General features: G+C 45.5%; 1 protein-coding gene across 2 annotated transcripts; it reads left to right on the top strand.

The window, feature by feature from the left end:
* The first annotated feature begins 15,297 nt into the window (after nt 1-15,297).
* On the top strand, nt 15,298-68,137 carry CUNH1orf116 (chromosome unknown C1orf116 homolog). Of its 2 annotated transcripts, none has more exons than XM_073587266.1 (4): nt 15,298-15,488; nt 49,232-49,394; nt 60,750-60,930; nt 64,918-68,137. In XM_073587266.1, exons 2-4 carry the CDS (start codon nt 49,281-49,283, stop codon nt 66,933-66,935), a joined length of 2,313 nt encoding a protein of 770 aa, XP_073443367.1. In that variant the 5' UTR covers nt 15,298-15,488; nt 49,232-49,280; the 3' UTR covers nt 66,936-68,137. The 2 variants fall into 2 exon arrangements, with proteins under 2 accessions (XP_073443367.1, XP_073443369.1); XM_073587268.1 differs by lacking the exon at nt 15,298-15,488 and adding an exon at nt 15,558-15,753.
* Nucleotides 68,138-72,089: the final 3,952 nt, after the last annotated feature.

Raw genomic sequence — 72,089 nt, 5'->3', positions numbered from 1 at the left:
TAAGAGGGTGCGAGCGTGCACGCGCGCGTGCCCTAAGGACATGGCTGGAAGCTCTGCTGGGAGCATGCGGAGCATGGGGAAGGGAAGCACTGACCACAGCAGTGAGTGAAGTGACAAGCTGGAGACCCAGCCTGTCAGGGCAGGGCTCCGGCGTGATGCTAACAAAACATTCCAGAGTTATTACCTCATAAAGTGACATTGGTCAGAATTGTAAAATTTATCCTGGTCATGAAGGTGAAAATAGGCACGGGGATGAAGGGGTAAAATAAAGCTGCTTTGTTTTGCTACTTCCTGGTATTTGGCTTTGACAAAACTTAATTGATATATTTAGGTGTGGATTACATGTGTTTTTGAAGTGTTGTGGGGAAGGTGACTTGACGGACAGACTTGACTGGAAGTAGGAGGGGACGATGTGTGCACTACAGACAGAGATTGGTAATGACAGAAAGGTAACAGCAGGGAAAGACAGAAAAGGGAGTGCAGTACCGAAATTTGACCACAAGATGGCAGGGGGAGTATAGTTCAGGACTTAACATCAGCTTATGGCTATAGAAACTGCTTAGTCATGGGGGGTGGGGAGATAGGAACCCAGAAGGGAAATTCCCAGTGAGAGAGGGGATAAATAGGACTGGTTGGGGTCCAGAGGTTAGGCTAGTCCCGGGAGGAGCTCAACAGAGGAGGACTCAGGACAGAAGACAGAGAACGGTAAAGAGCTCGACCAGGGGACTAACAAGAGAAGACAGTCAGCAGGGTGGCACTGACACGACGTACCGCAGGACAGACGAGGCCCCGGGAGTACCGACTGGACGATGACCCCGGGCAGGTGAAGCGCTGGCGGTAGATTGGTCTAGGACATCTCCAGCGAAAGATCCGCGAGGGACGTCATCATGACTAAAGGGAAGGTGAAAGGTACCCGGGCCTGGAAACGGAGAGCTGTAAAGGAACTGCGGTGCATGGCTTCTGCCTCCGTCTCGTCTTTGCCGCGTCCGGTCGTGGTAAGCAGTGGACCACCCCCCAATCCGGGCCACCACTACATTTGGCGTAGTCGGCAGGACACGCCGCCGCTAATACCACACCTTCCGTGGCAGGCCTGCGCCAGGAGAACCTCAAAAGGACTTGAGCTGCTTGCCTGTGGATTACAAAGTTGAGACTTGGTTCCGGATCCTTGGCTGTCATCAGAAGAGCCGGGGCGGTTACAGAAGCCGAACAAGATGGCCGTGGCACTCCAACACCAGGAAGAGGCCCAGGTGTTTGCCGCTGCTCTGGACGGACTGGGGCTGTCTCAAATTCACCCCTGGGGGAAGCGGTGTATATCTGGAGACCGCCGCCTCCTCATATTGGACCCGGGATGATGGGTGGAAAAGCCGACTACCGCTCCACCCAAGGGCGGGAGTGGCCCAGGTGGGAAGGCCGGCTGCGGCTGTCTGGAACCATTCGACTGCTGTACACCAGATGGGATGCAACGCTGCAGCTGCCGTGGCCTCGGACGCCTGGAATGGCGGTGGTGTCAAGAGGTCGAATCTCGCTGGGAGACCTGCTTTCAGGAGCCGCTGAAAGCCCCCCAGACATCGGGCGGAGAGGAGGAGCGACTGCGGGCTCTGCTGGAGCAGCCACCGAAGACATCACCCGGGAGCCTCCCCGCGAGATCCCCGAGCCTGGAGGCTAGCCCTGCCGGACGGCGGGGGGAAGATCGGAGGCTGCGGGAGGAGTCGTGGGGTGGCCTGTTGGAGGCCGCAGCGCCGGGGAAGGTGAGAGTTCCCCCGGCTCTGCAAGCAGCCCCCACCGCTAGGGGCCTCCCGCGTGCCAAGGGCCCCGGTTGCGGAGGGTTTTGTGGCCTCCGCTGGGCCGACTGACACTCTCATCCTCCGCCCTGAGCCACCCCGCCCGGTGGCGCATCGGCCCGCATCGCCGGCACGGAACCAGCCCACGGCCGACGCTGCTGCATCCCATCTGCCAGCAGCGGCCTATCACCCGAAGCCGGCCGCCACTCCGGCCCCGTCCGCGACTCCGGTTGTGGCCTGCCCCGCGGCCGCATCTGTGTCACCCCCGGAGTTTGCTGCGGCCTGCTTGTCAGGCTCTGCGGCCTACACACCGGGAACCACGGCTGCCCCTGCCCATCGTCCGGCCCCAGCGGCTGCTGGACCGCCAGAACCTACGGCCACCTCTGCTCCGCTCTCAACCCCGGCCGCGTCCCGCCCACCGGACTCCGCGGCCTACACCGCACCCTCCGTTTGGGTCGCGGAGGTCATACAGAAGAAGGCCAGAGAGCGGGAGGTCTGGAACCTGCTCCACGAGAGAGGGGAGGCTGGTATGGCGGCTTCCCGATCTACGGGGCGGCTCGTGTATACCAATCTGGAAAAAGGATACGGGTTCATTCGGGACCTCGCAACCAGCCAGAAGGTATACATCAACGTGACTTCCATATGTCACGGCTGGGCTTTGCGGGAGGGGGACTTGGTGTCATACTACAAGGAGTACTGTCCCCGCGGCTACTACGCGGTAGCCGTGATTGCTGAACCCGAAAGTCACGAGCCCCCGTAAGAGGACCCCTAGAGACACTCCCAGCATCCTGGGAGCTCCACGGCTGTGGAGCCCCTTACTACTGATGAGACATCGGCTATCAGGAGATGGCCCGGACTACTGGGATTTCGCTACACCGTTGTGCAGGTCCAAAAGGACAGTTATGCGTCCAAGTTAAGGAAAATGTTTTTATTGTTTATTGTTTTCTCCTGATATAGCGGGGATGTGAAGGGGGAAGTGTTAATGTTAAAGGAAGGGGGAGTACTTACATTTTATGTTTGAAATAGTGTGTTTAAAGAAGGAGTTAAAGAAAAAAAAAAAGAGAAAAATGGAAAAACAAAAAAAAAAGGGGGGGTTACTCCGGTTCAGTAACTCCTATTGTTATTGAAGTAGTGGTAATCATATATACGGTATGTTACAAGTTGATTTAATGAGTAGTGTCTGTAACCAAAAAAAAAAAAACGTGTGTGTAACAGGTCCCGGGTATGAGGTAGATGTGACGAAGATGCCGACCATGACTCTTTTAAGTGAAGGACAAAGAGACGAGAGATATCGAACCAGACAGTGGTCCGTCAGTCAGGTCCCCGACACCACGGACACCCCAAAAGGACGGGTGGGCGCCAATGATGACCTGGTAGGCAAAAGGCCTCGGTCATGGTGTTCCGGACAGCTGAAGGTAGTAGAAGGGGAAAGTAGTGGGAGGTACATACCGTAGAGTAGTCCGGGTGGACCTCGCCAACCTGAAAGAAGTTTTCACGTGTCGCGCGTGCCGGCGGGTAGCAGTAGGCTGCTCGGAGCATGGTGCTCCCGGTTTGGTTTGGCCCCCGTGGGCAGCGGGCTTGGCCCAACGACCGGTCCGACAACAGACTGTGGACAAGCTTTAGGATAATGTAGGTAGGGAGTACGATTGTTGGGACGACAATAGACTAAGGAAGGGGGAGTGTGGGGAAGGTGACTTGACGGACAGAAATGACTGGAAGTAGGAGGGGACGATGTGTGCACTACAGACAGAGATTGGTAATGACAGAAAGGTAACAGCAGGGAAAGACAGAAAAGGGAGTGCAGTACCGAAATTTGACCACAAGATGGCAGGGAGGAGTGTACTTCAGGACTTAACATCAGCTTATGGCTATAGAAACTGCTTAGTCATGGGGGGCGGGGAGATAGGAACCCAGAAGGGAAATTCCCAGTGAGAGGGGATAAATAGGACTGGTTGGGGTTCCAGAGGTTAGGCTAGTTCCGGGAGAAGCTCAACAGAGGAGGACTCAGGACAGAAGACAGAGAACGGTAAAGAGCTCGACCAGGGGACTAACAAGAGAAGACAGTCAGCGGGGTGTCCCTGACACGACATACCGTATGACAGACGAGGCCCTGGGAGTACCGACTGGACGACGACCAGGTGAAGCGCTGGCAGTAGATTGGTCTAGGACAGCCCCAGTGAAAGATCCGCAAGGGACGTCATCACAACTAAAGGGAAGGTGAAAGGTACCCAGGCCTGGAAACGGAGAGCTGTAAAGGAACTGCGGTGCATGGCTAAGGTCGTCAGGAGGACGGCCAATAAACCCGGATCTGTTACAACTGACTTCTGCCTCCGTCTCGTCTTTGCCGCGTCCAGTCGTGGTAAGCAGTGGACCACCCCCCAATCCGGCCCCCTACCACAGTGTTTCTGCCACAGAAAAGCACTTCAAATATCAAAGCTCCCAACCGTCCCGAATTTGGCAGGACAGTCCTGTTTTTGCCCCTCCCACCCGCTGTCCTGCCCGGGACTCTATTTGTCCCGCACTGCAGGGAGATAAGCTGCTCGCTCCCCCACGCACCGACCGCATCCTCACCCTCCCCCACTGCAGCCCCTCACAGCTTGCAATGAGGTCGCTACACTGTTCATCTCTTCTGTGTGCACAGGACCTGTGATGAGGTCACAAGAGGGGAGGAGTCAGGAGTCACATGACTCTGCTGTGCTGGTTGTCATGGTGCTGGAGAGGGGAAGTTTATGTGTGGGGTCAGAAGGTGTTTACAGGGTGGATGTAGCAGAGCTGTTTGTGTACGAGGTGTACATATTGGAGCCTCGTGTGTATGGAGCGGAGCATATGTGTGCGGAGCGGAGCCGTGTGTGTACGAGGTGTAGGGAGTGGAGCCGCATGTGTATGGAGCGGAGTGTGTGTGTGCGGAGCGAAGCCGTGTGTGTATGGTGTGTGCTGAGCGGAGCCGTGTGTGTACGAGGTGTATGGAGCAGAGCCATGAGTGTACGTGGTGTACGGAGCAGAGCCGTGTGTGTACGAGGTGTATGGAGCGGAGCCGTGTGTACGAGGTGTATGGAGCGGAGCCGTGTGCATGGAGCGGAGCCGTGTGTGTACGAGGTGTACAGAGTGGAGCCGCATGTGTACGAGGTGTATGGAGCGGAGCCATGTGTTTACGGAGCTGAGCAGAGCTGTGTGTGTACGGGGTGTACGGAGCTGAGCCGTGGGTGTACGAGGTGTACAAAGCTGAGCCGTGTGTTTATGGAGCTGAGCAGAGCCGTGTACGGGGTGTACGGAGCGGAGCCGTGTGTGTACGAGGAGTTCGGAGCGGAGCCGTGTGTGTACGAGGTGTACGGAGCTGAGCCATATGTTTACGGAGCTGAGCAGAGCCGTGTGTGTATGGGGTGTATGGACTGGAGCCGTGTGTGTACAAGATATGCTGGGGTCACACTAGAGAGGAATACGGACAAGTGAGAGGCGTTAAAAAAACGCATTGCACACGGACCAATGATTCTCTATGGGGTAGCTCCCATCAGCCGTATTTTTGTTGCGTATTTTATACGGTCCGTGCCAATCGCAGCCAATGCAAGTCTATGGGTGCGCAAAAAATACACATTACACACGGACCACACGTGTGACTTGCGAGATATACGCAAGACTTCTCCTGGTGACAGGAAATGTGCCAATCCATCATCAGGAAGCTTAGACATACAAATTAGCTCAAAAAGCGCTCCAGACATCCAGGAAGTACGCCTCCACGGAGTCCTGCAGCATCATGTCTAGCCACATTAATGTTGAGCTCCTAATTGTGTTGGTCCAGGAAAGGCCCGAACTTTGGGACCAACAGGATGCCCATTATTCTGACCGGGTCCGCAAAGAGGCGGCATGTAGGCGCATCTGTGTGCACATGTTCCCAGACTATGCCCAACGGCCACGTGAGGAGCAACAACAAATTCGTAAGTAATTGCCATTTTTACCAATCAGCTTAAAGCCCAGAAGTTTTTGAAATGTAGCCCCTACAATCCTATACTGTGTATGTAGGTATCCCTGTTTGCTAAAGAAAAATGTAGCTAAAAACCACCCCCTACTATGCCACATGACTATGTGAAATGTTAGGAATATTGCTTGGCACAATTCACAAAGGTTACAGTCACTTTTCACTTCACATTGCAGTTGAGGATGTGATGAGACGCTGGCGCAGCATCCGCGACAAGTACCGGCGGGAAAGACAGCAGAGGGCCAGGAGTGGGGCAGCAGCACCAACCAAGCGGAAATACATCTATTTTGACCGCTTGGCATTTTTGGCACCCAGTATGGATCTCAGACTGTAAGTACAGACATCACACCACATGACACATCTGCTTTTTAGGGTCAGAGCTACATTTTGTTTTTTGTACATTTCCTAATAGAACTCAATCCAACCTCACAGAGAGGGAGACAGGGTCGGATACTGACCCCATTATAGACCCAGAAGGGGGATGTGAAGAGGTGGCTGGCCCATCTTCTGAACAGAGCTTTTGCAACCCCCAAGCTCCACCAGCATCAGGCCCAGCATCAGGTTCTGCACCTGGTCCAGACCCAGCAGAGCCACCAGCAGCCAGCAACTTAGAAGATCCTGGCAACAGCAGCAGCCCTACTGGCCGTGTTGAGGAGTCCCCCCTGCCGTGGGAGACGGAGAAGGGACAACACTGCCTCTGATACCCGCAGGCATGTAGACACAGGTGTCCTAAATTACCAGGGCTGCCCAAGATGAGGGTGAAGAGGCATATTCCCGAAGCCTGGCCCGGTACCTCCGTCCCCTACCCCGTGAGGTGAGCCAACGTATGCGAGGATCCATTCAGATCCTAATTGATGCATGCACACACTCCAATTACCAATATAAGATAATCCTTTAATCGTCCCACCATGGGGAAATTCAGAGCATAGGAGCTACTGTAACAGGCTGCCACTCCAGCGGCACCAGGAAGTGAAAAACAACAATATGAGTTGTTTGAGTATCTTGAGAGGTGGCAGCTCTCAACCCGTAACCGTCTCCGCCTTGTCCGACAACCAGCTGTGCATGCTCAATTAGGATCTGAGTGTCCGCCTGCATGTGTGCCTACACCTCCACCCATCCCCCCCGCAAACCAACATTGGCAACAACATGGCCAAATGGCAGCCTATAACCAACCTGCCCAATATAGCCACTTGTACAGACCTGGTGTTGGAGGCTGGCCCCAACCTGGGTTTGGATGACATGGTCATATTGGGGGGTATGATGGACGTGGCTACAATCAGCCACAGGATTTTAATCGACAGTATCCTTATGGTCTCTTTGGTGCGCAGCTGCAGGAACATGGCCACATATTCCCACAGGGCCAAGATCATCCACCAACAGGGTGATGGTCAAGCTGGGCATCCCAACCCCCAACAAAGAGAGGAAGGTCTCCCGCCATCACCTCCGCCAAGCTACCAGCAGTTATAAAATACAAAATTGTTTTATTTTTTGTTGGTAATTATCATTTCTTGTTACCTATTTGGGTGTCCAAATATGCAAATCTTATATACAGAAAAAGCTCAATCGCCTGGGCAATATCTGCCATATGAAAAAAATATGGTAAACAGTATTCTAACCTATTTTTTGCATTTATAAAAAAATTAAAAATGCATATTTGGCCCTCTTCTTGAATTATTTTAGGCATTTGAATAAGTAAGTCAACTTTATCACATATAAACCGACCACACACATCATAGAACAACAAAAAATAACATTATATTCACACACATAAGAACATCACAACATAGATACAGCCTGATCTTGCCAGGTAGTAGCACCCTGAGGTGAAACAAAATACTGGGTGAACACATCACGTACTTTGAGTCCTGAGAGAGGACGCCGTAAAGGGAGCACATGTGGCCTAGGCCTATCCCCATTGTCCACCACACCTTCAGTGACATCAGATGAGGAGCAATCATGCAGTCTAGTGAAGTTATGGAGGACCACACAAGCTTTGATGACCTCATTGACATTGGCTTCACTCAGCTGAATGGCAGACTGGAGGACACGCCATTTGGCACAAAGAATGCCGAAGGCGCACTCCACCAGTCTTCGGGTACGTGAAAGGCGCAAATTAAAAATCATGTGCCGGTGGTCAAGGTTTCTGCGTGGGTATAGCCTCATGACATGCCTGGTCAATTGGAAGGCTTCATCCTCCACTAGGACATAAGGCACCGCTTCTTGATTTGAGCCTGGTAGTCGACGTGGTGGTGGTAGGTCCAACAGGTTATTGCGCAGCCGCCGACCCATAATGGAAGAATTGAAGACTCTAGAGTCTCCTGTTCTTCCATAAGCCCCAATGTCTACAATTATAAACCTGTAGTTACTGTCAACCAGAGCCAACAAAACTACAGAAAAATATTGTTTATGATTATAGAATTGGGACCCTGAGTTCGGCGGCTTACACACACGGATGTGCTTCCCATCCAGGGCTCCAATACAATTGGGGAATTGGCAGTGCAACTCAAATCCCCTGGCAATCCTCAACCAGTCTCCCATCTTGGGCTCTGGCATGACCAGATGATGAACTCTGGACCAGATTTCAGAACATGTAGCCCGAACGATGCCGGATATTGTCGATCGCCCAATCAAAAACTCCAGATGGAGTGCTGCATAAGAAAGGCCAGTTGAGAGGAACCTACAATTAAACAAATGTAGAAAATATATACATTAAAATATATGCACAAGGATGCACACATTACATATAGATCACCAGAACAGTGTGTAAGTAAGAAGCTAGGCGAACAATACATATACACATGTACCACGGCTAGGTAATGTGGAATAACACATCAAAGTGGTCTAAGTTTTAGAGCATATATTTCTTACCAATTCATAATGCTTCTTGGCCTAAAAGGGGTTACTGAGTAACATAATTATTTGAGAAACTAATCAGCTACATACATTCTGTAGCTGAGAAATACATACCGTAACGTAAGGAGAAGGCGCTCCTCCGCAGAGATACATTTGCGCATCCGGGTGTCCAGGAAGGTGATCCCTGGGCGCACTGTCTCCAATAAAACATCAAAGGTAGAAACTGTCATCTGACAATAGAGGAAAAACTTGTCAGGATGTGTCCTCAGAGCTGCATAAAGCCTGTGAAAATGGCCTTTAGTGAGGTGTTGTCTCAAATGCGGATGCACCCACATTCGTCTCCTCCTCCTCGGATCCACAATCACTGGGTATGGCTGGCCAAAGCGCCGGGACAAAACCCAGTTGACCAGAACACGATCAGTTGGGGTGAACTGAAATGTGTCTGACATGTTTGCTAACAACCACCAAGACACCAACACAAGCACACCACCAAAATGGGCAGATTGGAGGCTGCCACCTGATGTTGAGGCAATAAATAGGGTTGGTGCTGATGATTTAAATTATGTGCAGGCCTCAAAACCGTTAAATGTCCATTTTGCAAGGTTGCGAGAAAAAAACGCTATACGGATCACATACGGATGCTTACATGAGAAAAATACGCAGCCACACCCTGACAACGGATGACATACGGCGCACTATTTAGGGACCATTTATGCGTATTACGGCCGTAAAATACGGTCCGTATTTCTCTACGTTGTGTGTGACTCCAGCCATATATGGAGTGGAGCCGTGTTTGCACGATGTGCTCGGAGCGGAGCCGTGTGTACGAGATGTGCGGAGCGGAGCCGTATGTGTATGAGATGTGCAGAGCGGAGCCGTGTGTGTACGAGGTGCACGGAGCGGAGCCGTGTGTTTACGGAGCTGAGCAGAGCCGTGTATGTACGGGGTGTACGGAGTCAGTAAGTCAGTAAGATTACAGCCATATCACATTTTTATATATCTATATTATGTTTTGGCACTTTTACCACACAATAAAACTTTTTTTTAGAAAAAAGAATTGTTTTATGCATTGCTATATTCTGAGACCTATAACTTTTTTTTATTTTTATTTTTTTATTTCCCAGCTGATGGGACTCTATGGTGGCTTTTTTTTCAGGAAAAGATGATGCTTTCAGCAATACTATTTTTATTTACATTATACTTCATGATCACGTTTTATTCCATTTTTTTGTTAAGTTGTTTGATGAAAAACCAGTATTTGCCACTTTTTATTTTTTACGGCATTCATAGTAGGGTTAACTAGTGTGACAGTGTTATAGGTCGGGTCGATCTGGACACGTGATACCAAATATATGTACTCTGTTTATTTTTTCTTTTATATAAATATTAAATTATTATTATTATAAGATTATATATTTTTTCATTTTTTGTTCTTTATTTAGTGATTTAAAAAAATATATATTTATACAATTTTTTTAAAATTTTATTTTTTACTTTTTTACTTAGTTCCTCTTTTATGAATCTGATCATTGACATAATGTATTGCAATGCATTATAGCTGTCATTGTTAGGCCAGGATCATACATGCAAGAAACTCAGCCATGTCTCGCATGTTAACACCCGACACTGCCACGGCACTCAAGAGCAGAGCATGAGGCTGCATGTGTTGCTATGCGGCCACACGCTCTGATCCGAGTGCCGGCAGAAGTGCTGGGTATTAACATACGAGACTCGGCCGAGTTTCTCGCATGTGTGATCCCGGCCTTACACTGGCAAAACTACTTTAAGAACTTGCTCCTTCATGGTCTAACAGGCCATCATAGCTGGCAGACCCGAAGGTTGTCATTTGACCTCCAGTTGCCATGGCTACCATTGGCAGCCCGCAATTTCATCATGTGGGGTGCTGATCGGGAGGCTCCATCTTCTAGCCTTCTAAATGCTTTGATCGCTATTGATCACTTCATTTAGAGGTTCAAACAGCTGGGGGCGGTGCGAGCCTATTGGTTCGCCCCTCCACAACAGTCAAGGTCTCTCATGTAGTCCCTCAGGAAAATTAATTGCACACCCCGGATTTATAGGGACACCATAACCAATGTTTGGTGGACCAATAACCACATTATACCTGTTACGGGCTGGCGGATCGCACCAAATAGTAAAGATGGAATAATATATGAGGTGTGTTCGCAGCCCAGGGCCCACTGTGCAGAGATGACCAACTGCAGCTAAACAATGAGGAGAAGGCGTGTAGGGGAAAGCCTGACACCAGTTGGTAACCACTGCTAGCAGGAACGAACTCCGTTACTTCACGTAGTTCGCGCCAGCCGGCGAACAACCGCAACCTATTAAAGTCACAGGTCACGGTAATGTGAACCACCGCTTTGAGCGTGTGCAATGTCCGCCCTGACAGACGCCACTAACCAGCCTGTCAACGGTGCTGGAAAGCAGTAGTCTAGGAGGCCTGTACTGGCCGATGCCCAGGGAGCTAGTGGATGATGAGGAGACACACTGCGGCACTAAGCAGTGTCAGAGCTACGGTGCTGACTCTGATTCCTAACCCTAACTCATACGTAATATCCAAGGAGGGGGGAAATATAATGCGTCAGTCACCAGGCTCATTCATCCATCATCACACATGCACTATAGCCTCAGAGTCAATCATAGCGCATGGCGGGGTGGCCATGCGAACCTTTTATAGCCGTGTCCTTCCGAAACCTTCCTGATCCCCTTGATGGTCCAATCAGAACTGGAGAACGACCTGAGCATGTGACTCCCGATCCCCAATGGGAGATCGTCCCACGAGCATGCTCAGTGGAGCTACGGAAGGACTTAGACTCTGGAGTCTTTTGCTGTAGGCCAGACTGCATTGTCATAACTGGACCAGAGATAGCATCAGCAACCAAGCCCACACTGCTGGTGTGAACAGAACGCCATGATCGAGGAGTCTGCTGAGCAGGCTCCACTGTGGCTGAAGAAGAATGGGAGACTGTCAACAGCAAGGCTTCAGATATCAAAGAAACAATTTTCGGATTTAAACGTGCGCTGCTAGACAAAACGACTCCTTTCCAGATTGTGTACTTGTATACTTTTATTTTCCCAACGCGTTTCAAAGTCTCAAACTTCTTCCTCAGGGGATGACATGTACAAACAGACAGAGTGGCTCCCAGTTTTATACATACAAATTTCAAATATTGGCGCCAAAGGTCACATGTTACAGGGAAAGAATGTCAAAGGTCATCAGTAACAAAAAAATGTACAAAAAATGTTTAAAACTGTATTGTTTCCACTTTAATAAATTCTCTTAAAATATTTATTTGCAGGTCATAAAAAGAAGAATGAGAAAATTTGAAATGAATATATAAAAGGATAGACCTGTGCTAGAACTATAAAAAAGGGGGGAAGGGAGCAGTAAATCACAGCTCAAACCATCATCCCAAATAGGCAGACGAAAGAGAAAAAGAAAAAGAAGAAAAGAAGAAAATAATGGATAATGAATTTACATATATATATATATTAAAACGATTCTTTTATTCAATATAATAAAAATGTTTTATGTAAAAATGTTGTCATAATAAAAATTATTCAATAATAATTTTTATTATGACAACATTTTTACATAAAACATTTTTATTATATTGAATAAAAGAATCGTTTTAATATATATATATATGTAAATTCATTATCCATTATTTTCTTCTTTTCTTCTTTTTCTTTTTCTCTTTCGTCTGCCTATTTGGGATGATGGTTTGAGCTGTGATTTACTGCTCCCTTCCCCCCTTTTTTATAGTTCTAGCACAGGTCTATCCTTTTATATATTCATTTCAAATTTTCTCATTCTTCTTTTTATGACCTGCAAATAAATATTTTAAGAGAATTTATTAAAGTGGAAACAATACAGTTTTAAACATTTTTTGTACATTTTTTTGTTACTGATGACCTTTGACATTCTTTCCCTGTAACATGTGACCTTTGGCGCCAATATTTGAAATTTGTATGTATAAAACTGGGAGCCACTCTGTCTGTTTGTACATGTCATCCCCTGAGGAAGAAGTTTGAGACTTCGAAACGCGTTGGGAAAATAAAAGTATACAAGTACACAATCTGGAAAGGAGTCGTTTTGTCTAGCAGCGCACGTTTAAATCCGAAAATTGTTTCTTTGATATCTGATGATCTATGGTCACGGCGGGGCCATTTGGATGTGCAGCAGCTTTGACCTCTATTCCTTTATGCCTCTAACTCTCCTGCTATTGGTGAGTATAATAGCTTGAACTGTATCTCTTTTACCTGGGTAAGACCCTATTGCGCTCTTTCTCTTTTAGTTTTAACAGTAAGGCTTGGGATTCCCGCTGTGCAGCACACGGAACTCGACGCCTATCAATACCTTTATATATTTATGATATATGGTAATTATTATCTATTACCCCATGCCCTTGGGAGTTTTTTCATCTAGTGTTTGTATTTAACATCTATTATAATTTTTTGCTAGATGTTTTTTCTCAGTTTTAATGGGATTACTATTAAAAGTTATTTTTATTAATTTTTTTTTATTATTATACCAATTGTATTAGGCTAGTTTCACACTAGCGTTCTTGGGCGCAACGCAGGGTCGCCGCTGCGCCCCCTCCGGTCAGTTCCTCCTCTGATCGCATGAGGCTGCATGCGATCAGCGTATCCTATATTAACGTTGGATATGCTGATCATGCGCTGACCGTGCGCTGGTCTGATTTTGCTGGCGCTGCGCCCTTTTGGCGCTGTGCCCAGCGCACAAAAATGCGCTGTGTTGCATTTTTGTGCATCCAGTACGTGTAGTGACAGTTGTCTCACGTACCAGATGTGTCTAATGAATGTGTCTATGCAGATGTCAGCGTGTTTTCACGGACCATGTGTCCGTGTGCAAAATACACTGACATGTCCGTTTTTGTGCAACAGCACGGATCACACGGACCCATACAAGTCAATGGGTCCGTGTAAACACGTTCCACACAAGGATGGCGTCCGTGTGCCATCCGTGTGCGTTTTTAGGAGTCATAGGGTTAACATTGAAACCAATTTTTTCAATACACGGACACACGGATCACACGGATCACACATGGATGGCCTACGTATCCACACGGACACAGATAGCTCCGGTACCGGAACTATCTGGACGTGTGAAACCGCCCTAAGGCCAGGATCACACATGCGAGGAATACGGCTGAGTCTCGCATGTTAATACCCGGCACTGCCACCGGCATTCAGGAGTGGAGCCTGCAGCTGCATGTATTGCTATGCGACGGCACGCTCCGATCCGAGTGCCAGGTATTAACATGTGAGACTCGGCCGTATTCCTTGCATGTGTGATCCCGGCCTAAGGTTAAGTTCCCACGATGAGTTTTTGGTGAAATTTTGATGCTGCACAAAACTGCACAAGAAATGTTGACAATGTGCATTTTCATTGCGTCAGTGTATTAAGGGTGTGTGCACACGCTGCGGATTCTGCTGCGGTTCCGCAGTGGATTTGGCTCTGCGGATCTGCAGCTGTTTCTGCTGCGGTGTACTGTACCATTATTCCCTATGGGAAATGGAAACCGCAGTGCAGATGCTGCGGAATTTTCTGCGTGGATTTTCTGCGGTTTCTAAACCACAGAAAGAATTGACATGTCAATTCTTTCTGCGGATTCCGCAGCGGTTTACCATCTCCTCCATTGTGGAGATGGTAAAACTGCAGGGCAAAACCGCAGGATAATCCGCAGATAAACCGCAGGTCTTTTGACCTGCGGATTTATAAAATCCGCGCGGATCAATCCGCAGCAGATTCCGCAGCATGTGCATGTACCCTAAAGTTCCAGCAAAGTGAATGGGATTTATAGAAATTCTCACCGTAAACTGACTTGCGGTGTGTGTTTCAAAACCGTAACATGTCAATTTTTCTCTGTAGGTAAGAAACACAGGTGTTTTAGCACGTTTCTACTGTGGAAATGCACAAAAACAATGAAGAATCAAATACAACCCGGCTTTATGCAAAACATGAAATAACAGCAAGAGACAAAAAATGCAGAGTCAAAAACGCATTAAAAATGCAATTTAAAAAACGCACATAAAACCTCAAGGAAAAAAAACAATAACCTAATTTACCTAATAGGTTCATTTTAATGGTAGAGAAAATCTGCAGCATCAAAAGGTCATCGTGGGAGCATAAAAAAAAAAAAGGTATGGCTCTTGGAAGAAAGAAGCTACAGCATAAAAAAAGAACAAAAAAAAAGCTAATACAAAACACTATGAAAAAGGTGAGCCGCAGACCCTTCGAAATTGTCCAGATTTCACTGCAATATCTAATGTCTATGGTGACCTTCACACATGTACTTTGTGCGGGGTGGTGTACCGGACTATTACATTAGTGCACCTATGAATTTGAGCTAGATGGTAAAGTTCACATTAGCTTCCCTATAACCTGACTTTGATGTACTGTGTGTACTGTACCTGTGGGTGTGGTGGGAGGAGATGTCTTTATTAGATTTGGGGGAGTCCACTCTATAGATGTTGTGTAATCACAACTTGTACTTATTTAAACAAGGCTCTTTAACAGCCTATGAAACCAGGTTGTGGGCTGCAATGGGTTAACTCCCTGCAGCATTCCTGATGTACCTGCACATGCAGCAGGTCCAGGCTGGAGCGGTGTGATTGGCTGCAGCAGTCTGACTGTCCGCCCCTTCCAGGAGCAGCCATAGGAGAGGGAGCAGGTTATGGAGGGAGGGACAGACAGGTGAGTTTTAACCTGTGTTCTTGATTTAGGAAGAACTCAGAAAGAAGCCTGAGAGATCTAGGAAAGGATTTCTTCTCCTGAGGATCTTCTGGAGGAGGCAGAAGCCCTTTTACTAACCCTAAATCTCCTGATCCTGGCAGCGGTGAGTTAATAAGTAACTCTTTATGTGTCAGCTATAGACATAATGGACTGCAGACCATGGAATCTCCTAACCCAACATGGCCTTCACCAGATTGCTTCATTTCTCAGCAAAAGTCATTTCTGAGAAGTGAAACCAGTGTCTCAGCATTGTATTCCTGTGCTGGAAGGAAACACACACTATCCTTATGTCTATGAGGCAGATTGATAGATGTGTGAGAGCAGGCGGTGTCTGGACTAACCCTGTGTGTGCTGGAGCAGCATTTCAGGTATGTTTTCTGACACTGTCAAAACTTGATTCCTTTCTTTTATTTCTGATCTGTTGCTCCCCATAAGCAGCCATTTCACCTGGGAAGGCTCCATACAGCGATCAGAAGTCCGTAAGGGCTTGTTCAGACGTAGGTGGTCTTTCTCATATGCAAAAAAAAAAAAAAAATTGATCAGTTTTTACCATTTTAGTTTGCCTTTCTCCAATGAAAACATAACCGCTGGAGGCTTCTTCAGGTTCTCAAATCAAACAGTCCCTTTTTTTTTTTTTTTGGGGGGGGGGGGGGGCGCGTTCGAGCCAAATTAAAAACACAGGTCAAGTCTGTGATGTTGTGCAGACCACTCAGTCCAAAAAAATAAGTGGCCATATGAACAGACCAATAGACTGACAGATACACTATCCGTCTAAATGAGCCCTAAAGGGCGTTCAAGAAAAACTAATATTTACCGCCAGACTTATATTTCTACATGTAAATATTACAGTCCCGTTTATTTGTTTTTTTATCTAGCTCGTGGTGTTATTTGTCTTATACTCCCTGTATCTTCCATGACACGGAGTGCTCTCCAATCGCCACCAATCTTAAAGCAATAACACAAAAGTTGTTGTTTCGGGAGTGAATGGAAGCACTATAAGTTATGGTGTCACTGTCGTCCACTGACGTATACTGGCAGGAATACACCCATCCTATTAAATTATGGAATGTTGTATAAAGGAATGATTTAGAAACCCGCAGGCAAATCTTGTGTAACTATCTGGCAAAAAGACAAGTAAGGCGGGCCCGCAGAGCCTTATCTTCCTTTCCACTTACCTATGAGCAGGTGACTTTATAATCCGAAACACGTCTTCTCGAAACTCGATCACACACTTTATTTCTAAGCGCTTTGTATCGTCCATGTCAGACCCTGCTGGGTAATTATGGGAAGCCTCTGGGCCTAATATAACATATATTCTATTTTCTATTCTGCAGACATTTATAACTTCCCTCGTACATGCTTAATGCCTTTACTCTATTTGCCTTTGATATTGTTTTCCCAGCAAATATGGGGAAACGCTTATCATAGTTGTCACAAGGATTAGGTTTGCTAAAGGTTTATCGACTAAAAAAAAGTGCTGACTGTTTTCTGTTTGCCATATGCTTATACACTGGCCACGTCACTTGTGGCACTTGCCGTCATCTTCAGTTCATCGCTGGACTTGGCATTGAGCATATTTACAATAGGCGAATCCAGGCTAGAAGGCTACTAGGCATTCACAGGAGCAGGAAAGCTATGGTCATGTGGACATCTGTAGAAAAAGATCTTTTCAGAGATGTTTTTTAAAAAAGAAAAATTTTTTTTTTTTTGCTAATCAGATGCCGACACCATAGTGGAGACCTGAATTAAGTAACGCTGGTCTGAGAGTCTAAAGCTATGTTTACACATCCATCCAAGAAAAATTGACCTATTATTTCCTCCCTTTTCCTGACCATCCCACCTTCTCCACCTACTGGGAACACCCTTGTTGATCACGAGGCTTCCCTTTTTATAAAATAACTGCTATACTCCCCTCCAATACAGGCGCCATTCCAGCTGTGTTGGTACTGGCTCTTCCAAGGCTCACGTGACATCATGTCACCCAGGCCCTGCAGCAAGTAGCGGCTGCATCATTCTCTCCTTCAACAAAATTGGCCATCAGGAGGAAATGAGAGCCTCCATGAGAGTCAGTGCAGACACTGCTGGAATAGCTCTTGCATTGGATGCGAGTGTATAGCTGGTATTTTATAAGGGGAGAACTTAGTGATTGAGAAGGGGGTTGTCCAAGTAGAGGGGTTATCCCTCTCCCATCAGACACACTTACTTTTTTTTTTTTTCCCTCCTCTTTTCCCACTGGGGCAGGTAGACTGAACCTTTTTTTTTTTTTTTTTTTTTCTATTGTTTCTTACCAAGGGAGAAGTTTAAAAGTGGATGGATCTAAGAAATACAAAGTGTCTTCCTAGTTTTTTTTCTACAGATCTCAATAGACTTTAACGGCTGTGTCTGATTCGCGAAATGGATCAGATTGGGACATGCTCTGAGTCTCACGGCCCGGAAACTTAGATCGGTTTTTAAAATGGATGTGTGTATAGGCTCATTCACATGGCTGTATTATCGATCAGAGTATGATCTGCCAAAACATTGGACTAAAGTTCCTTGGACGCTGTCCTTGGGAAAAAAATTGCTGCCTGCCCAAGTTTGATCCAATATTCAGATAGCACTCTGCTATGCAGCTCAAAGAGTGTGTGGTAAACAGATGACAACTGAGCATGGTCTGATTTCCATGGAACTACAGAATGGAGAGGATGGAGCACACCCAAGAAAATTAGATCACACTGTGATCATATGCTGATCAAACTCCTGATCAATGCGTGATTATCATAATTGATGCAATTTTGTTTTTCTCCTCCATATATAAGAAAAAAAAAATGTGCTTGTTTGCACCTAGTCTACAGATCAATGTTGGGGTATGTTCACTGAGTGCTTACTGTAAAAAGAACTGATCTCAGAAAGACGGCACTATGACTAATGTTAGTTAATTGGGCGGTTTAGATGAAATCCTGCTGACATTTCCTGGAATGTATAGGGTGAAATTGTGTCAAATTTTCATGTACCACTTGTTTTGTGGAAATATGGCAAATATTCTGCTAAGTCTAGTCTTGCCCCCTACAGCAGGGGTCCCCAACCTGCGGCTCGCGGCTGTCTGCCCACTTGGTGCATTAGCTCCATGCCTAGCAAAAAGGTATGAGGAGCACATCTCAAGATTGTGAATTACGTGAGTAGCCCTGTACAGAAGAGAAGGTCTGGATGCACATATACTGGTCTTAGGGGTTTAGAGACAATTTATGTATGGCACGCTGGACAAGATGATACTACCTGTCAGAGGAGTTGCTTGAAGATGGATGTGACAATGTGTTGGGAGTGCTGGATGGGAGAATAGTGAATGGGGGTGTTGTGGGACCTCTGGATCTAGGTATACTGCTTTGGGGTGATTTCTGTGGAAAAGCTTTGGTTATCATTATCCCCATAATGGTGGCTTTGGTTGCTACTACAGTGAGGGGAGGCAGGAGCTGGATGTGGCTCGTGACCCTCTCTCAGAGCTGAATGTGGCTTTCTAGGTCAGAAAGGTTGGGGACCACTGCCCTACATATATGCAACTGAGCTTTGTACTTGCAGATAACTGTAAGGCTATGTGCACACGTCCGGAATTCCCACGGATTTTATGCGTCTTTGCTGCGTTTTTTCGCCGCGAAAACATATAAAATAAGCAACCCATTGTATTCAATGGCATTCCGTACATGCTGTGCTAATGCTGCGTATTTTTCCGCGGCAAAATCGCATTGCGGAAAAATATGCAGCAGGCTCATTCTTTGTGCGGAATCGCGGGAATTCCGCATACATAGGAATCCATTGTTCTACTTACTTTCCACATATAGCTATGCCCACCATGCGCAAAGTAAGCAGAAAATGTGCGGATGGTACACATGGTCTGGAGGAGAGGAGATTCTCTTACAGGCTCTGGGTACCATATCCCTGTTAAAAAAACAAAAAAATGGTGGTCTCACCTTCCGACGTCCCCAGGCCTCAGCAATGCTCCCGGCAAGTCCCGTTCCCAGCGATGCCTTGCGGTCGCTACGTCATCAAAGGTCATTGTCGCAAGGCATCGCTGGAAACGGGACTTGCCGGGAGCATTGCGAGAATCAGGATGCCAGAAGGTGAGAAAAATATGATTTTTAAGTCCTTTTTACTACTGTTGCTGCATAGGCAGCCTCAATAGTAAAAGTTGATCACACTCTTCAGTCTCCCAAGCGATGCTACAGATCGCTTGCAAACCGCTAGTTAAAACGTGGGAATTGCGCATGCGGAATTCTAGCGTATTTCCCGCTGAAATTTCGGTGGCAGACTAGTAGAGAACAGCTTGAGGCTGACAGGACCATGATCTGCACTTTTTTTTTTTTTCTTCCAAATAGTGTTCGGCCGGGGTCACATTGGCGAGGAATACGGCCGAGTGAGAGGCGTTAAAAGCACGCATTACACACAGACAAATGATTCTCTATGGGGTCCCTCGCACCAGCCATATATTTCTCGTCCGTATTCTACTGTCCGTGCCAATCGCAGCATGCTGCGATTGTCAGCGTACTACGGCCGTAGTACGCCGATGCAAGTCTATGGGTGCGCTAAAAATACGCATTACACACGGACCAGATGTGTGACTTGCGAGAAATACGCACCCGGTGTCCTTTACAAAAGCCGGCATTTCAGTGCGCGATACAGTAAACTCACACTGACAGGTTTAATAAAGAAATGAAAGAATAGATATATATATATACACTCACTGGCCACTTTATTAGGTACACCTGTCCAACTGTGTGTTAAGACTTAATTTCTAATCAGCCAATCACATGGCGGCAACTCAGTGCATTTAAGCATGTAGACATGGTCAAGACAATCTCCTGCAGTTCAAACCGAGCTACAGTATGGGGAAGAAAGGTGATTTGAGTGCCTTTGAACGTGGCCTGATTGTTGGTGCCAGAAGGGCTGGTCTGAGAATTTCAGAAACTGCTGATCTACTGGGATTTTCACGCACAACCATCTCTAGGGTTTACAGAGAATGGTCCGAAAAAGAAAAAAAATCCAGTGAGCGGCCTTTCTGTGGCCGGAAATGCCATGTTGATGCCAGAGGTCAGAGGAGAATGGGCAGACTGGTTCGAGCTGATAGAAAGGCAACAGTGACTCAAATTGCCACCCGTTACAACCAAGGTAGGCAGAAGAGCATCTCTGAACGCACAGTGCGTCGAACTTTGAGGCAGATGGGCTACAGCAGCAGAAGACCACACTGGGTACCACTCCTCTCAGCTAAGAACAGGAAACTGAGGCTACAATTTGCACAAGCTCATCGAAATTGGACAGTAGAAGATTGGAAAAACGTTGCCTGGTCTGATGAGTCTCGATTTCTGCTGCGACATTCGGATGGTAGGGTCAGAATTTGGCGTAAACAACATGAAAGCATGGATCCATCCTGCCTTGTATCAACGGTTCAGGCTGGTGGTGGTGGTGTCATGGTGTGGGGAATTTTTTCTGGGCACTCTTTGGGCCCCTTGGTACCAATTGAGCATCGTTGCAACGCCACAGCCTACCTGAGTATTGTTGCTGACCATGTCCATCCCTTTATGACCACAATGTACCCAACATCTGATGGCTACTTTCAGCAGGATAATGCGCCATGTCATAAAGCTCGAATCATCTCAGATTGGTTTCTTGAACATGACAATGAGTTTACTGTACTCAAATGGCCTCCTCAGTCACCAGATCTCAATCCAATAGAGCATCTTTGGGATGTGGTGGAACGGGAGATTCGCATCAGGGATGTGCAGCCGACAAATCTGCGCCAACTGTGCGATGCCATCATGTCAATATGGTCCAAAATCTCTGAGGAATGCTTCCAGCACCTTGTTGAATCTCTGCCATGAAGAATTGAGGCAGTTCTGAAGGCAAAAGGGGGTCCAACCCCTTACTAGCATGGTGTACCTAATAAAGTGGCCAGTGAGTGTATGTGTCTATATCTATTCTTTGGTTTCTGGTATAAACCCTGCCATAGGGCTCCATTATATGTCCATTTTGCCAGCCTGCGAGAAAATCTCGCCATACGGATGCTTACATGCGCAAAATACGCGACCACACCTTGCTTACGGATGACATACGGAGCACTGTTTAGGGGTCATTCATCCGTATTACGCATGTAAAATACTGACTGTATTTTGCGTCGGTTAGTGTGACCCCGGCCTCCTACTGTTGTGTGGGTGGGAGAGGAGCAATGGCCACTGTACACATGATGTTTAGTAGAGTGTACTGTCCGATGTCAGGAAATACAACCTTCATAATAGTTTATAAAGGCCACCTTCTCACATTCTTGTGATTCCTGTACTTCAAAAACAAATACAGGTGAGATTCGTGTGACACGTATGGAATGAAATGCAGCGTAGATATTGGGGTATGTTCACACGTATGCGTTTTTTTTTTTATGCAATTTAAGCTGCGTTTTGCGGTACAGCTACTGTATGTCTGAGATTTCAGAAATCTCATCCACGCAGCTTGGTGGTTTTTTGTCCTTAGTATTTTGTGCAAAACCTTGGGTTTTCAAGAATAGAGCATGCCGCTTCTTTCAGCATTTTTCAACCATTGAAAGTAATGGGTGGTGAAAAAACAAAACAAAACGCAGGTATCAGGTTTTGCTGATACCTGGGGGAAAAAATAAAAGCAACAAAAACCAAGCACAACCTGCTTTTTTGCAGCAATGTTACTGATGAGAGCAGGTTTTGCTGCAGAAAAATCCACAGCAAATAATGCAACATGTGAACATAGCCTTATAAAGAGTTTTATGTATCATAGATATTTAAAGATCGATAGCGATGAGGAACATAATAGAAATATGTCTGTGTGATTTCTAATCAGTGCCTTGCGTGCTTAATTTTTCTGTACGTTATTTAAATTTAAAAAAAAAAAAAAGCTTGAGGTCCCTCTTAATTTTCATAACCAGCTGAGGGAAAGCCAACAACTGGGGGATGGTTAATATTCTGGGAAGGGGCCAATGGCCATAAAGGCCCCCAGGCTATTAATAAGTTTGCTTAGCCTTTACTAATTATAGTTATTCCTCAAAAAATAAGACGTGGGATCCCCCCTATATTTATTAACCAGCTAAGACTAAATAGTCAGTTGCAGGCTGATATTAATAGCCATGGATATTGGCCCCCTCCCAGACTAAGAACCTAATCCGCCCCAGAAATGTTGCATCCATTAGATGCACCAATTCTTGCTCTTAGGCCATGTTCACGCATTCAGTATTTAGTCAGAATTTTACATCAGTATTTGTAAGCCAAAATCGGGAGTGGGTGATAAATGCAGAAGTGGTGACATGCTTCTATTATACTCTTAATCTGACTGTTCCATTTCTGATTTTGGCTTACAAGTATTGAGGTAAAATATTGACCAAATGCTGAACGTGGCCTTAGCCTCCCACTTGTGGCAAGTTTGATAATAGTTGTGAGGTTGATGTCAGTTTTATGTTCGCTTGCATCAAACCCAGAAGTTAGTAATGGAGAGGCATTTCAGACACCCCCATTTCTTACCCTATTGCCAAATTTAATAAAGACAGTCGAGTCCTTTAATTTAAATAAACACTACCTGACCTTCTTTTGCCCATTTATTCTCCAAAAATAAAAAAAGCAAAGTTATACTCTCTCATCTTTCCGCTGAAAACGTTTAATGCCCATGTCCCACAACGATCCAGATGGTTTGGAGAGTGGTCATATCAGTGACGTGACTGTTCGCCACGCCAGTCAGAAAATAGTGAGCAGAGCTTGAGAAAGCGGCTGCATGTGACGTGCTGTAACCTTAAACACGTCGCTGCTGGTCACAAGCGGACAATAAAATTTCCTCTTTATTATTATTTATTGTTATAGCGCCATTTATTCCATGGCGCTTTACATGTAGGGAGGGGTATACATAAAAACAAGTACAATAATGTTGAACAATACAAGTCATAACTGGTACAGGAGGAGAGAGGACCCTGCCCGCGAAGGCTCACAATCTACAAGGGATGGGTGAAAATACAGTAGGCGAGGGTAGAGCTGGTCATGCAGCGGTTTGGTCGATCGGTGGTTACTGCAGGTTATAGGCTTGTCGGAAGAGGTGGGTCTTCAGGCTCTTTTTGAAGGTTTCGATAGTAGGTGAGAGTCTGATGTGTTGTGGTAGAGAGTTCCAGAGTAGGGGTGATGCGCGAGAGAAATCTTGTATGCGATTGTGGGAAGAGGAGATAAGAGGGGAGTAGAGAAGGAGATTTTGTGAGGATCGGAGGTTGCGTGCAGGAAAGTATCGGGAGACAAGGTCACAGATGTATGGAGGAGACAGGTTGTGGATGGCTTTGTATGTCATGGTTAGGGTTTTGTACTGGAGTCTCTGGGCAATGGGGAGCCAGTGAAGGGATTGACAGAGGGGAGAAGCTGGGGAATAGCGGGGGGACAGGTGTATTAGTCGGGCAGCGGAGTTTAGAATAGATTGGAGGGCTGCGAGAGTGTTCGAGGGGAGGCCACTGAGCAGGAGGTTGCAGTAGTCAAGGCGAGAGATAATGAGGGCATGGACTAGGGTTTTTGCAGATTCTTGGTTGAGGAATGAACGGATTTGTGAAATATTTTTGAGTTGAAGTCGGCAGGAAGTGGAAAGGGCTTGGATATGTGGTTTGAAGGAGAGATCAGCATCAAGGATTACCCCGAGGCAGCGGGCTTGTGGGACTGGGGAGAGTGGGCAGTCATTTACTGTAATGGATAGGTTCGTTGGGGGGGTCACGTGAGATGGAGGAAAGATGATGAATTCTGTTTTGTCCATGTTAAGTTTCAGAAATCTGGTAGAGAAGAAGGATGAAATAGTGGACAGACATTGAGGGATTCTGGTTAGCAGGGAGGTGATATCTGGTCCAGAGATGTAGATCTGTGTGTCATCAGCATAGAGATGATACTGGAAGCCATGAGATTCTATAAGCTGTCCCAGGCCAAAGGTGTAAATGGAGAAGAGCAGGGGTCCTAGGACTGAACCTTGTGGGACTCCGACAGATAGGGGGTGAGGTGAGGAGGTGGTGTGTGAGTGAGAGACGAAGAATGTCCGGTCTGTTAGGTATGATGAGATCCAGGACAAGGCCAAGTCTGTGATGCCAAGGCATGAGAGGGTCTGTAATAGTAGGGAATGGTCCACTGTGTCAAAGGCAGCCGACAGGTCCAGGAGGAGGAGGACAGAGTAGTGTCGCTTGCTCTTGGCGGTTAAGAGGTCATTGGTGACCTTAGTAAGGGCAGTTTCGGTGGAGTGGTGTGACCGGAAGCCAGATTGTAAGCGGTCGAAGAGGGAGCAAGAAGAGAGATGGGAGGACAGTTCAAGGTAGACGTGTTGTTCCAGTAGCTTGGAGGCATAGGGGAGAAGTGATATAGGGCGATAGCTAGATACAGAGGATGGGTCAAGAGAGGGCTTTTTGAGGATAGGTGTGATTGAGGCATGTTTAAAGCTTGAGGGGAAAACACCAGTTGTTAGTGATAGGTTGAAGAGATGGGTTAGGGTTGGGATGAAGACTGTGGTGAGGTCCTCTTTCTGTGGGATCACGCACAGACACCATTCACTACTGAACCTGATGCGCGTGCAATGACAGATTAAGTCCTGACGGAGTTAGGGTGCTATTAGTATACCCCCCCGCTCTATCCCCGAAGGATCGTATAAGTATCCAAAAGGCTCTGGGGGGGGGATTCCCCTCCCCTGCTCTAAGGCCAAGTTCCCACAATGATTTTTTGGTGAATGGGTGTGTTTTTTTTTTTTTTTTTTTTTTTTTTTTTTTTTTTCGCGCTGCCCAGCATTTTGCAGTCCAACGAATTGGACGGGACTTGGAGATCTCATACCCACTGCGATTTTTCTATAATGCAGGGTAAACTGACCTGCTGGCAAGAAGAAAAATAATTAGCAACATCAAATACTCATCGTGGGAACGTAGCCTTAGGCTTTGTAATATAATATCAAGAACATGAGCTATCAGCATATGAACAGTGTAGGAAAATAAACCGATACATTTGGAAACCAGTGCGATAACCTGTGGTACATCAGTGACATAGAAAGTTAACATGATTTACCTTATACCATCTTGAGAACTTCTCATAGGTTATCCAGCTTAAGAGGATTAAGATAACAACATAAAATTGCACCAGCTACTGATCTGTTGTCAAGTTAAGGTTTGAATTACTTTTATTTATCTCTCCCCCCTCTCTTGCCTTGGACAACCAGCATGTCCAAGACCTATACTCACTTTAGTATGCATTGCAACCAAAGGTACACCTGTGACTGCAATGCCCTCTCATGGCTTCAGTACGCCTCCATGCGTATCCTGGGGGTACATACAGTGACCCTCACATAAGGCATATAAATCTGAGCCTACAGTAAAAGATACTGTACTTTGTGAAGTCTGATTCTATTTTCTAGTCATGTACATGTCCTTAGCACACTAACAATGCAGCATACTCATTAAATGTCTCAATGTATGAGGGATATGATATGCTAGCTATTCATTGTTCTATATTTCTGACACGGTATGTGCTATGCCGATGTCAGGCAATGACTAAAGCCTCTTAAAATCTCTTTCTGGACAACCCCAGCTTAATCTTTGTGGCGCCCCTGAGGCTCAGTCGCCACAGAGGTACTGCACCTCCTACTGAGGTGTGGTATCCCACCATCCAGGTAAAGTGGAGACTCCTGACCACGCTCCAACACCTGCCCCCCACACCACAAAGTAGTGTAGCAAAGCACCTACGGCGGCTCCCTGCTTGGAGTATAGCAAAGCACCCCTTGGTGGCTCCCTGCTTGGAACATGAAACGTGCTGGGAGGTGGGTGAAGTTAGATTACATTTCAAGGAGCGGGAAGAGTTTAAGTCAGTCAGTAGTTGGTTGGAGAGAGAAGAAGATCCCTAGAGAGAGAGGGATAGATGGATTGAAGTGCTGCAGCAGATCCCAGTGACCTGGGTCTGCTGGCACGGGAAAGGGAGAAAGAGAGCAACATAGACTGAAAGCCTGACTCTCCATAGAAAGAAAGGATTAGTACGGAATGTGAGGAGTAAAAGAGAACAGAGGATGTGGGTGAGAAGAGAACCCTTCCTAGAAGTTCTAAGCGCAAGGCCGGGGCCCGATCCCCGAGATTGTATGGATACTAATGGTCCTGCAGCAGACACTGGAGGAATAAAAGTAGTGACCACTTTATTCCCACATAAGACTTGGGGGCACAACAGCAACTGGAAAGTGAGCCGGGACTCAGTAGCAAGGAGTCCGCGAAGCAGGCTACAGCTGTCTGCCGTACAAGTAGAGTTCATAGGAACATCAGACGAGAGGAACTCCAGTGTAACTCAGTACTAGGAGTACTTCATCTAAAGGCGCTATAAGAGGAGACGTTCAGAAAAGCACATGTTGGTGGAGTGTTGGAAAGGAGTGCTTCATCTTGCCTGGAGATTGACTGAGTCCCAGACCCGGAGGACACGGCGCGGAAGCAGGCACCTGTTTGTACAACAGACTGTGAGTAAAGCTTTGGAACTACATGCTCTGGTGTCCTCCACTTATTCCAGTGTCAACCTGCCCGGCACTGCTAAATCCCCTGCACCAGACACTACACCACCTATGTGTCACCATACCTACTCTGCCCTGGGACAACAGCCCTGCCTGTGGAGGGCTATACCATCACTGCTGCACCACACCATCTGTTCCAGAGGATCTGTCTGCAGCGTCGGCCTAACATCTACATTGCCGGACACCACAGGTGGCATCACGACTCATTCATTGACACTGAACATTTACAATGGGTGCCATGGGCCGGGCCACAGCTACCGTGACAACTCCCATTGAGATCCACCGGGCCCGGTACCGAGTACCCCACAGCCCTGGGTGTGAGGGCGTCCCATCTTCAGGGCCCCATACTGTAGAAATAATCTATACTCTTCTTCTGCAGCTGCATCGTTCTATCTATGTTGGTGTTGCTCTTCCAGGGAAGTCATGTGCCTTTGTTGTGTCACGTGACTTGACAGGAATAGCTGTGCTGCGTTATATAGCTAGTGTAAACTATACACTAGTTTAACTTTCTGTAGGCCCCTGAAATGATTACGCAGGGGTTGTCCAATCTTATCGCAGTTTTATGAATCATCACTTAGTGTTTTCGGTATTATCTGGTGCCGATGCTAGGAACGGCAGTCATGTAACCAGAAATATGTGATACACTTACCCCAGGCCACGTTCCGATTAGATGTGTGCGGCTGTAGTACTCGCAGGTATGGGGGATGCAGTGACGAGGCGTGAGACGGTTTGGGCTTTAAAGTGTAACTTTTAGATCTATAGATGCCTTTGGGGCTGTCTTGAGCAACCAAGAAGCAAGCTAACAATAATTGTCCTCGCAGGGACCAATCACAAGAATACACTGATAATGCGAACACGACTAACCCGGCAAAGGCCGGTCACTATAGGGCCATGGTATGGCCGACTGTGTCACTTATCTTTCTGATGTCCGGCAGAGTGCTGTTCGATGCTCTTGTGTTGCAGGCGCTGGGCCCAGCCGTTGAGGATCGCCCAACCGGCGAAGATCTTGTGAAGTCTTCGGGCATTCCTACAACCAGGCGAGGTGGGGGCGCAACAGGCCCTAGGCGAGTCCTTTGGCGGAGCGACCCCCTGTGAGGGCAGTGGGGTTCTGCCTGCTAGCGAGATGGAGGCCGCAGCCCCCAGCAGGGGGGAGCCGCAGTTATGCAGAGTGGCAGCTGTTAGGCCGCGGGCATAGCCCAGGGCTGTGCGGAGAGTCCCACTGAGGGCGAGGGGCAGGCCCCAGCTGTGGGCTGCAGAGGCGGCTGCGGGCGGCAACGGATAGGCCGCGGGCTGGAGTGGAGCGGCAACGGCTGCGGGCAGGCCGCAACCGCGGGGTGGAGTCGGGCGGCAGCTGCCGCGGGCGGGAGCAGGCAGGCCACACCCGTGGGGCAGAGTCTCTGTTGGACTGCTCGGTGTCATCTCCCTGCAGTCTCTCTGGTCGCTGCTCTCCCCGCTCTGCTCTGGCTCTCTGGCACTTCTAGTCTTCCTTCCTTCCTCCTCCTCCTCTCCCATTCTGCTGACTCACTCCTCCTGGCGTCCTCAGTCCTTTTTATACTGGCCCCTCCCCCAACCACTCTGGAACTCTCTATGTCCCGTCCTCTAATTCTGTCCCCTGGAAACAGTTTCCCTAGGAACCTTGGTGACAGCCCCCTTGGTTCCGGCCCGGGCACACAGCAGGGACGGCTCCTCCTACATGGCTTCCCTCAATGCAAGTGTATTGATCGAGGTTGGAAACAGTCTACGTTGAATGTGGTTGGGAGTATGTATATCAAGTATTGAGGTCACACAACTGTCCATTCCCAGCACCGGAAAAACCTCAGAGCATGTAGTTCTTGCTTTGTGAGGATTCAGAAGTTTGCAGTCATAGTAGTGAGTTTAGACATGTAGTTTAAGACTGGACAACTCTTCTGTCTTCCCTGATAACTTACGGATATGACGAGAAGCTCCCTTGTCCCTTTTGAGCTCATTTGCAAACTATCCAACTGGGCTCCGAACTATCATAAGTCTTTAATGGTAATAGTCTTTTCATAAGGGGTAAACGGCCTTTTGGCCCCTCTGTTCTCCAGGGTCTGGGTGCAATTGCAACTCCTGAACCTATTGGAGTTGCGCTCCTCTTCATGGAATATTGCCTGTAAGGCCATGTTCACACGTTTACTTGAGAATGTTACATCAGTATTTGTAAGCCAAAACCAGGAGTGGGTGATAAATGCAGAAGTGGTGACGTGTTTCTATTATACTATTCCTCTGACTGTTCCACTTCTGGTTTTGGCTTACAAATACTGAGATAAAAAAAAAAACAAAAAACCCTCACCAACTATTCAACATGTGAACGTGGCAGGAAAGTGCTATTGTGCATTGGACAGCTGTCAGCCAAACAAACTTCTAATTCTATCAGACATTCTTGTATGTAGTGCCATCAGAAATTAAGGTTTTTAGGCATGTTGTTGACCTATTCTTATATCAGCTAATAACCCCATAATGGCATCATTTTTGGGCCCCTGTGATACTCTGCCCAGGATTCGCCCCTTTCCACCTGCACCACAGCTCCGCCTTCCTTCCACAGTCAAACCACCCACTCTTGAGAAAACTTCACTTCTGCACCACATCCTTAACAATCACACATTAACAGTTCACATAGAACACTATCACATACATAGCCCTCAGGTTTTGTTTTGGCCAATAGATTTTTTTTTTTTAAGCTGCCAACACAACAAGGTAGACTAAATTTGACCCCACTCTACTCTTACCTATTAAACATTTCTTAAACTGCCCAACACTTTTTTTATTTAAATACACACAATACAGACCAAAAGTTTGGACACACCTTCTCATTCAAAGAGTTTTCTTTATTTTCATGACTCTAAAAATTGTAGATTCACTTTGAAGGCATCAAAACTATGAATTAACACATGTGGAATTATAATTATCAAAAAAGTGTGAAACAACTGAAAATATGTCTTATAATATTATTATTATTATTATTATTATTATTTATATAGCACCATTAATTCCATGGTGCTGTACATGAGAAGGGGGGTTACATACAAAGTTATAAATATCATTAACAGTAAACAAATTTACAATGACCAACTGGTATAGAGGGGAGAGGACCCTGTCCTTGCGGACTTAACATTCTATGAGATAGTGAGGAAGAGACAGAAGGTCGGGGGTTCAGCAGCTCTGGTGGTTTTGAGGCGGTGGCTCTGACGGTGGGTGAGGCAGCAGAATGGTTATTGCAGGCTGTAAGCTTTCCTGAAAAGATGGGTTTTCAGGTTCCGTTTGAAGGATCCGAGGGTGGTGGATAATCGGACGTGCTGAGGCATGGCATTCCAGAGGATAGGGGATATTCGGGAGAAATCTTGGAGCTGGTTGTGTGAGGAACGAATAAGTGTGGCGGAGAGAAGGAGGTCTTGGGAGGATCGAAGACTACGTGAGGGAAGATATTGGGAGATTAATTCAGAGATATAGGGAGGGGACAGGTTGTGGATGGCTTTGTAGGTCAGTGTTAGTAGTTTGAACTGGATTCGCTGGTGAATTGGGAGCCAGTGGAGGTGGGTCACCCTTCCAGGGCCGTGGGGTACTCGGTACCGGGCCGGTGTCGGGGGGGGGGGGGGGGGGGATGTGTCACAGCAGCAGTGACCCGGTCCGTGGCCCTGGGCGCCCAAGTAATCAGGGGTGTTGAATGGTGGTTTGTAGTTAATGAAATGGTTCGTGACGCCACCTGTGGTGTTCGGCAAGTGGGATGTTGGGCTGACGCTGCATGCAGATCCTCTTGGGTTGGTGGTGTGTTGCAGCCAAGATGGTGAAGCTCCCCACAGGTGGAGCTGTAGCCCCAGGGCAGTGTAGATGTAGGGGCAGAGGAGCGGTGCAGGCGGTGTAGAAGCTGATACCCAGATGTAGTGGTACAGGGTGTGTTGGCGCAGGAATAATTGGAGGACACCAGGGCGTGCAGTTCCAGAGCTTTACTCAGTCTGTTACACACACACACACACACACACACACACACACACACACACACACACACACACACACACACACACACACACACACGCCTGCCTCCGGGTCAGGGACTCAGTTAACCTCCAGATCAGATGGAATGCTCCCTTCCAACACTCCGCCAACATGTGCCTTTCTGAACGTCTCCTCTTATAGCGCCTTTAAGTGTGAAGTACTCCTAGTAGTGAGTAACACTAGAATGCCTCCTGACAGATGTTCCCAAGAACTCTACTTGTACGGTAGACAGCTGTAGCCTGCTTCGGGGTCTCCTCTCTCCTGAGTCCTGGCTCACTATTCATGTTGCTGTTGTGCCCCCAAGTCTTAGATGGGAGTAGTGCATTTACAGCCCACTACTCCATCGGTGTCTGCTGCAAGACCTTCAGTATCCATACAACTTCGGGGACCGGGCCCCGGCCTTTCGCTTAGAACTTCTAGGCAGGGTTCTCCTCTAACCCACGTCCTCTCTGTTCCCTTTTACTCCTTCGTTCCGTACTAATCCCTCTCTCATAGACCAGGTTTCAGTCCAATGTCTTTCTCCTTCTTTCCTTTCCTGTGCCAGCTGGCTTAGATCCCTCTTCCAGGGATCCTCACTCCTCTCTGACTGACTACCTAAACCTTCCCGCTCTTTATGTATTTTAAACTCCACCCGCCTCCCTACACGTTTCGTGTTCCAAGCAGGGAGCCATCAAAGGTGCTCTGCTACACTCCAAGCAGGGAGCCGCAATGTGGCCTTGCTGAACCACCATGTTGTGTTGGAGTGTGGTTAGGAGCCTCCAACTCACCTGGATGGTGGGGTACCACACCTCAGGGGGAGGTACAGTACTTCTGTGGCAACTGAATCCTCAGGGGCACCACAGAGGGATTTGCAGGATTAGTCGGGCAGCAGAGTTGAGGACAGACTGGAGTGGTGCAAGAGAGTTAGCAGGGAGGCCACAGAGGAGAGTGTTGCAGTAGTCAAGGTGGGAGAAAATGAGGGCATGTACAAGAGTTTTAGTAGATTGAGGATTCGGGAAATATTTTTGCGTTGGAGGCGACAGGAGGTGGCAAGAGTTTGGACATGTGGTTTGAAGGACAGGGCAGAGTCAAGAGTTACTCCGAGGCAGCGGATTTTTTAGCTGCTTTTTTTTCTTGCTGTAATACAAATTCTAAGTAAAGAAAAACGAGTGGCCATCGAGAACACAAGGAATGGACATTAGACCAGTGGAAATCTGTACTTTGGTCTGATGAGTCCAAATTTGAGATCTTGGTTCCAACCACTGTGTCTTTGTGCGACGCAGAAAAGGTGAACGGATGGACTCTACATGCCTGGTTTCCACTGTGAAGCATGAAGGAGGAGGTGTGATGGTGCTTTGCTGGTGACACTGTTGGGGATTTATTCAAAATTGAAGGCATACTGAACCAGCATGGCTACCACAGCATCTTGCAGCGGCATGCTATTCCATCCGGTTTGCGTTTAGTTGGACCATCATTTTATTTTTCAACAGGACAATGACCCCAAACACACCTCCAGGCTGTGTAAGGGCTATTTGACCCAGAACGAGAGTGATGGGGTGCTACGCCAGATGACCTGGCCTCCAGTCACCAGACCTGAACCCAATCGAGATGGTTTGGGGTGAGCTGGACCGCAGAGTGAACGCAAAAGGGCCAACAAGTGCTAAGCATCTCTGGGAACTCTTTCAAAACTGTTGGAAGACCATTTCCGGTGACTACCTCTTGAAGCTCATCAAGAGAATGCCAAGAGTGTGCAGCAGTAATCAAAGCAAAAAGTTGGCTACTTTGAAGAACCTAGAATATAAGACATACCGTATTTTTCGGACTATAAGACGAACCGAACTATAAGACGCACCCAGGTTTTAGAGGTGGAAAATAGGGGAAAAAAATGTTTGAATCAAAGTGGTAAAATATTTAATAACATACTATTATATGTGGTGTTAAAATATATATGTTATGTTGGGAGCTACAGGTAGAAGATGGTGCTGTGGGACTAGTGTGTTGCCTGTAAAGTACTGTATGAAGACGCTGGAGGGCAAATATAAGAATGGGGGCACAGGGCTTATATTTAAAGCACCCTCTCCAGCACTGAAAAATAACACTGTGGTGCTGCTTTAATATCCCATGGGAGAACTATAACTCCCAGCATGTCCTGCAGATCCTATGGCATGCTGAGAGTTATAGTTCACCACAGGATGTCAGAGTGATTTTTATGTGCTGCAATTACTAACCTTATAATTCATTCTTGTACAGGCTGCTGCTCAGTGCAGATCCTGCAGCTAGGAAGCCACGCAGTGGTGAGGTAATGCAGCATCCCCTGGCCACACAGAGCCCTCTTATGACCTCACCACAGGTCATGTAAGAGGAAGCTACACTGTTTGTAGTGCGGTGCCTGCAGGACCTGTGATGACATCATGAAGAGGCAGGGCTTTGTGCGGTCATGTGATGCTCCAGCCCGCCCTCTTCATGACTTCACCACAGGTCCTCCACAGGCACAGGAGCATTACACATCACATCAGCACAGCCCTGGCTGTGCTGCCTGTCAGGTATGTGACGGTCCCTCCTGCTGCACTCTGCTCTGCCCCTCCACCACCTGACACACATCTCCCCAGCTGCTGCAGGAATTGGCGCTGGGAAAACCATGTGGGTCTGTCCTTTGCTGCTTCCCGCTCACTGCTCAGCTGGCAGGAGAGCAGGGAAGCGGCTCATGAATATTCACTTTAAGTATCGGGACCACATGGTTTCCCCAGCGGCTGGATTCCTGCAGCAGGCAACATTTTCCTGCGATCCCAGTGCGGTCTTACTCCACCGCTGCCCCCTCCCCACATGCTACATTTTGACCATAAGACGCACCCACACTCTCCTCCCAAATTTGGAGGAAAAAAAGTGCTTCTTATGGTCAGAAAAATACGGTATTTTCAGTTGTTTCACACTTTTTTGTTAATTATATAATTCCACATGTGGTTAATTCATAGTTTTGATGCCTTCAGAGTGAATCTACAAATTTCATAGTCGTGAAAATAAAGAAAATTCTTTGAATGAGAAGGTGTGTCCAAACTTTTGGTGTGTGTGTGTGTGTGTGTGTGTATATATATATACTAGTTTTATTGTTCTTTAAGGGAATGTGTCACATACATTATTTTTTTTTTTTTTTTTTTTATGACCAGTAATATACATACAAGGGACAAAAGCCATCGCACAATGACCAGATCACATATTACCACCACATAGTGACCAAATACTACAACAATATTGATCGTTAATAATAAAAAATAACACAATACTAAGTTCCATTATACACAGGAGCTCTGGATATAGTGTCAGTGTACAGATAATAGTGATCACCAGTGACTTTATACACAGGAGGTCTGTATATAGTATAGAGTTTATGGGGTAAGTGTACAACATGTAATACACTAAAGTCCTTCATCTTTGCTTTTCTTTCTTATCCAGCGCAGACTTCCTTCACTTCTTCTAGCCAGACCTTGTCTTTGCATAAAATAACAGTTAACTAGAGCACATTCCCCACTTTCTCCCTTTGTTCTACACTACACAGCTGAATACAGACGTGCACCCACCATTAATACAAGATTATTTATTATGCAGCCCACCATTCCAAATAAAAATTGTAATCCACCACTGTGCCCCCACTAACTATAAATAAATTCTATGACAGTCACTACATCCTCAACTCAACCCCCCCCGCTCTGTTGCTCCCGCTCCCCTGATTCATGATATTTTTCCATTCCGTCACAATTCATTGATATGTCATCTCTCACATTCCCACCTTCTATTCATTATCAACTGCTCACCCCCATATTCGGTACACCGCTTACTTCCCCCACCCTCAATTCATCACTTGTTGTCCCCAGTCTCAATACATAATCATTTACTCCCCCTACCCTCAAAATGTATCATTTGCTCTCCCCATCCCTACCTTCAATTCGGCATTTGCTCTCCTCACCCTCAATTCAGTTGCTGTGCCCCATTTCCCACCATCGATTCATCATTTGCAGTCGCCCTCCCTTCATCATTTGCGATCCTCCTCACCCATTTAATTTATTTTATAGAGGGAGGAGAAAAAAACGTTTTCATACTTGCCTCACTGACAATCCACTACAGGCACAGCTCCACTTCCTTTGTCCTGGCAACGGCCAGTGGCGCACTTACACACTGGTACGTACTCGATGATATCATCACATATGTATCGTAACCTGACCAGACGTCCAGAAAAGGCGGCTATGGAGTTCCAGGAAAGTTCACAGCGCTGAGGTGTGCACCGCGCACAGCACTTTATTGCACCCTGGGGCCCAGTGAGCAGAAGTACAAGAGGAGAGGCCGGACAAGATCTGGGCCCCTCTCTGTACTTCTGCACACTGGGCCCCATACAGCAGTAAGTAATGCCCTGATGGCGCCCCTGGTCAACAGTGTTGGGAGCAGAACACCGAGCTTTGTTCAGTAGTTGTTGAGCTTGCGGATATCCACATAATTTTCTGCCAACAGGCCTTCACTTGCCCTGATCAGACTTTGAGGATCTATCACTTGCTAGAGATTTTTTACCTGGTGTAAATGGTGCAATTCTCGAATTTTGTTTTGCTGGTTACTCCCATTGCTCTTGTCTGTTAGGAGTTGTCTCTTATTTGGACCAGGCCTCCTGAATCCATGTTTCTTCCCAGTAAAATAATAACACTTAGGCCGTTGTCACACTTGCATGTGTAATGCGAGAAACTTGCGCATCAATACCCGGCACTACCACTGGCACTCGGGACCGGAGTGTAGACTGCATAGAAATGCATGCCCTTTTGATCTTATTTTATTTTTACTGCTACCCTGAGTATTCTGTTTTTTAAAACCTGCCATGTAGTTAAAGAGAGATGGACACTTCTTATTCAGTGCAAATTTTTGTGGCGTTGGCTAAGGGGGTAGTGTTGAGTTCATTTTCTGGTCTACCAGTTGTGAGTTCTCCTTCCAGGCTTCCTCTGGTGGTAACAGGAGGTAGTGAGGCTGATTTAATCAGTAGAGATCTGCCACCTGATGAGGATGACGATTAGACCTCTGGAATCTCAGACTGGATTTAAGACAGCCGACGCCCTATTCTTGCCCTGGTGATTCCCTTTCTGGCTTTTCAGGTCTTGGTTTTCAGCTCTGTTTCAGTCATCTCAAGCTAAGTTTTTCTGCTAATGTTCACACTTGATTTTGTTTGGTCTATTCAGTTTTTGTGTGGTCAGCCAGCCCCGGCTGGGGCTGTGCTGAATTTCCACTCTTATCTGTATTTGCTTTTTGTCCCTTAATAGATTGGCCTATTTTTTTGCTCTGTTCTCAGAATATACCAAAGTGCTGATATAGTGGGAGAAGTCTAGTGACTTCAGGGTTATTTTTGTCAGAAGTGTTGGACATGATTTTTGTAGAGTTTTTTTGGGCAGATTGCAGACAGTGTCTTTCCTTTCCTGTCCTTTCTAGTTAGTTTGGGGCCCCATCGTTTGCTCAGCCTATTTTCCTGCCTGTGTTTGTGTTTTCATCTTGTTTCACTGTCAATACATGTGTGGGGGCTATCTATTCCTTTGGGGTCTGCTCTGGGGCAGTTTAGTTTTCCCCTTTTCTTGCTTTAGGCTTATTTAGTCCTCCGGCTGTGACGAGGCGTCTAGACTCATCGTAGGAACGCTCCACGGCTGCTGCTAGTTGTGTGGTTAGGATCAGGGATCTGCAATCTGCATAGTTACCAACCTCTCTGGTTTTCTGTGACTTGGCTTGTTTAATGTTTATCTCGGTGACCCATTCATAACAGGGTAGTCCTCACAGACTAATAATGCGCAGAAGCCTAAACACATGACCCCAGAGAATTCGCACTCCCTCTTGGTAAAGACCATAGAAATTAGCTTAAAAATTTCCATATCTCTCGGCCCATATGGCAGATTTGGGAGGGGGGGTGGAATGTAATTGGATGTGCCGGATTGTTATTTCCTCCCATATATATTAGACTGTCGGCCGAACCGGTCTATGATGTTAGCCGACATTAGTCTAATGTGATTTTTAGTATTGTGGCATATTTGCTCTTCTTAAGTCAGGTCACAAGGTTTCTGCAGGTAAATGATTCTTGCCTTCCTAGTGTACTGTACTTTGTGTTTAGACAAGCAGGGAATGTATTCAAGGAGGTTGTCATGTGGTTCTGTAGGGTGAGTAATTGGCACTAGATACATGTGACCGTCATCTGTACAATTTAGCTCTCGGGAATAATTTGATATTCTGAGTCAGTTGAACTCCCTGTTGACAGAACTGTCAGATTATTTATAAATACAAGACACTGGATATTTTAGAAAACCATTGTGAGTTGTATGGTTTAATTTTGAGGGTTCACTTTAAAAACCGATACCGAGAATGAGGCTGTGCAGATCTCAATCTGAATGGATTGTTGGCTGAACATGGCCACCACTGCACCAGTCACTCCAGATTGCTGGAAAAAGAGTACTGTACTTTGCTGTCTCTGGCAGTCCTCTGGAGAATGAGAGGAGCAATGGTGGGCATGTCCAGCCAACACTCCTTCCAGATACCTGGCACCGTTCTTGAGATCGATGGGGGGTAAGAAAACCTTCCAGGATTGAAATAACCCATTAATGGTTAAATTAGAAACAGCCGTAATAGCTTCACACTGGTTTTTGATAGTTAAACAGTACTAGGGCCATTTCTACACCTTGCCCTAAGGCATTATTCACTTTGGACTTTTTGGTCATCGTTTCATCAATATTTGTAAACCAAAATTAGGATTAACTCCTAAACACAGAACATTTTGCAAATCTTTCAATCCTAGTTGTTTTTCTTTGTAACATCCACTCATGATTTTAAAGGGAATCTTTCACCCCCTTGAACGTACCTAACCTATTAATGTGGGCATACATGTTCTAGAACACTTTAAAATGGTCATACCTGTAGGCCTCATAACTGCTGTCTTGTTGTGCAGAAATCCTCTTTTATTCCTTTATGTTAATACGTTCTTCGAGGCTCTGGAGAGTGCAGTGCCTGGAAGAAAACTCTGCCTCCGGTCTTCATTAGCGCACCTGATGCCTCCGATCAGCGTCAGTGCCCTGTGCCCTGCTATTGCGATATTCCATGATATTTTTCTGCCTTTCTTTGGGCATTCACTCCTTGTTTCTTCTGCACCGATGTCTGAACGAACCTGCTTTTGACATATGGACTAATTATTGACTTGAACCAAGGATGTGAAAGTCGTTTCAGAGAAGGCCCTTTTCATAGTATGATCATTTAATCTTTGGTTCCAAGAAGTTTTCATTTATGTAGAGGGGTGACTAGTCGGGTCACACCCTCCTCCTTCTTGTGCGTTGTGTATGTGTACCATAACATGTTACGTATGTAAAGATCATTTGATAGGGATTAAAGATAGGGACTGCTAGTCGAGTAGTTAGGCCTAGACCGTAGGATAGTATGGGGTTTGTAGTATTCGGGACACTAGGGGGCACTCTAGTGTATAAATAGGGGTTAGTAATAGTTAAATATAGAGGACCAATGGGGGTCTTGTGGGTGGAGTTCAGGAAGTTACACAGGAAGAGTTCAGTGTGAAGCGTGGGAAGGTCTGGAGAAGAAGTGGGCTTCGGTTAGGAAGAAAAAGGAAAGACATCTGGAACGAATCTTTTGATAGTATCACGGGTTACCTCCCGAAGCGTTCAGGGACCTACGGTCCATACAAGAATTGCAAGTGGCAGCTGGATATTCGCTCATGATGAGGAACAGGATCGGGAAGCACTTGGAGATAGCTAGTCGGAAGATTTGGGAAGCTTTGGGCTTGGACACCAAGATGCAGGACGGGAAGCAAATGGGCAAGACCAGGGAGAGTACAGGAGAAGAGAAACTGATGTACAAGGAAAATGGTTGGACTGTAATTATCTTGAAGAAATCTGACCCCAGTAAAGTTTATTTAGAAAAGTACCAGGGCTCTGAGCATCTTTGCGTGTTCGCGCAAGGACCTGAGGTGCAACAGACGGAGAAGATCCCCAGGCAGCAGGTGGGAGCAGCACCGCACACACATAGTATGTCACAAGAAGATCACCCCAATTTTATAGTGACGGAGCATCCGGTGTGGAAGTGTTAAAGCCCCTCACCACAGCAACCACCCGGGCGCCCGTTACATTTACATACACTTGCATATCTATTTTACGTAATTTACATATCTAATATGTACAAAATGAATACATGCTGTTCAAGTTATTTATATGCAAGGCTAGAAAGGCTGTTTATTGGGTTTGCTGCTTTTCACCTATATTTAAATGTCCCAGCTGCTTAGTGCCACCCCAAGGGAGTTGGCGAACTACTGCTATTTTTAGAACTTGTAAATCCAGTCTTATCAGTAGTAAGTCTTATAAGTAATTCTTGTTTATGACCTTTCCATGTTTCAAGCCTCAGTATACACACTGTATTTTGGTGGGTAGAAGCTGAAGGGGTCTATGTGACTCCTCACCTATCCATTTGATCGTTGATTTATAAAGGTTCATATACACCAATTGACTGGCGGGGCAAAATTACCGCTGATTGTTTAATAACCTGGTTACTCTGGCAGACCGCTCTCATCCAGATGTGGCCTGAACGATCTGTTGTATAGGATTCCATTATTTTTGGGAGCACATGTTTGCACAAGATGATCTGCTGATTTCACCTGACAAACTACTGTTTTGCTTGTTCATCGGGTGGTCTGCAGCCTGCTAACACTGCAAGATTATTCTGAACCCAGCTGTCCTATGCAAACTTGTTCACGATAGTATCGCAGTATAAATGGACCTTAATAATATACTAAATAATCTTTATTTTTATATAGCGCTAACATATTCCACAGCACTTTACAGTTTGCACACATTATCATCACTGTCCCCGATGGGCTCACAATCTAGATTCCCTATCAGTATGTTTTTGGAATGTGGGAGGAAACCGGAGAACCCTGAAGAAACCCACGCAAACACGGGGAGACCATACAAACTCTTTGCAGATGTTGTCCTTGGTGGGATTTGAACCCAGGACCCAAGCGCTGCAGTGCTAACCACTGAGCCACCGTGCCATCCGACCTTAAGACCATTGTGGGTTTTTCTATATAGGCTGGGTTCATATTGCGTTATGGCACTGAGTTTAATGCATCTGTTACATAGCGGCATTAACGCTATGTCACGGATGCGTCAGCGCACCCATAAACTGCCATAACATAGCGCATTGCTAACGCATGTCGTAATCGGCATGTGTTAGCGATGTGCCGTCATTCTGTGATGGACCCTCGGACGTGGTCTGCAGCGTTTGGGGGGTCCATCACTGCTGGCGCAGATGGAGTATCTGCGCTAGCGCGATCGCATAACGCGATAAAAAATGAGTAGCGTTAGCGCAGTCCGTTTAACGCATGCTTTGAGCGGACTGCTCTAACGCAATATGAACCTATAACACAGAGCATCAGTGTGAAAAATGCAATGGCTTTGTGCCATCTCCATAACATGACAAAGGTAACAGTCCTAAATATAAATAGAAATAAGTTCTTGCCATACGTCAGTGGCTCTGTTGGAACTTCCATCTGAAATAAAGAGATTTGTGCGCTTCCACCGACAGCCATTGACTTTAATGAAGCAGACGGAGTCTCTTTATGCTCTCCTGACATCTTCGTCGGTGTCTGTCTTTTTCAGGTGGACACAAATTAACGTGGTCGACTGAGTTTTTGTGAGTGCTTGAGAAATACTATTGAAAATTTAGGTCAGACAGGGAAAAAAGGGACTCCATCTACTTTATTAAATTCAATAACCCCAGCTGCACATAAGCTTGAATCTGTTTTTCAGAACTTCAGACAGTTACCCCTATGGAACTACTGTGGCATGAAGATGATGTGATCATAGTCTCAAATGCATAAAAGTATTGAGTGGCTCAAGCTGTTTCTTGTTGGCCCCATCCCAACTTCTGTATCAGACATGTAGGGGTTAACAGTTAAAATAGGCCTAGGGCTAGTTGTAATGTTGTAAAATCCTACAACTAGATGTTCACTTTAAAGTCCCAGAACTTCTAATTTTTTACATGACTAACAAATGGCAGCAGGAAACCAGAAAAGTATTCTTTTAACTGTTAAATATGAAGTTGGCATTTGGGTTAAATATTAACAGAGGACCATGATCCCTACCACAGGTACAGAATAGACCTGATTGCTTAATGTTCTACTTGTTGCGCAGCACATAGGGCTTTATGTTTACTTTATTAGAAATTTTCATCTCATGATCTCATTGCCGTGTGCTACAATATTTTGCTATTAGATACATAGATGTTAACGGATTATATTTATTATCTTCAGTTCTGTTGTCACTGGAATTTGGAGAAACTGGTTCAAGAAACTTCAAGAAATTTTGAGATTTAATGTGACATGTCTTCTCACATGTATTTCACCAGAATTTTAACCTAGAAAAAATTCACTACATGGTACTATACTATGGTAGATGGGATGGGTATTATAGACAATTATGCACTTCAGATCTTCTATTTAAAGGGAATCTGTCATGTTGAAAATGGTATCTGATATACAGACAGGAGGAACTGATCAGATTGATAGCTGTTTTGTGGGAAAAGATTTAGTAAAATTTGCCTCTATTTATTGAAATCCTTGGTGTTTGTAGGCATGTAAGTCCAGTGGGCGGTCCTACTCGGTGATTGACATTCTTTCATGCAGTGGGGGGAAAAAAATATATAAACAAGCCACCAATTGTGCAAGTTCTCCCACTTAAAAAAGATGAGAGGCCTGTAATTGACATCATAGGTAGATCACAACTATGAGAGTCAAAATGAGAAAAACAAATCCAGAAAATCACCTTGTCTGGTTTGAAAAGATTTATTTTGCAAATTATGGTGGAAAATAAGTATTTGATCATTAACAAAAGATCATCTCAATATTTTGTTATATATCCTTTCTTGGCACTGACAGAGGTCAAACGTTTTCTGTAAGTCTTCACAAGGTTGGCACACACTGTTGGTGGTATGTTAGCCCATTCCTCCATGCAGATCTCCTCTACATTAGTGATGTTTTGGGCCTGTCGCTGGGCAACATGGACTTTCAAATCCCTCCAAATGTTTTCTATGGGGTTGATATCTGGAGACTGGCTAGGCCACTCCAGGACCTTCATATGCCAAAACATGGTATCCATCCACAAACAGCTGTTTCGGGGTATTGCCCCTCATCAGTGTGGAGTAGGAAACTGGCCAGTAGGAGCAATGCCTAGTAGAAGACTGTGAAAAATGACTAGGCATTGCTCCTACTGGCCAGTTTCCTACTCCACACTGATGAGGGGCAATACCCCGAAACAGCTGTCTGTGGATAGATACCACGTTTTGGCATAGGTGGTTTCCTTCTTTGGAGACTGCTCTTCCTGTGTTGTTCCCTCCCGGGGAAAGACCTGGCTAGTCATTGCTTGCGTTGAGAAACATGTGATGGTGTCTCCGCGGCTTGTGTTTTGCATATATTTACATATTTCCCATAAGGGTGGGGGCATTGCCCTAGAATCACTGCGTTGAGAAACATGTGATGGTGTCTCCACAGTGTTGGATGTTGATCTCCATGAGTTCATTCATCCTCATTTTTCACAGTCTTCTACTAGGCATTGCTCCTACTGGCCAGTTTCCTACTCCACACTGATGAGGGGCAATACCCCGAAACAGCTGTCTGTGGATGGATACCATGCTTTGGCATAGGTGGTTTCCTTCATTGGAGACTGCCCTTCCCATGGTTGTTCCCTCCCGGGCAAAGACCTGGCTAGTCATTGCTTGCGTTGAGAAACATGTGATGGTGTCTCTGCGGCTTGTGTTTTGCATAAAATATAATATAGGACACGTTCCTGGTTTTGGCTTAAACTCGCTAACATCTTAATGTTGCCAAATACTGCATTTACACTGCAATGTTTTGGTCAGTATTTCACATCAGTATTTGACAGTCAAAACCAAGAATGAACCAAAAAAATGCAGAATTGAAACATACCTCAAAAGATTTGCAGAAGTAATTGTAGTGAAAGGTGATTCTACAAAGTATTGACTCAGGAGGGCTGAAAACAACTGCACATCACAATTTTCAGATTTGTATTAAAATATTTAGAAACCATTGTGGCAGTCACTGGCGCTGTACGTGAGGGGAGATGTCATGAAGATCGCCACTTCTGTATTTTTCACCCACTCCTGTTTTTGGCATATAAATGCTGAGGTAAAATACTGAACGTGTGAATGTGGCCTTCTACAGATTCTTTTCCGACAAACCAATGCGTCACTGTTCTGCTTCTCCTTATCTGTGTGTTGTCCACACCAGGGACTGCAGGTACAGCATGACAGGTTCACGGTAAATATAATAGTCATTACTAGATATATGCCTACACAGTTGCATGTGTCTTCCATTGACTAATTATGAAAGTGTACTCAATGCTTGTACAAGGCCTCATTCAGACGTCCATGTGTCAGTAGCATACGGACTGTGATGCACCAACTGGTTGTGGTTCTGCTGACCCGAATTTGGCAGCCTTGTACATGCCTATGAAGCTGTTCTGTTCGAGGCAGGAAACCTGGGGCCGGTCTGTCATCCTCAGTCATTACTTTCACCATGATACATGGACGTCTGAATTGACCTTTAAAAAGGACTCTGTTAAAGAGCACATGCCAGTTGGTTTTCAAGCCCTAAATTGTCACCACCGTCGTATCCCTGGGGCAGGCACAGTGAAGCGAGGTGTGCTTGCTTGGGATATGTACCTTTTAACCCAAATTGGTTGACCATTCCCTCCACAATGCTTCTGTCTTGGGTCTAGTAGCTAGCGGCCATATAAGGCCCGCTTCCCATGCCCGTATAAAACAAGTACTGGCGTTATCAGTGGTTTCCATCAGTGTGACATTCATGTGTCTGTGTTTATCATCAGTGTTTTTCCAGTATGGTTAAAGAAAGACATTACAAATCTTTTCCTATAGTTTGCAATATTAAACACGTACAGCAAATAGATGCCACCCGTGTCCTGTACATGGTTTTCAATGACCCATAGACTTGGATTGTCCCTTGTCATCCGTGATGCTGGAAAAAATCGAACGTGTCTCCATGTAGTTTGCATGGGCACATGGTCTGTGTAAAAACACCGACGTGCATAGCACCATATGTTATAATAGGTACTTGGACTTGTAAAGGAGGCCTAACACTGTTTTTGCAAAATGATCCTAAAACTATTAGAGTGTGCTGAGTTACTGCTTGTAAAATATCTGTAGGGTTCCAGTTTTAAGTGGACATGCAATGGGCACATGCATATTTAAAAGTGCACAGCATACATAGTGTGAATTGAGCTTAAACCAGTTTAATGAAAAGTAGAAAAAATATGGGCTCGCAGCTCGATGTTTTTGTTGCGTATTATCAGGCCATTACCCACAGGGTGCCTGGAGCAATCTTGGCTGGTTCCAAGCGGAACCATTTTAACCACACATGAATTTCTACACTTCTATTTCAAAAACAAACTTTTAACCAATGTAACAATTGTGTTTTTCATAGAAATATGGAGTTTTAACAATTCAACATGCAGGCTTACTTACACTAGTTTTAATCTCATTTTGAGGTCTGTGTCAGAATCGATCTTATGGCTACGTTGAAGGTCCAAGTACAAGAAGTTTGGATTTGTGTTTATGTACAGTGAAGGAAATAAGTATTTGATCCCTTGCTGATTTTGTAGGTTTGTCCCCTGACAAAGACATTAACAGTCTATAATTTTAAGGGTAGGTTAATTTTAACATTGAGATATAGAATATCAAAAATAAAATCCAGAAAATCACATTGCGTAAATTTATATAAATTTAGGCCGGTTTCACATTTGCGCTTTATGGCGCAGCGATGGCCTGCGCACGGCCGCTGCTAGCGCACATGGACGCTTGCGATCTGCGCACCCTATCTTTAGCATAGGGTGTGCAGATCGTGCGCTGGCCGTGCGCTAGCAGGATTTTGCCGGGTGCTGCACACTTTTGAAGGTGCGCCGTGAGCGCCGAAATGCAACATGCTGCGTTCGGCACACACGGGCGCACCTTCAAAAGTGCGCAGCGCACAGCAAAATCCTGCTAGCGCACGATCTGCACACCCTATGCTAAAGATGGGGTGCGCAGATCGCAAGCGTCCATGTGCGCTAGTAGGCGGCGATGACCGGATGGGGCGGGGCTTAGCGGCGGCTGTGCGCAGGCCGTCGCTGCGCCATAAAGCGCAAATGTGAAACCGGCCTTATTTGCATTTTGCAGTGAGAAATAAATATTTGATTCCTCTGGCAAACAAGACTTAATACTTGGTGGCAAAACCCTTGTTGGCAAGCACACCAGTCAGATGTTTTTTGTAGTTGATGATGAGGTTTGTGCACATGTCAGGAGGAATTTTGGTCCACTGTTCTTTGGAGATCATTTCTAAATCGTTAAGATTTTGGGGCTGTCGCTTGGCAACTCGGAGCTTCAACTCCCTCCATAAGTTTTCTTATGGGATTAAGGTCTGGAGACTGGCTAGGCCACTCCATTACCTTAATGTGCTTCTTTTTGAGCCACTCCTTTGTTGCCTTTTCTGTATGTTTTGGGTCATTGTCTTGCTGGAAGACCCAGCCATGACTCTTTTTTAATGTCCTGGCAAAGAGCTCAACTTTTGTCTCATCTGGCCATAGCACTTTCTCCCAGTAACTCTCAGAATCATCCAGGTGTTCATTGGCAAACTTCAGATGGGCCTACACATGTGCCTTTTTGAGCAGGGGGACCTTGCGGGCAGTGCAGGATTTTAAACCTTTACGGCATAATAGTGTTACCAATAGTTTTCTTGGTGACTGTGGTCTCAGCTGCCTTGAGATCATTAACAAGTTCACCTCCTGTAGTTTTAGGTTGATCTCTCACCTTCCTTATGATCAAGGATACTCCGCGATGTGAGATTTTGTTTGATGCCCCAGATCGATAGTCATTTTGTATTTCTTCCATTTTCTTACTATTGCACCAACAGCTGTCTCCTTCTCACCCAGTGTCTTACTTATGGTTTTGTAGCCCATTCCAGCTTTGTGCAGTTCTATGATCTTGTCCATGGCATCCTTAGAAAGCTCTTTGGTCTTGCCCATGTTGTAGAAGTTGGAGTCTGACTGAGTCTGTGGACATGAGTCTTTTATTAAGGTGACTATAAAAAATGGGTAGATTCTGGATTTAATCTGCGCTGCTGAATGATTCAAGGTCCAAAACATGTAGCCATTCAACTGTGGATTTATTCAACGCATTTCAAAAGTACACAACTTCTTCATCAGGAACACCACAAATGTGAAGAAGTCATGTAAGCCCGCAAGGGCAGGGTCCTCTCTCCCCTCTATATCAGTCTGTTTGTTTACTGTAAGTGATATCTGTAATTTGTATGTAACCCCTTCTCATGTACAGCACCATGGAATCAATGGTGCTTTATAAATATTGTATAATAACAATGTACTTTGAAACGCATTGAATAAATCGACAATTGAATGGCTACATGTTTTGGACCTTGACTCATTCAGCAGCACAGATTAAATCCACAATCTACCCATTTTTTTTTTTTATTTTTTTTTTTTTATCTTCGGTTGGTCACGAGTGGAACGGTGGATCTGCTGCAGCGGATATCTCTACAAGCCTGTTTTGTGGCTCAATCTGGTGAGTACAATACTATTATTTCAATCATTTGTTTCTCGGATAAGACCCTATTGGCTATTTCCTCCAGCAGCATACAATAAAGGTGACTATGTTAGGCCTCTTTCACACATCCAGTTTTCAGCATCAGGCGCGATGCGGCGAAAAGTGTAAAAACCGGATCCGGCGCCGGTTGCCACCGGATCCGGTTTTTCCCCCATTCAGTTTCATTATTGCCGCATCGCGCCGGATACCTATGCGGCGTATCCGGTTTTTGCCTGATCCGGCAAAAACAGCCTGTCCGGCGTCTGGAAAAAACGTTCCATGTAACGTTTTTTTGCAGCGCCGGACCGGCTTTTTCCACAGCTCATGCCCGGACTCTGTGAATGTTAACCCCACAAGTGCCCGGCGAGAGAGAGATCTCTGTCACCCGGACACTTGTGAGAGATCTCTCTCGCCGGGCACTTGTGGGGTTAACACTCACAGTGTCTGGGTGAGAGAGAGATCTCTCTGTGGGGTTAACCCCACAAGTGCCCAGCAAGAGAGAGAGATTCTCTTGCCTGGACACTAATGTTAACCCCCCATGTCTCTCTCTCTCCACCCCCCTCCCCTCTCCTCCCCTCACCTCCCTTTCAGCAGCTGTCTCATTGGCTGCCTCTGTCCTGCGGCTCCTTTAATAATGTCCGAGCCGTATCATCTCGCCGCACACACATCCGGTGTCACGGCTGCAGGCCGGATCCGGCGGCCCGGCTTTTCGCCGCACGCCGCCGGATCCCACACACCGGATGTGTGAAAGTAGCCTTAGACAGCTGTCTTTAATGCAGGTAATGAGTTGATTAGGAGCGTCTAACTGGTCTGTAGGAGTCAGAACTCTTAATGATTGGTAGGGGATCAAATACTTATTTCACCCTGCAAAATACAAATGTATATTTATACAATGTGATTTTCTAGATTTTAATTTTGATAGTCGATCTATCAATGTTAAAATTAACCTACCCTTAAAATTATACACTGTTCATATCTTTGTCAGTGGGCAAACTTACAAAATCAGCAAGTGATCAAATACTTATTTCCCCCACTGTGTATATATTGCATGGACAATCATTTTGAAGTTGACTTGCTGCTATGCTACGAGAAAGCTTGAGTGAAACCAGTTTGGCCGTTGTCTTGCTATCTACATCTACACAACTGTCATTATTTTACAGGGGATATAATAGGAAATGAACGTTTTCCTTGTTCCCGGTATCAAGAGTTGCCACATACTGCAAGTTACCTCGACTTGTATTGCACCCAAGATAACGTGCCTAGTACACCTAGACACATGGCGGTAATAACTTACCGTAAACTGTATATTTAAATAAATATTGGTGGATTGGGCTGTCATTTTAAGTTGTTATAGTACAGGTCATAACTCTTTTATTACTTGATACTTTATCTCAGTCAGACTTGCATAAACAACAATATGATGCCGTTGACTCTCAGTACTTTGTACCTTTTAATAACTGGAAGTCCTTTATATACAAGTCACTTGTATCGTACACACCCATATAAATACGTCCGAGTATCATCCTTCTTTTTTTTTTTTTTTTTTTTCCCTTCCCACATGCTAACATGGGTAATTGCCACTGCAGTCATTAGGTAGTGTAATCTGCACTGATGATGTAAGTAGGTATTATATAGTCCTCCGGTGAATCAGAACCCCACCTCACTCAGTTTGTTGCCTTGAAATAACATTCTGTTTGACATTGTTTTTACGCTTAGCATGAACTGTTTTAAGTTGTTTTCTTTTTTTTTTCCCCAGTCCGAGATGAAAACAGTAGCAATTTCAGCATACGGCTAGTTTGTCCTAACTTGAATCACAATTTTTATTTTTTTAAGGGAAATAACTCTAAATAGAGGTGTACTCTGTACTGAAAACTTTCTTAATGTATAGTCATGGTCAGATCTGTGTTCCAGGCTTAATTGTGGACTTCAATGATCCCATTCTCGTTGCGTGCAGACTCCCTGTGACATACTGCTTATACATTAGAAGTTCCTCTCAAATTATTTAACTACTTATAATACCAGGGATAGATTATTTTTATTTAAATGTGGCTTTTTTGCTATATGTATATAGAATGACATAGGCTATTGTACAAGTGTGTATGTATATGTGTGTATGTATATGTGTGTATGTATATATATATATATATATATATATATATATATATATATATATATCTATCTCTATTGTACAAGGGGAGATAGAGAGAGATATATATATATATATATATATAAATTTTTTTTTTTTTGCATACGTTTTTCAGTGGTTAGCTCTGTTGCTTTGCCGCACTGGGGTTCTGGGTTCAAATCCCACCAAAATGAACATCTGCATGGAGTGTGTATGGTCTCCCTGTGGTTGTGTGGGTGTCCTCCTGGTTCATGATCACACTCCAAAGATCAACTAATAGAGAATTTAGAAAGTGAGCCCCAATGAGGACAGACAGTGGTGGTGATCTCTGTAAATCGCGGCAGAATATGATGGCACTATACACGCAAAGCATAATAAAGACTCTATATAATTTTTATCCGTGTCTCAGCTGTTGGACACTTGGGATTTATTGCAGTAACTGAGATTTTAAAAAAAAAAAAAATGTTTTGATATGAAATCTCAATTATTTCATTAAAGTTTGTTTTTTATTTTACAATATTCAAGTTTTCAATTTTTCCCTACAGCTTTCAAACTTAAAATTGCTCCAGCCTTTCCTGTGACCTGTTCTGGGTGATGCCTGAAAAAGCCCTCTGGACTCGGCATGTAGGAATGGCAGGTTTGAACAGTGTGGGCAGCACAGGCAGCTGTGATAGCATGGAGAGCATTTCCTCCAACCATTCTGCATTTGTAAGTATTCTTCTTCCTTCTTCCTCCTTTCTTGTCCCCTCCCCTCTCCCCTAGTTTTAGCGTTTCAGTAAAAAATCATCATGGACTTCAGTGGGTCAGGCACATTACTTGTATTAATGATGACTGAAGCAGTAACATTGGCCAACTGTGATCCACTATGGTCTTTGCAAGCAAAGTCAGACGCAGTAATGTGATAGGATTGTTGGAGTGAATAGCGCCATATTACCTAAAAGATGTTTGGTGCACTTTATGCTGTATGTAGAGTTAAAAAAACAAAACAAAAAATAGAACAGATGCTCCCAAAGTGTTGTAAGAACTGGTAAGTGTGGGCCAATATGTTCTGGCATCTAGTGTAGATGCTTGTGGTATGCTTGATGACTCCCATGGTGTTTCTAGGATGTTGGTCCATTGCTTTTTTTTTTTTTTTTATTCAGTTCTCCTATATTTTAGAATAATCATTCTTGCCCTCTTGCGTGAAGTGCTGACAATGTTGTTACATAGGCTGTTAAAGTGTAAATTATTAGTGGTCTGAGCCCCCATTAACGCATTGGGCATCAGAGTAAAGGTCATTTTGATGACTAGCTCAATATTGCACTACCAGACAAAGCCTCGCACATGGAGGGCCATGGAAAAAAAAAAATTTGGCTAGAACAATACCACCACCAGCCCCTTTGTTTTGGTCAATATGATACAAATTGATCCCTAATGTCTGGGTTCTCCATTCTCCAATTCTTAGTCATGTCTCAGTTAGGTCTTTTTCTAGAAAAATGGTGAAAATCGACAGGTTTGACGATTTGGCATTGACACTCCTATCGTTGCCTAGTTTTTCTTGAGTGCTGGATGGCAAAGCTAGGTTTACATCTTAAAATATATATGTTATAAAATTTTAAGATGAAAACTGTTGCTCTATATCTCACTGAAAGTTATTGGGAAAAATCACAGCATATCTTTGACTTTTTTTTTTTTGCATACTTCAGATTTTTGCCTAAATGTTTCTGAGTAGAGCTTTATCTGTTTAATTTCCTCCTTATTGTAAATGGCACAGATGTGTCCTCAGGCTGAAGGCAGTAAGTTCAAGCTTTGTGGCTCAATGATTAACCTGTCCTGCCGAACAAATGATTATGGAATAAAGTCCAATATGTTGAATAGTTTTCTTATTTCTCCAATACTTTCAGGAAAAAGGAAGGCAAAAAAAATAAAACGGGCTACTAAAAATAATTCACCTTTGTCCCTATTACACCATACCTACAAGAAGATTTGTTTAGTATTTATACAACTTCATTGCACTCTTACTGGTGGTACATAGAGTTGAGCGACTTTTGGTTTTTTAGGGTCGCGTTTCGTTTCGTGAAACCCGACTTTTCCAAAAGTCGGGTCGAGCAAGATCGTCCGATTATAGGGAAAAGTCGGGGTCGTCCCGAAACACGAAACCCAATGTAAGTCAATGGGGAATAAAAGTCGGCAGTGAGAGGAGGACAGGAAACACACCTACAGTGCCCATTTGAATGCCAAAAGCATCAATTCTTCTTACTTAAGCTCGTCAACTTTAATTAACTTCATAATACAAGTTACGCACTGAAAAATGGGGGTTATTTGGCTAAAGTTGTGGGGGGGTAGGGCTGGCTGCAGGTTTTCATGTGCCCTGGGCGAAAGAGCGCCCCTTTAACACATACCACAACTCATCATGCTCCGATACGGCAGAGAAATAGCGGTATAGTACAATGAAAAATACCTCACTTTTTACATCTCATGACGAGGCCCATCTATTTCTCCATACAGAATCATTGGTCCCATATAATATTTGAAACAGTATATGATGAGCTCCACATAATGCTACAGTATATGTTGGTCTCCATGGATGAAGCTCCACTGTCTTATGGGCCCAAATAATGCTCCAAACATAATGGGCCCCATTTCTAATGCTCTAGTGTATAATGGGCCCTGTAAATGCTGCTCCAGTGTCTGATGTCCACCTTTGGAATGTTCCAGTGTATGGTGGGCCCCATCTATCATTCTCCAGAGTATAGTGCTCCCCAAAAATTGCTGTCCCAACATTGAAAACAATCGAATAAGTCTCCTCGCTAGGGAATCCCTGTACTAGTCTGGACTCCTCGTCGTCCCCATCTTCCATCTCACTGTACAGTATTTCAACTTTGCAAGTGCTGTGATCCTGGGCAAGCAGGGGGGGCCCACTCGTTGGCGACAGCACTGGCACAGGGCCCCTGATAGTACGGTGGTGTGTCTGATGGCGGGTGGGCCGAACCTGCACTTTCATCTGCAGCTTCCTCTTTGTCACCGTGTAAGATGGAACTGTATATGGGAAGGGTAACCTGAGTTTCATCAGGGTCAGATTCAGGCCGGGTAGCGTGCGATGGGAATGTAGTGGTCTGGGTCAATGTACCAGCAGATTCATCGAGCAGTGGCTGGGCATCAGTGCACTTGTGTCGCCCCCAGGAGTACGGTCGCCACAGTGGCATTACCTTCTTCCTAGGGAGTGTGATGTCATGCTTGGGAGCAACGAAGGATCTCTCTAGCAGGTTAACTGATTGGGCGGCGTTATTCCCACGAGTCATGACCCTCCAAACAGCGTTCATGAAGGCAAAGTGTTTGTTTTACGTGGGCAGTATGGTTGCAAAGCTGAACCTTAAAGGAATGTCCAGAAGGGCACCACCAGGAGTGGAGCCTACGGTTAAATTCGACTCCACCTGGGAAACCTCAACCATGCCAGCTACAGAACAGATGCACATATTGCAAGCTTAATTCCGTTAACGAACGAGACTCCGTCATGCCCCGCGGTCCGAGTCCGGCTTACTAGAGGGATACGTGAGGCTCTGGCACATGAGATTGGCCAATAACTGGTGTGTCATGCCCTTACATGTCTGTGGCTGCATGTGCGCTACACTGAAAAGGCCAGCGTTTGTCGCTTACAGGTGCAGATAACCCGCTGAACAACGTTAGTGATGGGGATCACTGATTACAATTATTACCCGCGAACAATGATTTCCCAGTAAGTGCAGGTCAACCGCAGTTCCGGAATTAGGCCTAACCGTCATTCCTGAAAAAATGAAAAACTTGCGTGTGCAAACCACAGGTGCTGTAGCTTGCTTAACAGCTCGCCAGCCGTTCTCACGCCCAGTATGGATTACACGTGATTGCACAAAGGTGAGAAAGGGTACCGTATCCCTGGGTAACATGTATGGATAGCGTACACATTCAAAATATATGTCTATACATCAGGAGGCAGGCTCAGACGGTGTCAGGCACAGTATGGATTGCACGTGATTGCACAAAGGTTAGAAAGGGTACCGTTTCCCCGGATAACATGTATGGATGGCGTACACATTCAAAATATATGTCTATACATCAGGAGGCAGGCTCAGACGGTGTCAGGCACAGTATGGATTGCACAAAGGTTAGAAAGGGTACCGTATCCCTGGATAACATGTATGGATAGCGTACACATTCAAAATATGTCTCAGGAGGCAGGCTCAGACGGTGTTAGGCCCAGTATGGATTGCACGTGATTGCACAAAGGTTAGAAAGGGTACCGTATCCCCATATAACATGTATGGATAGCGTACACATTCAAAATATATGTCTATACATCAGGAGGCAGGCTCAGACGGTGTCAGGCACAGTATGGATTTGACGGCCCAGATTACACAGCGGAGGAGCAGGGAGAGGTAAAGATTGCAAATGCTGGGGCCCTGCCCAAGCAAGGGGGGCCCACTCGTGGGCGTCGGTACTGGCACTGGGCCCCTCATAGTACAGCGGTGTGTCTGACGGCGGGTGTGCACCACCACCGTCAGAGACACTTGATTGCACTATGAGGGACCCTGTGCCAGTGCCCGCGCCCAAGAGTCGGCCTACCCACCTGTCCAGGGCAACGGCACTCGCACGGTGTCGTGCGCTAGGTGGTGACCCCAGCCATGGGGGGGGGGGGGCAGCACAGTTAGGGAGTTTTAGAAAGTGGCATATGTTGATGTTGGACATTCAGCTGATGCAAAAGGCGAAATAGGTGAAGTCCCAGGAAGAGGTGGACCAAAGCAAGCCATTTTTCTGTCACCCTATGTGTCATCAGGGGAAGGTGGGACAAAATCCTTGGAAACCCATGCATGGTTCATTTTAATGAAGGTTAGATCATCCACATTTTGGGTTGACAGACGGGTCCTTTTTTCTGTCAGGATTGATCCAGCTGCACTGAAGACTCTTTCCGATAGCACACTTGCAGCTGGGCAAGCGAGCTCCTGTAAGGCATATTGGGCCAATTCAGGCCAGGTGTCCAGTTTAGCGGCCCAATAGTCAAAGGGGAATGACCTGTGTGGGAGAACATCGATATGGGAGGAAAAGTAGTTTGTAACCATAGTTGACAACTGCTGTCTCCTGTCACTTTCCATCGATGCAGTATTACCAGTTGTGTGAGCGGTATTTGAAAAATCAGTCCACAACATTGTCATGAAACCCCTGTCTCCAACGCCACTTCTGCTGTGTGCACCACGAACACCTCTGCCAAGCTGCCCCCGGCCTGTACGGCTCGTGTGAGAACCATCACCGCTGCTGTGTGCTGGGAATGCCTCAAGCAACCGATTTACCAGAGTTGCTTGTTTATTAGCCAATATTAGGTCAAGGTTCTCCTGTGGCATGATGTTTTGTAATTTGCCTTTATAGCGTGGATCCAGGATGCTGGCCAACCAGTAGTCGTCATCGTTCATCATTTTGGCAATGCGGGGGTCCCTTTTTAGGATCTGCAAGGCATAATCTGACGTGGGCCAATGTTCCCGGTGTCAATGATGCACTGCGAGTGCTGGGTGGAGGAGCACTTTCTGGCAAATCCACATCCCTCCAGTCACGCACAAACCCTGTACCAGACCTTGCCACGCCAACATTTTCACTTGCCCCACGAGATGCATCCTCCTCCCCTAAGTAATCATCCCCATCATCATCCTCCTCCTCTTCTTCCTCCACCTCGTCCAGGAGAGGTCCCTGAGCAGACAATGGCTGAATGTCATCAAGGATTCCCTCCTCCTCTTCCTCCTCATCAACATTGGCTGCAGACGCCTGCTCCTTAAGGTGCGTCAAAGTTTGCATGAGCAGACGCATAAGTGGGATGCTCATGCTTAGGATGGCGTCGTCTGCGCTTACCAGCCGTGTGCATTCCTCAAAACACTGAAGGACTTTACAGAGGTCTTTCAGCTTCGACCACTGCACACCTGTCAACTCCATGTCTGCTCTCAAAGTGCCTGACCGTGTATCCTCCCACAAATGCATTATGGCCTGCCTCTGCTCGCACAGCCGCTCCACCATGTGCAGGGTGGAGTTCCACCTTGTTGCAATGTCGATAATGAGGCGGTGGTTGGGAAGGTGGAGCAATCGCTGCAGCTTCTGCATACGAACGGAGTGTACAGGCGACCGGCGGATGTGCGCGCACAGTCTTCGCACCTTCTGGAGCAGGGCTGTTAACTCCGGATAATTTTTGAGGAAGCACTGCACCACCAGGTTCAAGGTGTGAGCCAAGCAAGGTATGTGGCTGAGTTTTGAAAGGGCTATGGCTGCCACAAAATTACGGCCGTTATCACTAACTACCTTGCCTGCCTCAAGATGTACACTGCCCAGCCATGACTCAGTTTGTCGCTTCAAGTACTCGGCCAGCACCTCGGCGGTGTGTCTGTTGCCCAAACACATCATCTGCAACACAGCCTGCTGACGCTTTCCACTAGCTGCTCGATAGGGGGACACATCGTGTGCAACAGTGGCAGCTGCAGATGGAGTGCTCGTACGACTGCGCTCTGTGGACGAGCTTTCGCTTCTGGAGGAGGAGGAGGAGGGTGGAACACCTACAGCCAACTGTTTCCTATACCGTGGGCTAGGCAGCACTGTCCCACCACCGCTGTCCCCTGTGGACCCTGCATCCACCACATTAACCCAGTGCGCAGTGATGGACACGTAACGGCCCTGGCCATGCCGACTGGACCATGCATCAGTTGTGAGGTGCACCTTTCCGCTCACTGACTGCTTGAGTGCATGGACAATGCAGTCTTTCACATGATGGTGGAGGGCTGGGATGGCTTTGCGAGAGAAGAAGTGGCGACTGGGTAGGTCATAGCGTGGTACTGCATAGGCCATGAGTTCGCGGAAAGCTGTGCTTTCCACCAACCGAAAGGGCATCATCTCAAACGAGATTAGTTTGGCAATGTGGGCGTTCAAACCCAGTGTACGCGGATGAGAGACTGAGTACTTTCTTGACCTACTCATAGTGTCTGGGAGGGTGAGCTGGACTTGAGAGCTGCATATGGTGGAAGTAGCGGTGGACATGGCGGACTGAGAGAGGGTTGATGATGGAGTTGGTGTTCTTTCTGATGGCCTAGAATCAGTCTTTCGTTGATATAACAGTTGGATTCCCTGACTGCTGTGGCCTTGCAACGACACCTCAACATTTGCTGCTGTGCTAACCGGTGGGCTTACAGTGGGGGAAACAATGTAGCGTTGCTGACTACCTTCGTTGTGATCAGTTGCACATGTGGCGCTTGAGGTTTGGTGTTGTGTCCACGCTTGCAAGTGCATGCTGGTTAAATGTCTAAGCATGCAACTGGTATTCAAATTTTTCAGATTTTTCCCTCGGCTAAAGGTCTTTGCGCACTTCTTACAGATAACCTTGGCCTGATCATGAGGATTTTGTTCAAAAAAGTGCCACACTGCACTCTTCCTACTTTGGCAGACATTTTGCGGCCTAGCACGCTGTGATCTTTTGACCCTCTGGACAAGCTGTCCAGCAACTCTTTTGATGTTTGGAACCTGTCTTTGGAGTGCTCCGGGCCTGCCAGATAACAGCTGTTGCGATGTCGATGTCTGCTGTGGATGCTCCTCATCTGAGCTATTGGAAGCAGCACCCTCTTCCCCCAATGGATGCCAATCTGGGTCAACAACTGGGTCATCCATCACCTCCTCTTCTATGTCATGTGCACCTTCCTCTGTGTCACCGTGTATGGTGGTATAGTGTGCGGGAAGGGGCACCTGAGTCTCATCAGGGTCAGAATCTGGCTCTGTACACTGCGAGGACAATGTAGTGCTCTGAGTGAATGTACCAGCAGAATCATCCATCAGCGGCTGTGCATCAGTGCACTCCATGTCAGATTCATCTTGGCCTGGGTAATTCACCATTTCACTTGATAATCCAGGCATGGTATGTGAAAACAGCTCCATGGAGTAATCGGTAGTATGGCCTGCGTCATCCTTCAATCTTGGTTGGGGTGAAGGACACAAGGAAAGGTGTGGTTCATGAACATGAGCCTCCAATGACGACTCAGTGCTTTTACTTTTTACAACTGAAGAAGAGGAGGCGATAGAGCTGGAGGCTGAGTCAGCAATGTAAGACAAAACTTTTTCCTGATGCTCTGGCTTTAAAAGCGGTTTGCCAACTCCTAGAAAACTAAGCGTTCGAGGCCTTATGTAGCCAGACGATGACGCAGGCTCAGCACCTCCTGCATTCGGTCCTATTTTGCTCTTGCCACTACCATCAGATCCACCACCATCATTACCAGCTGCCAACCCCCGCCCAATTCCACGGCCTCTTCCACCAGCCTTCCTCATTTTTGGTAGAAATGTAGACAAAATCCAACAAACTATATAGTAACGTAAAACAAGGTACAAGGTGTCTATAGGACAGGGGAGATTTTGAATTTCTGCAGACACTTGTGGACACTGGACACTTTTGGATTGTGTGAGGCCCACTGATATCTGAGCGCTATGTCACAGGCTCAATGGCACAGCTGTGACAAAAGTGACTAGAGGATAAGGGAGATTGGATTGCTTTTAAAAAAGCAGTTTGCAGAGCAGTGGGTAAACAGCAATGCAGGAATGTCAGGAAGCCTTAGAAGGCAGCCCAACAACCAACACCACTGATACACCACTATATAGCCTCCCCTTGCACTGCACACACAGTGACTGGTGTGTTGTGCAGGCCAAATTGCTAGCAGCAGAAGCAGTTTTTTTGTCGTCTTCCCTGCCTAACGCTCTCCCTACAGAATCAGCAGCAACCTCTCCCTATACTGAGATCGGCAGAAGTAAGATGGCGGTCGGCGTGCACGCCCTTTTATACCCCCTGTGACGCCCACCAAAGCAAGCCAATCACTTGCATGCCCTTCTGAAAGATTGTGGTGACCCCTGCCTATGTCATCACGTTGCCCACAGTGTCCGTGGATCCTGATTGGCTGAAAAACAGCGCAAAACAAACTTTTGAAACGCAACTTTGGCGCGTAAGTCGCCGACCTCGTGGCCGACCTCATCCTAGGGTCGGGTTTCGTTTCATGAAACCCGACTTTGCTAAAGGTCGGCGACTTTTGAATTTTTTCGACCCGTTTCGCTCAACTCTAGTGGTACAGGTCTGTGAGAGCCAGAAATCTTGCATGTTTTTAGGTGACCAAATACTTATTTTCCACCATAATTTCCAAAATAAATCTTGCCAAATCAGACAAGGTGATTTCTGGATTTGTTTTCTCATTTTGACTCTCATAGTTGTGGTCTACCTATGATGTCACTTATAGGCCTCTCTCATCTTTTTAAGTGGGAGAACTTGCTCAATTCCCCCCACTGTATATTAGATGACCTTGATGATTTAAGGCCACTTTACAGAAAATGATAAAGCACCATGCCAGTGTTTTTATTGCAGACCCTAGTTTTAAGGCCCCGTCTCACATAGCGAGATCGCTGATGCATCACCGATTTTGTGATGGAACAACGATCTCGCTACATGTGACACACAGTAGCGACCAGCCCCCCCCCCCCCCCCCCCCCGCTGGATATCGCTGATGGTGCTCAAATGTCTTGAGCCATTTTTTTTTCATCGAGCGACCTTGTTGGCGACGCAGAACTCAGGGACGCAGGCTGGAATCGTTCAGAATAGCTGTGTGGCAACGCACCAGCAATCCTTACCAGGTAGTATCGTTGTCGGGATCGCTGGTGTGTCGTTGAAGAGATCTGCCTGTTTGGCAGCTTACTAGTGACCATGTAGCGATGCACCAGCGATCCTATCCAGGTCGTATCGTTGCCGGGATCGCTGATGCGTCGCTATGTGAAACGGGACCCTTAGACTTGCCAGCCCTCATCTTCATCTGTTTTCGGCACTGCTCCGGTCTGTCTCCAGCAGACTGGGACCTGCTGGATTTCTCTAGTGTTTGCTGGACAATCCAGAAGTCACAACTCGATGTAAGTCTTTGAGGGCAGAACAAGGCCAGAATGGGAGCATATGACTGTGGCCCCTGACTTCTGGTCAGTCAGAAGTTGCGGTCACAATATGGTGGGGAAGGACCGGAGCTGAAGACAGTGGCTAGTAACTATAATGCCAGAGTCCGGATGCTTAGGTTAGTAGCACCACTCCAGCGGTGAAATAACGTAAAACGCTGGAGTGTGCTTTGTGTTGAAAGTGCCATGAATGAGAATAAGTTAAGTTGTTACAGTAGTTGGACAACCACTGTTGAGCATAATAATGAATTATTGTGCTTAAAGATACACCTCTGACATATAATACCATCAAAAAGAACAAATCAATGTCTGATAAAATGTAATCTTAAGTATATTAAAAAAGATGTTAAATCGATGCATGGAAAAACAGTCCTCCTATATTGGACCACACGTAATGTACTATAATGTTACTTTTTTAGTATGCATAACCACAAATATCTAGCTTAATTTACTCTAATGTGCCAAATTCTCTTTTAATAAGTGTTTTGCCTTGTCGGAGAGAAAAAATGCAAAGTAAAAGTTACCGTATATATAAAAGAGAGTGGTACAAAATGTAGTCCTGTGTGCCCCAGCAAGCACACATTTCGCCAAGCTTTGTCAACTTTTGGCTTAAAAAAGAAAAAACTTAAGTCCCTATGCTTCCTTAAGTAACACTACTGTCTAATCGGATACATAGCTTGGAGTTCATCTCAGTCAAACCAAAACACTCCTGAGTGGATAATGATTGATTACAATTGCAGAGGTGCGCTTTAATTCTAATGACTTTAAGCACCCCGGTCGGCATCTCTTAACATTTATGCAATCCCAAATGATCAACGTACCGTAGTCTTCTTCTGCATTACTGAATCTTATTTTTGTCAAGCGAGCCTCACTCCTCTGTCTCCCAGTTACCAGTTTGACCAAGGAAAGTGCTTTTGCTTGGTTTGACGTCTGGACCAATCGCATTGTTTTGCTGCTGGTCCGTGCTGTGTGATCTGCGATGCTGCAAGCAGAGGCAGATTTAACCTCTGCAGCATGAGAGGAGCTCTGTGGTACTGATGTTGGCCACATCAAACATTCTGGCCAGCTTCAGAGCCTCACTTACAAGAAAGATAAATTGCAAAGATCATCGTTCTTGGTGGTGCATTATCCTGTAATCAAGATTCTCGCTGCGTAGAACTATGGTAGTCTATGTACACCGAGCGATCTATTACAGATCGCTATGTGAGAGTTTACTGCAGTCTGCCGGGGCAAACAGACTATTAACCACCCATCAGTAGAGATTTACTGATTGGTGGTCGTTTATGGCTTCAGTTTGTATAAATGGTCCTTGCCCTTTAAATATATTAGGCTGTTGCCATAAAAGTGATGTTGCCATGAATCTCTACCATAAAAACAATGCAAATTCGAAAACCTGGGCCAGCAAACCTGTTGGTATAAGTGCACCTTGTCTATTTGGCTTAACACAGGTAGGTGTAAACAAAAAATGGAGTTCCATCCCACATTTTTACTAAAATGGCTACTGCACATCTGGTTTGAAGAGTATACTTGGCTTTTATATGCTCAAGGAGACATTTTGTCTTTCTGCTGTGTGCCAACCTGTGCAAAGCCATAGGAGTAAATGATCCTTTTCTGTCTGCCTGCAGTTATAGGGGTGGCAGGCCACTGCCTGCATATTCGTACAGTGCTACCATTGAAGTCAAAAGGGGCCATATTATTGCCTAAATGTAAATTGGGAGAGTCATCTGGACAATCTGGAAAAATAGTATAATAGGCAGGTTAGACTTTGCCTAAGGCCGGTTTACACATCAGTGTTTTGCAGCCAGAGTACGGTCCAATTATATGCCCATGAGGCTGCCAATAAGTTCTGGACAGGAGACCCGTGGCTTATCCATGCATCATGGTCTATGCTTGTACATTCAAGTTTGTAGCTCTCGTTTCCCAGATGTTCATAGAGAATAAAAACAAAGTTGATTGCTACACTAAACTTCTTGACTTTCCTTTCGCCATTTTTCCAGCCCCAGAGTGCACATTACCAACCAGTTTATACTGTTATATTTTTTTTCAGACTTTCCTGTTAAATGATTTTATACAAGTTTGTATACTTTTTTTTTTTTTTAAACTTTTTTTCTTTTATAGAGCGGAGATGGATATGATCATCTTTCTGCTGAAGAACGGGAATGCTTGATGTTTCTAGAGGAAACAATAGACTCTCTAGATAATGAAGACGATAGTGGGGTATCCAACGATGAACTGGAGACAACTGAAAAATCTGCCAGCCATCCGGTGACTGAACCAACAAAAGCTCCAAGTTCTAGTGGTAAGACATTGTATTTCTCCTAGAAGCGCTCTGTGTCCTGTTCTTATTGTCTAATGGAATTAACCAGTTAACCAGTATTAACCACCGGTTTTAGATGGGTTACAGGAATAGATGACTTCTTTTGATTTGTGATCTGCTTAAAAGGATTGCCCAATGTAAGCAGGTGCGGAGATGCAGTTTGCAGGGTGTAAGCAGAGGCGTTTCTGGCACCCGGGGAAAGAATTCGGTTCGGCGCCTGCCCAAGTACATATGCGACTTGCACACTTAGCCATGTACCCACGAGCTGCTCTCCCTAATTCTCTCAATCTTCAGTGAAAAACTGAGAGAAGCAGGAAGAGAAGCTCGTTGTCACAGGACCATAACTATGAAAATCGCATATGAATGAAGTGTCCACATGATGAGTACTGGAACCTGCAGAGATGAGTCCTGACATTGCAGCTTTTAAATTCTCACAACTAATGCACTGCACACTTTTAGGATTCTCCCTTGCCGATGTACAATCATGTCAGCACAAGTATGTGATTTGTATACTTCTGGCCACATTCCGACTCGACGTGTCCGGCCTCGCTCTGTTCATTTTCATTGAGTGAGGCCACACATGTCTAGTCGGCATGTGTCCGTATGTATGTAAATTACTGGCACAAGAGAATCCTAACAGCGTTCAGTGAGCACTGTGAGATTTCAGAAGTCTGCAGTCACATAGAATGACAGTAGACTCAGCACAAACCTGGACAACCCCTTTAATGTTCCTAACATAAATAAAAACTTGAGAATTAGTCAGTGTCATAAATAACATTTACATCCAGGTACCTTATAGACGACGTCGTCTCTGCAGTCGTTCTCCTGCTTTTCTTCTTCTTGTCCAGACCCCATGATGAGTTTTCTCATCCACAGCCGTCTCTGCAGACTTCCAGCTTCTCCGGTCTTCTGGAGCAAATCTCCACACGATCCCCTTAAAGATAGAAGTGTCATTATAATGCCCCTAAATACAAATATCTGCAATATACTGTCGCCTCACACTATTCCCCTCCATCCTCATACTGTCTCCTCTAACATCCCACCTGTTCACCATACTGTCTCCTCATATATTTACCCCCTCACTCTCTATACGGTCTGCTCACACATACCCCTGACTCCCCATACTGTGTCCACTTACATTAACCTGTTCGCTACCCATACTGTCTGCACCAATCCCCCTTACTGTTTCCTCATACATACTCTTCATTTTGTGTCATCAAATCTCCCCACACAAGTACCCCCATCCCCACTCCAAATCCCCCCCATACATTAAATAACCCCCCATCCACACTCCAAATCCCTCACACACATTAAATAACCCCCATCCCCACTCCAAATTCACCCACACATTAACCCCATCCCCCTCTTATTAACGCCCCCACACATTAACCCCCCCCCACTCATTAACGCCCCCACTCATTAACACCCCCACACATTAACCCCCATGCCCTCTACAAATTCCCCCCCCCCCCCCATCTCCCATCTTCGGCGGTTCTTCAGCTCCACAGTGGAGCACACTTACACCAGGGTTCTCTCTGGGCGCCGGGGAGTGACGTCACCAGTGTGATCACATGACCTGATCACGCTGCTAACGTCGCTCTGACCCGGCGGTCTGAGCTGCAATTGCATTCAATTGCTCCTTGGAAGCCGGCACGCGCTTCTTCTCTGCGCTGGCTGTCAGCTTGACAGCTGACACAGAGAACTGCTGACTCCCAGGCCGGGGGGGCGGCAGAACGCAGCCGCCAGGGAGGACACTGCGGACCGCTGCATTAGGTGGCCCGACTGCGCCCCCCTGCTGGCTGTGCCCGGGGAAAATGCCCCGGCTGCCCCCCCCAGATACGCCGCTGGGTGTAACAATATTATTCAATTTAACAGTAAAGAAGAAAATAATCTCCTCTCCTCGCAGGGAGTTAATAACCAGTAAACAAAGATTTAAGGAATGGTAAAAATTGCTGTGACAGTCTGAGGTTTAAACAACATTTATTGTGACTCCCGCTGGTCCTCCGTGATATACAGTCTGATGGGGGTTGTAGCAACGGCCGGTGTAGTGTTCTCAGATGGGGTTCTCTGTCAACGTTCCAACTTCTGGCGGCAGCAGGTGGCCTCCAGTCTTACCCGCTGAGCCCCTAGTCCATAAGCCTGAACAAACAAAGTGAGGGAAGCTGCAGGAGTCTCTGTAACAAGCGTGGGCTGCTGCACGCTGGTTGGCAGAGGTAACCGCACCTCGGTGTCCTGTAGCTGGTCTACACTTCATACAAGCGCTGCCCAACGTTTATCCGGGTGCACAGCGCTCTCCTCGGTGACAATCCCGCTGGAGCGTGCGTGTAAGTCTGGTTGCGGCACGTCTCTGCTCCTCTGCGCTGGATGTGGAGAGCGTTGCTCACCCTGCTGTACTGTCCCTGACTGCGGGGAACTCTGTGTCCCTTCGCACGCTTTCGTCTCTACTTCTGGCTTAAATACACCCCCTCTTCCTGGGTCATGGGACCTGTCCGGTCCCCTATTCCTTCCCCCAGGCAACATGGAATGCAGCCTCGACAGTTCCGGACCTGGCTCAATGCAGGTACCCGCAGCCCGGTCTTCCTCCTTACACCAGTACTTGACTATCTTTGTCAGGCCTTTATGGAAGTGCACCATTCTTCTACAACCACTGTCCCATTCAGACAGGAAAACAGGACGCACATTTTTGTGATCCTATAAATAGGTGATTAGTGTTGAATTTGGGACAGTACATTTAAATGTACATTAACAAAGCACTTTGCTTGTATATTTCTGTAGATGATGATGTTATAACTTGTCTTTGGATTTTCCATGTGATTAGTAATAAAATAAGTGTTTTCTGGTAATTTTTTTTTTTTTTTTTTTTTCTTTTTCATTATTCTTAACCCACTGGATTCAAATAATAAACTCAGGTGTTACTCCGCTTCCCTAACTCAAGTGCTGCACCTCTGTCATTGCTTCAGTCATTGACAGGCTGCAGAGGTGGCGTCACGTGAGGCTGCAGTGGTCACTTGTGCAATGGCAAAGCCGCTAATGCCAGTTAATGGGTGCAGTGGTCACGTGCACTGTAGTTGTGACTTCTATGCTGCAGCAGAAAGGAAACGTTGAACTTAGGGGAGAGTGAGCAACACCTGAGTTTATTTTAATAAATCATTAGCCATTAAGAAATAAAAAAAAATAATTTAATGAATAATATAGTGTTGCTTTCATGATGGTCTGATGAATTCCATGTGTTTGTTACTGTGGTGGCGCTATCGTTGGGCAGGTTTGATGACTGTAATGCAGGAACATGTTGTGATTTTTTTTTTTTTTTTTTTTTTCCATCCTGACTGAGTTTAATGATCCAAACAATTTGCGTTTATAGACTCTCATGAAGCTGTTGGTTCGGGTCGAAGTTTGATGTCCACTTTCTTTGAAAGCTCCCTTAAATGTTGTGTCCACCACTGAATATTTAGCAGACTGTGATCATCTGTTCCATTCAGCTACTACAGTGATCAATGCTGAATGTACAGGTGCTTCATTAGAGGTGTGGCGGCAGTATAAAGGTTATGACTTGTTAATCCATGTGAGCATTCACTGTAAAAGTTAAACCCTTTAACATTGTTGTTTAGCCGGGTTACATAAAGTACACATTATGCAATGATCCACACGTCTATATGACAAGTTGCAGAGGTATGGAACTTCTAAATATATCTGCAAAGGGTGTGATTAAGCACCTAAAAATTTAATTTCCCATCATCTCCTATATAAGGATCCTCCCTTCCTCTTACAATATGTTCGATTCTGATTTGAACATTAGGTAATCAAAACAAATTTACTGTACATTTTATTTTTAATAACCGATATTAATGAAGCTAGTTATTTTTATTCATAAGATGGTACCAGTAGGTGAAGTGGTGATGTGGGTTAATGTATAGTTGTGTAATTAAAATGGACAAACGTAGTAATTTATGCTGTCATTTTTGGTTTCAGGTCATGATAAACCTAGACCACTGAGTACAGTATTTCCACAAGTGGAAGAATGGGCCCATGTTGCTAAAATTCCTCAGGGATACCACAGTTTTCCAAGGATAATACAGGTTTCTCGTGAGGAAAACCCAGTACATACAGCTGACTCCAAGCTTCCAGAGTCTGACTCAGACCAGACTAAGTCTTGGCATGGGAAACCAAAAAGCATGTCTTCAATTAACAGACCACAAACAGGGGAACCTCAAATGGACTTCCTGATTATACCACCTCCTGAACCATTCCGAGATCCTCAAGTTCTCATAGATAAGAGACGCTCTGTTACTGATCCTACAGATGCACGTGAAGTAAGATATGAGAAACCGCAATTTAGACCAGCTACAATCTCCGAATATAAAGAAATGCCAGCTGTAGTAAAGCCATTTAGTATACCAACACCACTGTTTCCAAGGGTCTCCTCCCCAAAGAATACCACAAGTTCACAAGAAATGGTTACCCAGTTTGAAGAAAAATCGGTGGACGTCAAACAAGGTCCACCAACTGCACCAAAGCCACGTGCTCTGCCACCCCATATAATCATTAAGTCAAGCTCAGGTGTGGTACCTAATCTAGATCCACAGAGTAGACCAAGAACATTTTCAGCGCATGAGAGATATAGTGACAAATCTCATGAACCTACAATTCCAAAGGTTCCTCACTCCAAGGAACATGAGCGTGCCAGGCTTGAAGCATTACAAAAATTGGGCTTTATTGTAAAATCAAGTTCACAAGAGAATATTTCATTGCGGTCTTCAAAGACCGATCTGTCTCTACCACAAGGTGATAGTGACCAAGGTGACAAAGATGTTAACAGGAAAAGTGATGTTAATCAGCAAAATAGAGTGGATATTATGGACACAAATTCTACACAACCTTCAGTTATGCATAAGGCCGATGATGGCCAAGTAAGAAATGAAAGCCCAAGCAAGAACGGAAAAAGCATGAAATTCGGCTCTCTAGAAAAAGTGGAGCTTGTGAGTGGAACTACTTTAATTCACAAAGACCCTAATACAGTGGAAATGCCTCCACAGCATATTAAAAGTAGTATTTTTGCAAGAAACAGGCCCAGTGTTAATGTAGATATGCAAGAAAAAGCTGATGTAGTAATTCAAACGTCTAAGTCTTTAAATGAGGTCCCCACTGCCACTGACGGTTCTTCTAAGAACACTGAAGCAGACACTACAAACCACAAATCTCCATCACATTCTCGTGCCTCGTCAAAAGTAGATATCAAATCTAGTCATGGCACTAATTTGCTAAATGCTGGATCAGATGCTTCTTTAAAAAGTGTAAAACAAGACCTTGATAGTAAACCTTCGACTTTAAAAACAGCACCTGTGGAGAAACAAACTGCCTTTCCTGAAATTCATCCTGTTCCATTGAACACATCTGGCCATCTATCTATAGGCGAAAAACCTCAAGAAAAATTGGGTTCCTCTGAAAATATTAGTACCAGTCCTGGAAAACCCTTTAGTTTTCCACGACCAAAGGAGATTGTGGTCACTCGCCATAGTCCAGAAGTGCAAGGGAATGATAAAGTCCTTGATAAGAGCAACAGGCACAGTGCTCATTTTGAACCTTCCAATGAACCGTACCTTCACTTTCCTCAAGGCTCAGTTCCTGGTCTCAGACAAATAAACTTTAAGGCAAACACCTTAGAACGGTCTGGCGTTGGTCTTGGTGGGTCTATGTCAAGCATTGAAAAAGAGTCTCAAAAGTCAAACAGCTCTTTCTTCAAGAAACCCCTGTTTTCTGGAAATTTCTTGCGAAACAGTCGACCTAGGCCAGCATCCCTCGGCACTGGAAAAGACTTTGCCAACCTGGAATCATCAAGAACAGAAGGCGAAACTACTGAGAAACGTTCTTTCTTTTCAAGGCCTTCTCGCTCTTCTGCTCCCGTTACTAGTGTTAAAATTACTCCTAAGGGAACTTCAGAAGAGCATCGGAAAGAAGCCTTGAAAAAGCTTGGCATTCTAAAGGAATAAAAAGTTGCATATAATGTATGGTGTGTGAATTGACCTGAAGGGTAATAATGTGCAGTTACAGTGCTCTTTGACACACTAATCTTATTTTAGTCGTGAAATTTTTGAATTTGTGACACTTCCCTCCTTAATGGGAATTTATCACCAGTTTTTTGCCGCATAATGTAGAGTCAGAGATCCTGGTTCCGGTGATACTTACTGGGCTGATTGATTTTAGTTTTGATCAAATCACTGATGGCAGCAGGAAAGAAGCATAGTAAACCTGCTGCCATCTAGTTTGCTATATTCATGACCTCCTGTAGAACAATGCCCCCACTACTGATTGACAGCTTTCTGTCTATGTACAGTGTACGCAGGAAGATTGTCAGTCGGTGGTGTGGGTGGGGTTGTACAGAAGATTAATGGTGATTTTATCAAAACTGCAGCAAGGAACCCAGTAAAGTAATACATTGCTGAAATAGGAGCCTTTGCCCTTATATCATGCTGCTTTAAGATGAGGTAACAAATCCTGTTTCCGTTTAAAACAACAATTCATAATCTCCACCTGGATATTTTTTTTTTTTTTTTTTTTAAATTCCTTTGCAACCTAATGAATATAATTCATAAGCTTTAATTCAGATATAGGCAAAGTTGACCCAAATTCCTTGAAGGTGTCTAGGTTGCTGTTCCATGCAGGTGAATCATTGTATATGACTATAAACCCCATGGCACATACCAAATTAATAGGGATTCCACGTTGAGCAGTACTTCATTTTTTACTTGGTTGTATGTGCTGTAATGCTAAGGTATTGTAATAAAACTTTTTTTTTTTTTTTTTGTAATGTTTTCTCATTGCTCATGATACTTTTTATTTAACCTTTTAGATTAGCCATTTGCTTTTTGGTGCCAGGGTAATGTACAATCCTTTTACCACATCAATGTAAATACATAAAGTGTTCTTTAAAAAAAACACTTTAATGATCTTACTTGGTTTGTTAAATTTAATTTTAAAGAAAACTTTTTGAGAGTTATGTAAACATCTAATTGTCGACTTTCATCTGCCAATTCAATGTGAAAGTTGTTTTTTTTCTTTGTATATGTATAGAAAAATCTGGTCTGTCTGGTATATACTGTATAATCATGAGATGCTCTGGGTTTATGTACATTTTGTTTTATTGCACACTTTCCTGTACATTGCTTCATTAATAAAGTTTTAATAAATCTTTTTTGAAGTTGTTTTGATTCTTTTTTGAAATTCTTGCAGTTTTAAAATGTTTCTAATTCTAACAGAGATTGGGATGGCCTCTAAATGGGTCGCCCTCCCAGGACTGTGGGTTACTCAGTACCGGGCCGGTCTCTCAGATGGGAATGTCACAGCAGCGGTGACCTGGTCCAAGGCCCTGGTCGCCCATTGTAAAAGGGAGTTGTTTCAGTGTGCTTGGGGTGGTGAAAGTTTATAATTGATTCGAGACGCCACCTGTGGTGTTCGGCAATGGAGATGTAAGCCGACGCTGCAGACAGATCCTCTGGGACAGATGGTGTGGTGCAGCAATGATGTTATACCCCTCCACAGGCAGGGTTGTAGTCCCAGGGCAGTGTAGGTGAAGTGACACGTAGATGGTGTAGTGTCAGGCGCGAAGGGGAAGCGGTGCTGGGCAGGTTGGCGCAGGGAATAAGTGGATGACACCAGGGCATGTAGTTCCAAAGCTTTACTAACAGTCTGTTGTACAAACAGGTGCCTGCCTCCGTGCCGTGTCCTCCGGGTCAGGGACTCGGTCAACCTCCAGGTCAGATGGAATACTCCTGTCCAACACTCCACCAACATGTGCCTTTCTGAACGTCTCATCTTATAGCGCCTTTAAATGAAGTACTCCTAGTACTGAGTTACACTGGAGTTCCTCCTGTCCGATGGTCCTATGAACTCTACTTGTACGGCAGACAGCTGTAGCCTGCTTCGGGGACTCCTTGCTACTAAGTCCCGGCTCACTATCCAGTTGCTGTTGTGCCCCCAAGTCTTGTGTGGGAATAAAGTGGTCACTACTTCTATTCCTCCGGTGTCTGCTGCAGGACCATTAGTATCTATACAACCTCGGGGACCGGTCCCCGGCCTTGCGCTTAGAACTTCTAGGAAGGGTTCTCTTCTAACCCACGTCCTCTGTTCTTTTACTCCTCATGTTCCGTACTGATCTTCCTTTCAGTCTATGTTGTGCGCTCTCTCTCTCTCTCTCTCTCTCTCTCTCTCTCTCTCTCTCTCTCTCTCTCTCTCTCTCTCTCTCTCTCTCTCTCTCTCTCTCTCTCTCTCCTCTCTCCATGCCAGCAGACCCAGGTCACTGGGATCTGCTGCACCACTTCTATCCCTTTCTCCGGGGGATCTTCTTCTCTCTCCTCAACTCTTTCCTCTCTTTTGTAATGTCAACTAACTCCACCCACCTCCTAGCACGTTTCGTGTTCCAAGCAGGGAGCTACCAATGGGTGCTTTGCTATACTCCAAGCAGGGAGCTGCTGAAGGTGCTTTGCTACACTACTTTGTGGTGTGGGGTGCAAGTGTTGGAGTGTGGTCAGGTGTCTCCACCTTACCTGGATGGTGGGGCACCACACCTCAGGAGGAGGTGCAGTACCTCTGTGGCAACTGAGCCTCAGGGGCGCCACATATGCCACATCGGCAGCAGAGGGAAGACTTTTTGGTGTGAGTGGGCATATCAAGATTTGTAGGCTGACCTGGCAAAGCCCCTAGACTTGGGCTTATTAAAAGGCCGGCCAATAGAGCATTCCTTATACCCAGTGAAAAATAACTTGCAGCGTTGTGTATTGGTAGGCCACACCTTTTTAGCCATACGGTAAATCCAAGATTATTGTAGTCCTACCCAAGGTATTCTATGATGATGAAAATGCTGCTTTTTTTTTTTCCCCCCCTCATTTGGATAAGCAAATGTAAAAATTGCCATCTCATTCACTGTTAAGTCATTGTAAGTACTAAAGTGCCCACTGTGTTCGAGAGTCATGGAAATAAAAATTACTTGCATCTGGTTTATAATGTATTAATACATACAAAGTATGAATGACATTTTTAATCTATCCTTTGTTCATTTTAAAGGGGTGTTGATACAACATCCCCTTTTTTAAATTACACTATTCACCCTTGTAAAATGAAAATACCTAACATTACGCTCCCGAGGCTTGCATGACATTGGTAACAGGTCTCACGTTGCATAACAATGTCATACTAGTCTCGGGAGACCCAGTTCAGGTATCTCTCTAAATAAAGGTGTCCGTATGAGAGGTGAGAGCATTTTAGTTTAGAAGGGCTTGTCCAAGTAGCTTTGATGCACAAATTGTTGCCCCCATCTCATTCAATATTCAATTTGGGCTTGCACAAATGAGTTTTTTCAATGTCAAATAAAACAAAACATTCAGATGTATGGGACTGATTTAAGTTACATTAACTTAATTTCTGCATACATCTAATTTTCGGTGAATATACCCTAAAGGCAACCTAAAACCTAGTAGTTATACTTTGATCAATCAATGATAAGCTTTTAGGCCACTTTATTGCTTTAACACAGTTTAAGGCTAGTTTACTGGATATTTATCACTAATTACTTGGGAGATAAATGTTTTTTCTCACATTAGGTAATGCATGTGGAGAATGTTAGCTATGAACATTAACTTGCCTGCAATTGAAAAGATATATGGTATTCCCAAAAGACATCAATCATTATTTCTAGACAGCAATGGGTTAAACCCTAATTAAGTGGATCTATTTAGAGCTTTTACTTTAGCGTTTACCTCTACCTTTCATCCAAGTGTGTTTGAAAAGAGGAAACGCCTTCATTAAATATGCATTGGGACGTGGAATTTCACTGACGTGCCTCTAGGGCCAGAAACACTGGCTAAACTGCTCTGGCTGGTCTTGGGTAAGTGTTGTGTAGCCGAGACTTTACTTAACTGTGTCGTCATAACATGCGCTTATGGCCAATGCGGGGTTTTCAGTCTCAGCTTACGATGCTTTAAGTTCATCAGAGCACGCTAACCTACATGAGTTGATAATTTTACATAGTTATCTAATCTATTCTAGAGCTTTTGTTAAAGTAGTTTTTGAAACGTCAGAATATAATGCTCGACATTTGCTTACAACTTGCAGGACATATTGCTTTTGTTCTTCATCTTTTGTCAGAAGGTCGTTAAAGTCGGTTACTTCCTACCTCTTTTAATTTTTCTTTCCTAACTTTTGGATTTACAACCCTAGCGTGCTCTGATGGTTCATCTGTGCTACTGAGCAATTTATTAGCCATTAACAACTTTTCATTGTCTGTAATGGTGGGATCAAAAAACGATAATCCCACCAACTCTGCATTCAAATACCACAAATGGTTCGAAAATTTGGTCAGGGCTATTTCTGCAATGTTCTTGTCACATTCTTTATAGTCTAACAGACTATGCAAAATACCTAAATCTTAAAAAACCTCAATTTGGATTTTTTCAAACTTTGAGCGACGAGCGGCACGGGTTAACGTCGTTTGATCGAGCTCAAATTTTGGCTCTCTCAATATCTGGAAAGGGGAATCGTTTTGTGGGGTCCAGACGGACAAAATTCCGACATCGATATTTTGCGGTCACACTAATGGACACTGATGGTCCTACAGCAGACACCAGAGAAGTAGAAGGCTGTAAATGCAATACTCCCATCTAAGACTTGAGGGCACAACCGCAACACGGATAGTGAGCCGGGACTTAGGAGCGAGGAGTCCCTGGAACAGGCTACAGTTGTCTGCTGTACAAGTAGCGTTCTTGGGAACATCTGGCAGGAGGAACTTCAGGGTAACTCAGTACTGGAGATCCCTCAAGCAAGCGCTAGGAAGGAGACTGCACAGCCCATCTGCTGAGCAGGGCTGTGGAGTCGGTATAAAATGGACCGACTCCAACTCCTAAAATATATAATAAATTGGGTACAGTAGTTCAATGCAGAATATGCTGAATATTTTTCCATAGGAATTTGGGAAAGTTATGAAATGTCCTATAAATGGCTGTTCTATTCCTGATCTAAGGCTACATTCACACACCGCGTTTTTCCTGCGTTTTTTGAGGATACGTTTTTCAGTTGCAAAAGCAGATCAGCTTTTTAAAAAACCGCATCACCTGAAAGGTTTTTGAGCTCATAGATAATGTTTTCAATAGCAA

This window comes from Dendrobates tinctorius, unplaced genomic scaffold, assembly GCF_039654945.1.
Source record: "Dendrobates tinctorius isolate UK_male_01 unplaced genomic scaffold, ASM3965494v1 ptg000098l, whole genome shotgun sequence".
Lineage (NCBI taxonomy): Eukaryota > Metazoa > Chordata > Amphibia > Anura > Dendrobatidae > Dendrobates > Dendrobates tinctorius.
Note: the sequence above shows the minus strand (reverse complement) of the source record. Positions and strands in the feature narration are given on the sequence as shown.

Bases quoted from the DNA above. Each gene is read 5' to 3' on its own strand.
- CUNH1orf116 (XM_073587266.1), top strand. From the start codon at position 49,281: ATGCCTGAAAAAGCCCTCTGGACTCGGCATGTAGGAATGGCAGGTTTG. The intron at 49,395-60,749 runs GTAAGTATTCTT...TTTCTTTTATAG, and splicing joins CCTCCAACCATTCTGCATTT to AGCGGAGATGGATATGATCA. The intron at 60,931-64,917 runs GTAAGACATTGT...TTTTGGTTTCAG, and splicing joins AAAAGCTCCAAGTTCTAGTG to GTCATGATAAACCTAGACCA.